Source organism: Macrobrachium nipponense, chromosome 27, assembly GCF_015104395.2.
Source record: "Macrobrachium nipponense isolate FS-2020 chromosome 27, ASM1510439v2, whole genome shotgun sequence".
Lineage (NCBI taxonomy): Eukaryota > Metazoa > Arthropoda > Malacostraca > Decapoda > Palaemonidae > Macrobrachium > Macrobrachium nipponense.
The window spans coordinates 26,180,841-26,252,929 of record NC_087216.1 but is presented as its reverse complement, the minus strand read 5'-3'; the positions used below and the strand labels follow the sequence as shown (position 1 = coordinate 26,252,929).

At 38.9% G+C, this 72,089-nt stretch overlaps 3 protein-coding genes across 3 annotated transcripts in view; 2 read left to right on the top strand and 1 right to left on the bottom strand.

Moving 5' to 3' along the window:
- Positions 1 to 6,050, top strand: part of LOC135200635 (uncharacterized) — a 7,563-nt gene extending 1,513 nt beyond the window's left edge. The window contains exons 1-10 of the mRNA XM_064229244.1: positions 1 to 154; positions 865 to 947; positions 1,458 to 1,638; positions 1,859 to 2,021; positions 2,445 to 2,599; positions 3,093 to 3,287; positions 3,741 to 3,904; positions 4,080 to 4,178; positions 4,762 to 4,979; positions 5,278 to 6,050. The exon at positions 1 to 154 is cut by the window's left edge and continues 1,513 nt beyond it. Coding sequence (XP_064085314.1) covers positions 1 to 154; positions 865 to 947; positions 1,458 to 1,638; positions 1,859 to 2,021; positions 2,445 to 2,599; positions 3,093 to 3,287; positions 3,741 to 3,904; positions 4,080 to 4,178; positions 4,762 to 4,979; positions 5,278 to 5,434 — 1,569 coding nt within the window. The 3' untranslated portion in view covers positions 5,435 to 6,050. The remainder of the gene's footprint in view (positions 155 to 864; positions 948 to 1,457; positions 1,639 to 1,858; positions 2,022 to 2,444; positions 2,600 to 3,092; positions 3,288 to 3,740; positions 3,905 to 4,079; positions 4,179 to 4,761; positions 4,980 to 5,277) is intronic.
- Positions 6,051 to 12,965: 6,915 nt separating this feature from the next.
- Positions 12,966 to 23,477, bottom strand: LOC135200951 (vitellogenin-like). The gene is made up of 16 exons (XM_064229726.1): positions 23,341 to 23,477; positions 22,661 to 22,903; positions 22,342 to 22,532; positions 21,054 to 22,148; positions 20,759 to 20,915; positions 19,009 to 20,631; positions 18,619 to 18,864; positions 18,262 to 18,422; positions 17,547 to 18,148; positions 17,020 to 17,401; positions 16,015 to 16,701; positions 15,570 to 15,912; positions 15,331 to 15,515; positions 14,855 to 15,218; positions 14,255 to 14,532; positions 12,966 to 14,117 (listed from the first exon to the last, which is right to left on the bottom strand). Exons 1-16 carry the CDS (start codon positions 23,393 to 23,395, stop codon positions 13,113 to 13,115), a joined length of 7,617 nt encoding a protein of 2,538 aa, XP_064085796.1. The 5' UTR covers positions 23,396 to 23,477; the 3' UTR covers positions 12,966 to 13,112.
- A 2,658-nt stretch (positions 23,478 to 26,135) lies between these two features.
- On the top strand, positions 26,136 to 36,633 carry LOC135200949 (vitellogenin-like). Its single transcript, XM_064229725.1, has 15 exons — positions 26,136 to 26,284; positions 26,686 to 26,928; positions 27,057 to 27,247; positions 27,419 to 28,513; positions 28,650 to 28,806; positions 28,929 to 30,551; positions 30,696 to 30,941; positions 31,118 to 31,278; positions 31,392 to 31,993; positions 32,139 to 32,520; positions 32,943 to 33,629; positions 33,739 to 34,266; positions 34,384 to 34,747; positions 35,070 to 35,347; positions 35,485 to 36,633. Exons 1-15 carry the CDS (start codon positions 26,233 to 26,235, stop codon positions 36,487 to 36,489), a joined length of 7,614 nt encoding a protein of 2,537 aa, XP_064085795.1. The 5' UTR covers positions 26,136 to 26,232; the 3' UTR covers positions 36,490 to 36,633.
- Positions 36,634 to 72,089: the final 35,456 nt, after the last annotated feature.

Sequence of the window (72,089 nt, the reverse complement as noted above, 5' to 3'; positions counted from 1 at the left end):
GATGAAGATGGAGCGAACAAACGTGATTCACTCTTTGCAGATCTAGAAGTCCCGATGATTGATGAAGATACTGACAACGGAATGCTTGATACACCGACAGCGTCTGTTTCTGACAGATCGTCGTCCTCAGGGAAGAAGAAAACTGGCCTCTTAGGTGAGCATTATCCAACTTTTATTTTTTGTATTCTAAATCACAACTGCCTTTCCTTGGTCATGTGCTTTTGCCTATTGTAAATCTTGTTGTCATGAAAAATAATATGGAATAGCAGATACCAGAATGCACTGATAAATGCTGTGTGGAGCTTGAGCTGTTATACTGGAGGGTAGATAGATCAAATGGTCAGAATCCATGCTCCAAGGAAGGAGGAAGGTTTTTTCAGAATCCTTTGGAGTACAGTATTTAAGATATAAAACATCTAAAGTTAAGAACAGACAAAGCTGACATTTCACATTAAAAAACCTGTTATTATAAAAACTGGTCACATTCCATATTGTTATTTGCCATGAAGAGGCAGATAAGATAGACGTGCAAAGAAAAACTGCCCCTCTGAATAGCCATTTTATTTTTTGTGGGTATGACATCAATAAGACAGTACTCTACAGTTTAGAATATGAACCAGGGATGAACATACCAGCATTAAATATCTCTCATAGCTTAGGATGAATGCTTGATGTATGAATAAAAACTCCCTAAATAGCATAAAATCCCAATCAACAGACCTTTTCCCCTTACTTTTCCCTAAAAATCTTCACTATCACCCATATAGAATATGCTATACAATCACTTTTTCCTGCAGAGAAGTGAGCAAAGAAAAAACATCAGTATTTTACCAAGATTATCAATAAATTCTCTTGTCATTCCAGAGGAAGAAGCCGAGGAATTAGCTGAACAACTCTGCGACATAACAAACGAGGCTGGAAGACTACTAACTAAGGAACTGAAGCAGGCAAGCTCTCCAAGTATACTATCATTCACAATTTAGTAGGAATGCCCCATAGACAGATCTTTAACATATAGAATTCGTTGTAAACAGTAAAACTACTACTTCCCCATGATGCTACTGTAGGTATAAACTTAAAACTTTTTAAGAAGAGATGTATTAATGTCCCATCCAAGTTTTTAGTCTTAGTTTAACCCAGATTAAACATTACATGTCATTAGATGCATGGTGTAAAGTTATTCCTAGTCTCCTATTGCTAATGAACTGTTATTGCATCATGTATTTGTTGATTGTCTAGCGTCAAGAAATATTTACATAGCATTTTAGTCGTTTATTTAGACTCCTAATGTACCCTAAAGTTTTTCACCGTCCTCATTGACCAAACTACCTAGTGAATGAGCATAACAAAAGTAATCAGTCCTTTTTTGTAGTATAGTTGTACCCATTATCTTCAGCAGATATTTGTTGAAGCATGTGCGACCAGCCAAATTAACATCAAAATTCTTTTTCCTTCAGGGAATATCTTACCTGACAAAACCCGAGGACACCGTAGGTTATTCCTGGATAGACACACTGGCCGTGTTTATTTCCATCGGCTTGTTTTATTTTGATGTGGCTTCTGATTGTAGCTTGGCTTATAACATGTATTATGACCGTGATACTAAGAACTGGTTCACGATCACCGCACTTTTCCTTAGTAAGTTTCGTCTGGTGATTTCACCTCTGGTGAAACTCGTTTCTTCTCATTCATCATGATCCATTGCTATATTTGCTTCATTGACAAAAGCTGACAAGAGGATCCTAATCTTAAACCAATAAAGTCTCCAGTTGTTTATGAAAGATGTATAACAGCTCTTGTGGGACTGTGCCTAACGTTGCTCTCCAAACATACGTAAAAATTTATCATTTTTCCTCAGTAATACCTCTCATCCTTGCCAATGCCTTCAGCCTGTACTGGTATTGGTTCGACGAGAGGGTGTGTGAGCCACATGGGGCATGCTACCGCCACCCTAAAGTTCCAAGCCATGTGTGGGTGTTCCGAGTCCTGGCTCACCTGCTCCTGCATGGAAGCATCCTCAGGTAGATAGTTCCCGAGTATACTAGGTGATGGAGGGCAAATGGTCTTACAGTGTTTGCATCACTAATAACCATATTGCTGACTGAGACTGTGGTTTCATATTCAACAGATTTCGTCACATTATACAAATAAATCTTAAAAGATAAAAATTTATGCAGTTTGTTGAGAATAGAACTAGACCATTTTGTGAGCTGTGATACAGTCAATTCTATGACTGCAGGATGCATAATTAAATGGATCCTGCTTTCTTATTTAATAAATCTGCTACTCCAGGTATTTGTGTGACTAAATTAGATATGTTAAGCTTCATTCAAGTACTAGTTAAGATTAGTTGTCTTGACGCTTAGCAACTGATCTGTCATTAACACCCATACCGTTGACTTTTAGACTGTTGATGGCAGAAACACTAAAGACGATTTTTCCAGGCAAATGGATATTTTGTATTACGGGTCCAAGAGTACTGAAGAGACGATGGTGAAAGAAGCTGTTGTGGACGAAGTCATGGCAGAAGCTCTCAACGCTCAACTAGAAGATGGAGCCAAGAAGAATCGAGGGCCTAGCAAGCAGAGGGGCTTTGAAAGTAAGTAGTTAAATATTATGACGAAAGTGCCTATTTGTTAAGAATTTCAGTGACATGAAATTGTAAGGGTTATTTTTTCCATGTAACAGAAGATGAATTTAGGGTCGAGTGTCATGAACTGAGTTGATACAGTTCTTGTGAAAATCTCATTAAGCCATAGAAAAGCTTGTAGTGAATATGTTATACTCTAGAACTGATTGATTGATTGATTACAGCCACGAAAACTGGGGTCACATATTCTAGAACTTAGATCTTGTATTGTGAGTTACTGAGGTATTGACTACATACATGCAAAGTATGCAGTTTTGTATCTCTTTGGTGCCTCCCAGTTTCATTGGTTGCATAGCACTACAGTGAAACTTTGCCATAATCATATTTTTTCCTTTAATCCTTTGTGGTTCCTCCACTCAACATGACAATATCAACACCATTAGAAAATATCTATAGATGTAAAAGTCAGAGGTTAATCTCTCAGATCCTCTCCTTCCCTCAGAGTGCACTCGCAGAACTGGAGGCGTCTGCTCTAGAGGGGGCTACGTAGCACTCTGGATTCATGCAGAGAGAGATGCTGCTAACGTGGACATGCTCCTTTCTCTCGTGCAGGACGCACCACAGCTAATTCTGCACTTCTACATCCTGGCCCTTACTCTTCCCGGTCAAGTCCAGCAGGGTCAATTTAGTCAAACACGTAAGAAGTTGATGGCATTCAAGACTATATATAATTTTATATCTTAATATGCATGGATAACTTTTCCAAAACTGAATGCTATTTGAATGCATTTATTGGATTCTCATTTTGAATGCTTTTCCACACGTTTTCTATTTTCATGTTCACATTGCCTTAAGTATTATCATGATTCTCTATAGAACCACCTTTGTGCCTCTTAGTTTTAATATCACAATAACTCTTAATCATGTTTCATGATTTCCAACACTGGAATAGAGGCACACATGGAGATCAGCTCTAGAATCGTTAATCATCAAACATAAAATCAATTCGGTTTCATACTCGATACTCATCTACTCTGGCATAAAGGATTCTGGGCTATGCCTGTAAATTAGCAGGGAATCTGTCTAAAAAATAAACTAGTTTAAGAACAGTATCCATTACAATCTTTCATCAGTTTCTAAAAAATTTCAGTCGTCTGGCAAATAACAAAGGAAGGGTTCTCCTTCATGTCTCTGGCATGGTCGGTGACCTCCTTCATCAGGGCCATCAGACTTGTTGAGCCAACTATGAGCAATTTAAGCCTGATTGACCTCCTCTGGCTGACCTTAGCCCACTTGTTCTCCATAGCTGGACAGGTTAGTATGAAAGGATGATTATTTTAATTGCCATGGTACAAATGGCTAAAGTTACGATAAACTGCTCTTCATGAGCTTCTGAAAAACTTGTATTCTGAGTAAGAAATCATACTTGGCTTGAAACCTGATGCGATCAGCTTTATGATGTATGCTCTTCTGTCTTCCAACCCTTCAGGTTATGAGCTTTGCCCTGTTTGCCTCCAAGTTTCTGCTGCCATTCTGGGTGGTTGCTGGTTCACACTGGATGGTTATGGCCATCTGGATTCTTGTACAGGTGAGGTGTTCTTCCCCGTAAAGTTTTCTATATGCAAAGAATTCAGTTGTGGACCACAAAAGTACTACAGTGGGCCTCTGGATCAAGGCAAATTGCATTTCTGTAAACTGTTTGGTAAGAAAACATGAAGGCATGGTTTATGAATTCCTTGTCCAGTATGAGCAGTTTATATATAGATGCTTTGATTCACTTTATTGCTTCTCCTAAGATGGGCTGATAGTCTTACAGGACTGGTGACGATTTAGACTGAATCCCAGTTGATGTATTAAGGTTCTTAACCTAACTGCAACATCAGCATTCAAATTCTTCTGATCATTTCTTGGTTTTATCACTTACCTCGTTTCCGAAGACGTAAATTTATTTCTAACTTAACATAAGGCCCTCTGGATAGAACAAAGTTTGTGATCAGGTCGGACTATCATGAAGCTTATCACCAAAATAATAGCCAAAACTGGTCTAATTATGCTTTCCAAGATTGTCTTAAATCTCAAAATAATCTGTCAGTTACCGCACTAATCTACCTGTAAGTACATCCATCTAGAGAATAAGAGAATCATTCACACTTTTCCAAATGTCCCAACAGCTTTCGTGTTTCCCCCGAACTACGTGCACAAGGGCTGTCTTCGCCCACGATCAAAGGTATGGGCCATGCAGTAAGCTGGATGATATCATCTACAGCATCATCATGGGCTTCGTTTTCCTGTTCACATTCGTCGATGTTGGAGGCATTTCCCCAAGGACACAGTTCTTCTTCTACCACGTTTTTAGGTTGTTGGAGCAAACTATCTTAGTTGTTATTTGGTAAGTTTGAAGATTTTACTATTCTGTTTCCTTGTTGTCACTTGTGAAAATAATTCAAAAGAGGTGTGTACATGACAGTCTGGCATAAATTGACGAAGCGGCCTTTACAAATGACAAGAGACCTGAACTAAAAGAAAACTAATAAATTTGCTACTCACTTAAGCAATGTTTGAACATGATAAGACCAAGATGCAACTCAAAGCCTATTAAACTGTCCATATTTTGAAATACTTTATACACACCAACACAAAATCCTTCAAACTGACAACAGTACTCGAGCCATTTACTGCAATTTCAGGTTCGTCTGGGTGAACGGGTCAGCTTGGTACCACTGGCTAGCCATCATCTTGGTTCCAGTCTTTTCCATCCTGAACATCTTCTTCGACGCCATCTTCTGCGCCTCCACCAGGCCGGTCACTTGCCTCCTCCTGTGCAAGGCGCCGAAGCCTCTGTGAGGTATATAAGTCTAGTTTGGAAGAGAATGACGAAGGACTGTAATGGTACAAGTTTGAGATGAAGGAATTTAAGACTCAGGCGATGCAGGAAACGTGATGTGAGAGATAAAATAGAGGAAAGACTGAAAACTGGGAGTGAGAGGGAGTAGATTTTAAGAATAAAAATCAAGGGAAAGCATTCTTTCAACTCTTTTCCTGACGAATTTCACTCCAGTTTGGCAACCTAGGCCTAATGAAAGAACTGTTCAGATATACAATGAATGTTTACACCTGCTGTAACCAGTGGGTGTGAGAGCAGACCCAAGATCAATAAGTTTTTGGTTGTTATGTTATTTTGCTTAGGTCATTCTATAACAATTACAGAAGAGAATTAGACAGGAAAGATCCAAGATAAAAGACTATCTCATCTTCATCCCGCCAGGAGAATCTCAACAAGACAAGTTCACAGGAAACAAGAGGCCACTTAGCTGTTTGTGACGGGTTGCAAAAACCTCGAAAATAATAATATTTTGATGTGGTATATCCTTCAAGGCCAAGAGAGAGGAGGTCTCCTCACTTTCCCCCCAAATCCCGCAACCAATCAGGAGTTGGTTGGGTCAAGGGAAATATGTCTGGAATGAATATCACAATATATATATATATATATATATATATATATATATATATTATATATATATATATATATATATATATATATATATATAATATATATATATATATATATATATATATATATATATATATATATATATACTCTGTTGTTCAGTTTACATGCACGGCAATAAAAAGACACGTGTATACATGTACACACGAAATTTTTGACAGACGACCTGGCTATCCGAAGCGACATTGCTGTTAGATTAATAGGCTTCTATATTGGTCGAAGGTTTTGCACACTGCATTTATTTCTTGTACATAATAAAAGTTTTTTGAAAGAAAAATAAAAAATCAAGTTATTTAAACCTATGAGAGAGAGAGAGAGAGAGAGAGAGAGAGAGAGAGAGCCCTTCAACAGAGTATTAGTTTTATCTATGCTCGTTTTACAACACGCAAGGAAAATTATGCTTACACAAGGGACCACGATTTAGGAAACCGACAGCAAAACTGCTTGGTCATAAACATCTCTGGACAATGCCAAGGCCACCAGACAGTCACTGTTGGGGCAAAAGGTCGTCTCTATGCCCACAGCAAGTTTCTTGCCCAGTTGTCATGCAACTGGGATTATTAGAAATCTTACGTCAGTGGTAGTGGTATTATTATGATTATTATTATTATTGAAACTGATAAACGTTCATAAATAAATGGACAAGGTCGCCTCTCTGTTTCTCAGACCTTTTCAGGTAAAGGTCACCTCTCTCTCTCTCTCTCTCTCTCTGTTGCTCAAAACTTTCAGGGTAAAGGTCACATCTTTCTTTGTTGCTCAGACGGTTTTTTTTTTAGGTAAAGGTCATTTCTCTCTCTCTCTCTCTCTCTCTCTCTCTCTCTCTCTCTCTCTCTCTCTCTCTCTGTTGCTCAGTCACACCTTTCCGGGTAAAGGTCAACTTTTTATCTTTCTCTGTTGCTCAGACCTTGTTTTTAGGCAAAGGTCACCTCTCTCTCTCTCTCTCTCTCTCTCTCTCTCTCTCTCTCTCTCTCTCTCTCTCTCTCTCAGGCTTTTTCAGATAAAGGCCTTCTCTTAGAGGCTTGTTGTTGGACCTTTTCAGCTGAGAGGAATCTCTCTGCCTCGCAGACAGCTGAAATCAAAGTATGAAACAGAACACATACCTAACCATCTGCATCACAGTGGATTTTATAAATGAAATATAACCAGAAATCCTAGTGTCGATCTTTTACCTCTCCAAGTTATGAAGACTAAATGAGGGAGCCTTAATCTTATCTGAAAAAACTCCCTGACGTGTCAAATTGATAAAAGGCACGATTATGGCCCAAGGAAATCCTGAGAGAATGCGTTTCTCATGACGAAGGTGTCTAATCCTGAACTGGGTGTCAGCAATCCTGTGAAGTACTTATCGTCTGAACTTGGAAGACTGATAAGAAACTTCAACTTTACGTAAAGTGGATTCTGTCTGACAGACACCGAAGGTCAAGTTCATGTCTGGCCTATCAGTTATGGGAAGTCTGCCATGCATGCGCAGCTAGAATTGAATGCACTGATACGTATCTCATTGCATAGACAGATGAAGTCAGCAATCACAAGATAAATGTTGCTTTGTTCTGTCCCTGACAGAGATGTCTGTCTGTGATCTGTTATTGACACAAGACAGGCATTTTTAAATTAATAGTCATATATGTCTTCTCTCAGTGACACAAGCCAGACTTTCTGTTAGCACAAGGATATTATTTAAAAGGTAAACCCCTTTTTCCATATAGTACAAGCTTCCAGGTACCATCGACTAGAAATATATATATATATATATATATATATATATATATATATATATATATATATATATATATATATATATATGATTAATAAAAAGTGTTCCTTTGCAAGGAGTTACAGGTGATAACAGTAAATAATAAAGTAATAAAAAAGGAAAAAACACATATTCCTCTCTCTTTCTCTATATAACTGGTACTGGATTTAAACTGGCAAAACTCTGGGCAATATCGAATCAGGTCCGTAGCTGAACGGAGTGCGCAATTGGACGGGTAAGCCTATCTCTTATTACGACGAAGCCCCTTAATGTATCTCACGACAAGGAAAGCTGATTTCCTCTCGCTCTCTCTCTCTCTACTACTACTACTACTAATATTACAACTACTGCTATGAGAGCCTCAAATTGTGTGATCTTTCTAGTTCTCTGCTAGTATTATTTTTGGATGCCTGCTAGCCCTATGCAATCCCAAACTGGCTTGGATCCATCACAGTTAAATAAGTACCAAATGAGCTATTTGGCTTGGACTCGAACGCAGGTTCTCACTCCTGAAATGCAAACACTTTAACCTATTAATGCCCAGCGGCAGGAAATCCTGCCAGCAAGTTTAAACAGGTTTATACAAAATACTAGGAAGTTCAGAGATTCGTCAGCTATTATGATATTAACAAACATGTCTAATCTTGTTGCTGACTGAGCCATATTCTCGTAGGACTCCAAATATGAGTCTGGTGTTATTTTGAAATTTAGTGAGTGAAGAGGTCAGAATCAGCACCGTCACCTCCTTGTAAAAGAATGTATGTCTTCTTCTTACTAGATGCATTTTGTGAATAAATATGGTTGAATGCAATGCTCTAAGAATGAACCTACTGAATAATACAATAGTGAACGCTGAAACATTATTCTGAAATTAGACAAGAAAGAAAATTTTTAGTGTGGCAGGATTTCCTACCACTGGGCATTGGTGTGAACAGATTTACGTCCTACTTAGATTTTTCACTAAATATTTTTATATAATAATTTCATAAAAATCTTTCCATTTGTAGGACTTAATACTCCTTCACAAACATACACACTTGGAATAATAGGCTCTTATATATCCATATATACATGTGTACATGAGCACATTAGTTTGTACATTTGAACACATTTCAGGTAGTATACTGTATAGTGTGTGTGTATATATATACTTATACACACGTATATATATATATATATATATATATATATATATATATATATATATATATATATATATATATATATATATATATATAGATAGATAGATGTAGATATGACGACACAATGATCGTTCCCTTTTTCAACACATGAATAAACTTTGTAAACCACAGTATAAAAAAGCAATTCTTAATGTTGGTGAAATTAAGGTCCCCTATTATAGGAAGCATAGAGATAAACATTTCATCAAAAGTAAACGCTTAAGGTTTGGTTTCAAAATTTTGTAATTTTGGCACTTCATACAGAAAAATGCTCCTAAAGTTGCACATGGACAGGGTTCAGATGCGATTGTCTTTTGTAGGTAAGATAAAACCTCCAAGTTACCCAGCATTTAGCTTTTGATAACTTACTGACATTTCTACCCCTATTGCAGAAAATTTGAGAAGGTTGGCACCAAAAATGCCATTCATGGCTAGAAAAGAAACTAAGGAGCAAAATAAGGGTTATAAGCAAATAACTTTCATTGGATGTGTCTGTTGTGAAGTAGAAAGACAATAAAGTTGTTAGTGTTGCATCCACCAAAATTAGACGCTGTCGAAAACAAAAAGCCAAACTTTGGAGTAAATTTGTGATAAAAAAAAAAAAAAATTATGATGTTGATTCTGTTATGGTTTATAACCATCGTACGGGTGGTGTTGATCACCCAATTTCTGCTTACGGAATCATATTCCGGTAATTGAAAATTATGGAATAGTATTAGCATTTTGGACATCACTAAGCATGCAGTCATTGCTGTAAAGAAACCTTATGGCAATTGCCGCAAAGCACTCAGTTCCGTAAATGCTTGAATCCGGATTAGCAAGCAACACAGACACAATGTCAACACGAGATCATAAAAGGTGACCAACCAAATTCTAGATGTCGTGACTGATCCAGAAGAACATTTCCCTGCAAAATGTATTTTGTTCCATTGCACCCAGTATGTATGGAGAAGTTCCCAAAGGTTTCTAAATTGTATGAGGGGAACTTAGAATTTACAATTTAAGTTGATAGAAAATAGTGTTTTCAACTAATTCAGCATGTTCAATTTGAAAATTCATCAACTGATTCAAAGTAGTTTTTGTCGTTGGGTTTGACATTTTGCTCATCTCACCTCATGAAGCAAGAAAACTAGCTATTGAAAAATATGTGTGTACGAATATGAATAAACATGGTGTTAGGGAATAATTTACGTTTTTCAAACAGATAAGAATAATTACTTTATGATCAAACATTCTGAAAACAGAGTAACATTCATTAACATTAGGTGTTATTTTGTGTTGAGGCTCCGAATTTGTAAATAACTTCTCCACCTCATCAGTTTACATTCGAGAGTATATACCAAACTATAATATTTAAACCAGTGGTTACAAATTAAGCTTTCTCATAGGCTTCAGATTATGGTTAAATATATATATATATATATATATATATATATATCTATATATATATATATATATATATATATATATAAAATCTCAAGCCTATGAGAGTACTTAATTTGTAGCCACTGGTTTGAATATTATAGTTTGGTATATAGTCTCGAATGAAAACTGACGAAGTGGAGAAGTTGTTTACAAATTCCGAGCCCCAGCACAAAATAACATCTAATATTAATGAAAATTAATCTGTTTTCAGAATGTTTAATCATAAAGTAACTCCTCTTAGGCTTCAGGATATAATTCACTGCTTTCATTTGACGATTATAGATGAATTTATAAAAAATTGCGCAAATATGTTAACTCCACTGCCCAGCGGCAGGAAATCCTGCCACCCAAAATGTAAAATTTTAGTTCTGATGGTAGAACCTTGTTATTTGGACCAAAGTTAAGTATTTCTGAAGAGAAAAGTATAAAGGCTTCAGTAGATAATTGTGGGCATTAATGGGTTAACCTACAACACACACACACACACACACACACACACACACACACACACACCAAAATACATTCACGGATGTGAATAAACATATCTTCCACATGTTAAAATAAAAACACTTTATGCTTCGTAATACTGTGATAAGACCAAAATTATTACGTTACAATAAACTATTATCTTACATTACACAACTACCTGACAGTAGTTATTTCTCATAAGTTATTTATATTCTCATTTCCTATTTTATACAGGCGCTCGTCAATTATATGAGTTAGCCATTATTTAGTATACGTTTTCTATAATTAAAGCTAGAAAATTGTAATAGTTCTAATTGATGGTAGACTCGTATATAAAGGAATCTTTTATAATCTCATCGAATGATCTATTGGCGTATAATAAATTCCCTTGTTTCAAGGTAAAAACTAAGAATAATTAAAATTTCTACTCCGAATAAATAAAATAAATAATAATAATAATAATAATAATCATAATAATAATAATAATAATAATAATTAATAATAATAATAATAATAAATAATAATAAAAGGTTTGATATACACAGGGTTAGAGTAGCTCTGACCCTCTACTCTGCATTCCAGAGTAGAGGGTGAGTCTAAAAATAATTAGAACCTGGAAAATGGAGTAAGAAAACAATGGAGAGAGAGAGAGAGAGAGAGAGAGAGAGAGAGAGAGAGAGAGAGAGAGAGAGAGAGAGAGAGAGCACCCCTTGAGGATTTATTCTGAGAAATTGGCCTCTTTCGACCGTAAATCCGGACGGCAAAGTTGGGACAGGGAAAACCAAGACTCCAGGGGTTAGCTTCGTGACTGCCTGCCGAACCTGGCGGCTGAGCCGGAATTCGGCAACCGTGAAGCGTGGAATAACAGACGGGTTCGTCGTAGAAAAATCAAAATTTATGAAGTGTGAAATAAGAAAATGGAACTGATACTGGCTATAGATTTAGTGAACGACCTCTGCTGTCGTTATGAATATCAAAACTCACGTCAGTCAAACCTTATTTCACCACATCACTGGTTAAATTAGGTCCTTGGGCGAAAGTCTTTCTCTTGACTCGACTCAGCAGAGATTGATTTTAAAGTCAGAGATTGAGTTACGACTGGATATATTTAGATAAATGTGGCCAGAAATGATCTTCAGACCAAGTTCAGGGAGGTCTTCCTCGAGATTCTGAGAGAGGGACTCATTTGACTCGTTGAAGACGATGAGTTTGTTTTATGGTCTCCAGTTTATGTTTACACGTGAGTTAACAAGTAAAGAAAATGAAGTGTTTCGTAGTTTAACCATACCACCGAGCTGTCTCCTAGGGCTGGCCCGAAGGATTAGATAATTTTACGCAGCTAAGAACCAATTGGTTACTTAGCAACGGGACCTACAGCTTATTGTGGGATCCGAACCACATTATATCGAGAAATGAATTTCTAATCACCAGAAATAAATTCCTCTGATTCCGCGTTGGCAGAGCAGGGAAACGAACTCAGGCTACCAAATCGGTAGGAGAGCACGACCCACTCGTCCAACGAGGAACTACGAATAAAGAAAAAATCTATAAATTACTAGTAAACAGAGACTCCTATAGGACAAAACTAAGAAATAGGATGGTCTCCTTCCTATTCATTTGAGCGACAATGAAGAATCTTAATCGTGAACTTGAGCGGAGTCTTCGGAAAGCAGAGCAGGAAGTACTAATACATTTCTCTCTCATTTTAACAGTCATACCTCACCTATTAAAATTGTTAAGTAGTGACTAAACTAATTGATTGGCGCTTCTGTCAAATATGGTGTTTCCAAGTGAATAACTCAGCATATCACTACAGCTGTTTTCTTTCAAGCAAGCGTAGCTTTCACGAAGGATGACTAAAAGGCTAAATGCAAGTGACAACATTTTTGTTGCAAAATGAGTATTGGATACCTATTAGCTATTGTAAACAATAAGACATTATTGTCTAGCATGTTTGTACCTCCAGTTCTATACTCGACAAAACTACAGAGTTGTGGCTTCATCAGAATTGCCAATAAGTGCAGGCTAAAGAAAGTAGTATTGGAATCACAGAATGTTGATATTTATTTTCCTTAAAATGCTACATATTTTTTACATATTTTCTATGCGTTCCTTATAAACTATAGAAATCTTGCAAATCTGTCAAAGTATGTCACATATGGGGCCAACTCGGAGAAAACGTGATCATTAGCATCCTAGTGGGAAGGTCTCCTTGACACCTTTGGTCTCACACATGGCGCGATAGGCCTTTGCGACATGGCAGGCATTCCTGCTTCCTAAGCACATCTTCTTGAAAGGCTCTGGGCGGACGACTGGGTTGCAGCGAGACCGAACTCCGAAGAGGGTTTGGCAGTGGAGCATATGGACCACTGGAACCTGCATAGGACTCATGGGGGCTACGTGAGGAGTCTCGCACTGAGGATTCTCTTGCCAGGACTTGACCAGCTCTTGAAGGTTAGATGCCCTTGTACCCTGAGGTGTCAACCTGTCAGTTGCCTTTTCCCCATCATAGATGCCCAAAAGACCAGCTATTCTACCAAATGTCCAGCCAGACACCTCGACTGAAGCGGTGCGGCTGTCTTTGTAGACACGGAGTGTTATGAATGGAGTCCTGACCTTGATCTTCTCATTTTCTTTCATGATTACGACTTCACCTTGCACTTCCCTGGGCCCACTTACTGGATTTCCATTGACGGTAACAACGAAGTCAGGCTTGACCTCCACTGTAGCTCCAGCAGCCTTCAAAATGAAGTGTGGCAAATGGCCAGGCTGCTGATTTTGCATAATCAAGGAGTGAGTCTTGTACTGTGCAAGCAAGACTTTGCAGGGAGAATGAGGTACTCGCAGAACTACTCCATCAAAGGTGAGGATCTCTGATCCATCAACAACCATGGCTGTGTGATTGTAGGGTGGCAGAAGATAACGTGCATGGCGAGGAAGGAATTTATAATAAGCCCATACAATGTTATCGACTGGAGTGGGCATAAGAGCTTCAAACCACCATAATGCACGGTCAACAACTGGAGTTGGATTCATTGATACATAAGACAAAGCTTGAGGAAGTGAGTGCACTGGTCGACGAATAGGTAACTGAAGCTGGAAGTGGTTACCATCGATCTGAACAGGTACGAAGAGAGCTTTCTGCACAACATTCTTGATAACCTTATCTACACCCTTGAAAACCATTCGTTCCTATGAAAAAGAAAGGAAGGAGTTTTAATTGCAGTACCTCAAGTAGAATTAGACTTTTCCACCTTATGATTTCAATAACAACATTTGCATTAAAAATGTCCTACATTAATTGTTTTGGAAAACGAAAAGGTCCTCACAAAGTTCATGTCGTGGACGATCCAGTTAACAAGATGCCTGGGTTTCTTGTAGTGCATAAGATTACGTCTCTGCCTGTTAACGTCCTTTGCGAGAGTGTTCTTGATTTTCCTCCAGATCTGCTGCAATCCCTGGTACTCCTCTTGGTGTTCACTCCAGAGTGATTCAAAGTCAGATGCTATAGCCCTGCAGAAAGAACTCTCAACGAACTCATTCCACCATCGACGGAACACCTCAGGCATTTCACCAGTTTGCAGGCCACGAGCAGTTCCCATTACAACTGCAAAGAATATTGATGCAACATATATCAAAAGATCCTTAGAAGTTCATCCACATGCTATTATGAATAAAAAGATAAAATATACAGAATTAACTGCATCCATCATTCTAACTTATTCCATTATCTTTGTACGTTTATATATGCATTGACTTCCCATTTCCATTCCCACCATTAGGCCAAGCCACTTGCAAAAAGAAATGCATGAAAAATTGTCTTGGGTATTCCACTGTAAATGACGTAGCTTTGATTAAGCTACACTTCATTTGAATTTAGGTTTGAACATGACAAAACTGATTAGAAGTTTTCTCCATGAATGACTTACCTTCAGTGACTACTCTAGTTAATCCAGGGAATTCCTCTCGAATAGTTCTTATCATGTTGGATACAGATGATGATAAACTGCTTTGGAAGTGAGCATAATGAGACCAAACCTTTGAACATCCCTCAGCAATGTTAGAGAGAATGCCACCATGAAGCCATTCCCTGAGCTTCTCATATTTAGGAATGACTAAATCGTTTTCCAAATCAGAATAGATTCTCGAGGCTTCATTCTTAATTTCCCGCCATACCGAAGACATGTGACCAGAAGGTGATCCAGAGCCCTCTTGTAAAACTTCACTGCACAAAGAATCCATCCCGTTACCTGCAGATGAAACAAGCCTCCACCACATATCGCGTACAGTACTCTGGAAAATACATTTCATTATGTTTCTCTGGTACTTGATACAATTCTTCATGCTTGAGAAAATAGCAAATTTATGAAAATAAATTAAGAATTAACTATATCATTATACTAACCTTGATTTCATGTAGCTTATCACCTTCATACTTAGTTTCCAGCTTCATCATTGTGGGAGAAGTTAGCACTATACGAGCCATGCCAAGTGGTCTTTTCTCCATGGTTTGTGGGTTAGCTTCCAGAATACTGGCTTCGACGTTCTTCATTCCCTCTATACCGAGCTTAGTTATGTACATCTTGTCATCTTCGATGTTCTTCATTCCCTCTATACCGAGCTTAGTTATGTACATCTTGTCACTTCCATGTTTCTTTGTGGTCAATGATACAAATCCTGGCTTGCAAAGCTCAGAGTAGATGTCGTAAGTTCCAATGATGGACGACTTTGCCTTAGCTTCAGCTCGTACTCCATAACACCAAGGACTCTGATGAGGATGAAGTGCTACAGAAATGTCAATGGATTTTTGATTTTCATTCTCTATGATGAAGGAAGCAGCGGCACTTCTGGCAGTCCTCTTCTCATATCTTCCTGACATCCTGAAGGATGTAGGAGAAGAGTGAGTCTTGTGCAATTTAATATCAAATCCAACATTGCTTGGACCATAGGCTCCACGCACAATGACCTTGGGGTGATCCTTCAGTACCTGTCAAATAAGAAGTTTATGAATATATATAAGAGATATCATTTTAAAATCATATTTTTATTTAAAGAGAATATCAGTCATTAAAATTTTTATACAACTCACCTTTCCTTCAAGTTTTGCTTCAACGATGACAGTGTTTCGAGCATAAATGAGTGATTCTAACTTTCCAGTGATCTTATCTTCTGGTCTGAGGAAAATATCGAGCTCAACACTTCCAGAGACCTTCTGTTCCTCTCTTCTAAGCTGAATATCAATTCGACGGTCCCTCTCTAGTCCTGGATGGCTGACACGACCTTCATATCTGGATTCTCCACTCCAATCGGAATGAGATCGGCGGAAGGCAATCTCATATTTAGAATCACTTAAACCCTTATGAGGAACGAAGCTGCAATGGCAGTCAGCACAACTTGGGCCTGTGCAAGTATTGCATCCACATCCTCCTTCCATTGTACGAGAGGGTGACATCAGCAACAGGGAATAAGAATGGTGGTCATGATGTTTGTAGTGAGCACGGTAAAGAGCAGAACGCCGAGGGCTATCAGACATGGACGAAGAGCTAGAAGATATGAGGTGATCTATCGCCTTCAGGAGCTTAAGTACTTCTTCTAGGTTAAGTTCTACTTCGAACCCTTGTACTCCATGCTCAGGAGACAGTTTTAGTTTGTACATTGCACCATTTACAGGAGAGCCCATTTCAATGACCCACTTGGTACTGTATTCACCCTGTTGATTATTCAGCTGAAGTTTGGTCTTGATTGGTTGTGGGAGTGATGGACAGGTCACTTCAATCTGTAAAGTTTTAATGTTGTATTCACTTTCAGAGCAGTACTTTCATCAGAGTACTGGTTTTATATTAGAGATATTTATTATTTTGCAAAAAACGTCCGTGAAAAGGGCCAGTGGGGTACTGTCTAAATATATAAATGTTGTGATATTGGAAGTTCTTAAAAGAAAAATGTCTTTAACTCTGTAGTGAAGGTTGATTTTTTGCCTAAAATTATTGAAGTGATTCACATACTTGAGGGTATAGGGAATAAGAATAACTGTTCCACTATGAATATGATTGCTTAGTTTGTTATGTTATATAAAACAGAAATAATCTTTTACCTTTAATTCAGCTTCCCTTTGGCTAGGTGTCCAGCGATGCATTGCTTCTAAGTTTACTCTAGATTGTCGACCTTCTGGCCAAACAAGATCTGCTTTGGTCATCAGCCTCATGTTCTGTAGTCCTTCGCGCCACTCAAGAGAACTCTCGGAATTCCACTTATACTCTCTGTTTTCAGGTGTCCTGAAGGTTATGTCTGCCCCTACTTTTGGTCCTGATCCCTCTTTCTCCACCATTAAGATAGAATTCATTTTGTACATTTTTTGGTTGGGGTTTGTTACCTCTAGCATCAAGCTGTTCCTTCCAACAAACCAAGAGCGGATGTCACTGAGTTTCAGTTCAGCCTTGAATTGATGTTGTCTCTCTAAGTAGGCCCAGTTACCCCTGCAAAGAAAGAATATTTCAGCAACTGTAAGACGAAATAGGTGCAAAATTCCATGATCTCACAATCATTGCATGATTACGATAAACAGGAAAGTTATTGGGGCAGAAAATATATTTGCTCAAAAAACCTTTAAAAGTAACTCACTGGATGACACAGTCTCGTAGAGTTGAAAGTGGATTAACCATTTTGACTTCAGCCTTGATTTTCTTATTTGGGTTACGATCAGCGTCCCAAGCAAATTCGACGTTTGCTCTCTTGCCTTCGAAATCAACATCCAAGAAACCTTTCCTTCTCAGTGGGGAAGAGCTCTTTGGTCCTATCAGCTGGTTGACACTCAAGTGAAGGACTTTCTCACTGACAATGGCATTCATTGTCTTTTCTATCATGGATGGAATGAGCATCTTAAAGTCCAGATGGGTTTCCTGTCCATCTCGAGTCGCCATATTCCATTGCACAGTAATGAGATGTTCTTCTCTGTCTTTTAGTTCAAAGACAACGGCTTGTTTGCCATGCATCATTACAAGAGAGGTTGTGACTGTGTAGGGTTGGCTGCGAAGTAAAACAGTCCTCAATTCGGTCTTGAGGTGAGTGTTTTTAGATGAGAGCATTGCAGTGACTGGTCCTTCTACATGGAAAATAGGACTTTCTCCATACTTGGCCATTGCTCTGACTTGGTACTGAGAGCTTCCTTGGCCTGCTGCAGAGGCTTCGAGCATGACTTTCTTCATGCGCTCGGGAATCTCAAGCTGTGAATAAGGGAGCTGATTAGATTTACAATCTCAAAAACTTTACTTACTTCTTAGGCACTTCAGTTAAGGTAATGCTTTTATTTCAAAACAAAATGCGAGACTGTACATACCAAAAATTTGACTTGAGATGTCTCTCCCGACCGAATTAGCATCATTTCTAATTCAATAACCTTTCCACCTTCTTGGGAAGTCACTTGCCATTCAACTCCCATTTTACTTTCTTGGTTGTATAAAACAAAGTTTTTCTTGTATCTGGCATTTCCGATTTTAGCTGAAAAGTATTATTACAAATATCTTACTGGTTTGCCACAAAAGACACATTTCTTACAGCCTTTTCATTTATATAAAAAAATGATATCATGCAGACACTACTCGTAGTCTATGTAACACACCACCAATAAACCAATCATTTTAAATCAGGAAAAAGATATAGCAACAGACCCAAATACTTTGATAAAGAAATATACCTTCTATGTTAGATTTGAAGGTCATATCTCTGTATGAACTTCCTTCCATGACATGGTTGCCAATTATATCAATCTTTTCATTTCCTCGTTGACCAATCTTGAGAGTTGACTTGTACTGGGATTCACCTTCCTTTCTCATGAAAGAAACGATGTGCCAATTTCTATGTGCTACTTTAGTTTCGAATTTGCGCAGTCTTTGTGGAAGAGGTATTCTGCACCATTCATGATACCTCAGATCTCCGCTAACTGTCAAAAATATTACAGAAAACTATGAAGTTTTTAAACAAGAAAGTCAGTACTCCTACTACACGAAGTTTTCTCACCATGAAAAAATCTTAAAATTGTACTCTACAAAATAAGATAACAATAAAAACCATATGATATATTTACCTTCAAAGTTGAGTTGTACCCATTCTCTGATGGCAGCTAATGTATTCAATGCCATATCCAATTTAACCTCTTCTCCTTCACCATTCCATAAGAATTTAGCTTCCATGCCCTTCGTACTAGGATTGTACTGTCTGCTTTCACTGAAATAGGCAATCATCTCGACTTGTTTTTCTGACTGAGTCCACTTTCTCATCATATGGATGCTGATTCCTCCCAAACGTTCACATTCAAATGTTGCAGATATTTTCTTTTCCTCTCCTTCATTAGCTGATGTAATGATGGCAGTAGCTTTCTTAGGTGAGGAGGTTCCTGGAGTTTCTAGCTCAACTTTAATCACCTTCTTTCCTCCAGCATGTTCTTCTCTACCCTTTACAAGGAATCCTCTCATTCCAGATTCTGCCTTCTCTAAGACGACCTTGAAAATAGCAGGTGGACCAAGTGGAAGACCTTGACTACGGAAAATGTTTGGCATGTTGACGTCGTAGCAGAGTTTGAGTCCAAGAACTGGTTCCATTTTCGTTAAACAAGACTGAGTCTGGAATCGTGTGCTTTGTACAGAGGAAGGATGAACTTTGGTCTCCTGTTGACCCTTTACTCTCTTCATAAGGTAAGTTTCACTCTGTGCCTTCAGCAACTCCATTTTCTCTGGCATTTCTAATTCTACTTCAAAGCCTTGACCAGGTGTGTATTTAGCATTAATGCTTGCTCCATAGTTTGTGGCAATGTGATTCTTCATCTTAATTCCAGCACGAACAATGTGACAGTCATAACCTATAAATGCATCTATTTGAGTTGATAAACTTGGCAAGAACTTGACAACACCAGGAGTTCCAGAGGTGATTCCTCTGACGTGAGTTTCCATCTTAATTCCGGCCACAGCTGTTCCCTCCAGTTTAATTTTGATGGGTAATCCTTGAATTGTAGGCAAATGATTGTTCATGTAAAACTGAGCTGTTCTTACTGTATCGATGTTGGTGGTTGCTGCTCTGTTAATCATGTTGTCAAACTTATCAAATAAGTTATTGATAAGTTCGTCGATCTTGATATTTTTCATATTTCCTTCCCAAGATCCAAAGGCCATTTCTTGATTATTAATCCGAGCATAAATATCAGCTTTCTGCATGTGTCTGTTGCCATATAGTTTGTCAAAGAGATGAGAGATTTGGGACAAGTCAATAGACCTTCTCTGCCTGAATGAGCCTTCTAAACGTTCGCTTATCTTGCTAAGTGTCTCTTTGAGATCTTCCCAGATCTGTCTTGCTGGAGTTCTCTTGAAGTAACTGTGTGGCCCGAAAAGTTCTTCTATAATTGTCTCGAGTCCTTCAAAACGTGCTCCAATCTCTCCAATATTGAAGGGTGTTGCACCAAGGGCTGCTGTGAGATTAAGGTTAACCGAGCGAGGAACATAAGATCCTGGAGCATAAATGACATTAGACTCCACACCAGCACCTACGCCGAAGGTTGGTGCATAGTAAGACAGGTCGATATTTCGAGAATGGGTTCTCCAGTCTTTGGTGAAGTTAGAGGGAAGGACTATATTTTGAAGCCTAGATTTAAGATTTCCCTTGTATGTAGCAATAGATTCCTTAAGATTGTGGAGATGGCTCAGGATGAAACATCTCACTGCAAAGATAAATGTTAAATTCAGATTATTACTGGTTGGTTCTTCTGCAAAAGTTAGTATAGGAAGCATAGGCTATTTAATCAACAACACATTGTTACATTTCAGAAATGGCTTTTCTTACTTTACCTTGTGTGTTTTCTTCTAAAGTTATCTTTTCAGTAATCTTGCGTAGATCCTCATGTTTAGCACATTTAATTGCTGCAAGATATGATCCAATTCGAACTTCGGTTCTTTTTTTATGATCGAGAGCAACGTTAATGAGCTGTTTCATTATTGGGTGGATCTGGAAAATCAGTGCATTATGAGTTAAAAATCCTTCATTTGAACAATGCTTATAACCTTCATGATTTTTTTTATAAAAAATATATTAAAACGTAATCATAATTGAAATAATAGATAATCCAAGATCTCTGGGACTTACTTCCTGGTGACAGTGAACGTTCCTGAAGGTCTGGGTGGCTGCCCTGCGGATGCCTTTATCAGCTTCTGGGTTTTCTATGCACTGCAAGATTGGTCTGGCTATTTCAGAATTCATCACCCCCATATTGCCAAGGGACTTGAGTAGAGCAAGAGCGTGCTCTCTAGTTTCTTCATTTGGTGAGGCAGTGCACATTTGTCCTACTTTGCTGCTCAAAGTCTCAGCTAACTGTCTGACAGGAGCTTTTTCTTGGCATTTAGGATTTTGTCTGCAGTAAGTATGGACCATGGTGGCACCAGCTAAAGTGGTCCTTGGGAAACGCTGGAAATTTTCAAACAGAGGTTTCAAGGCTTCAATGGAGTGAATGCATGGTCGGGGCATGAAGTACATTGAAGCAGCATAAAGAGCAGCTCGACCTCCAGTAGCTTTTCCAGAAATCAACTCTTGCACCATAACCTTGACTGCTCCAGATTCGTAAACAAAAGCTAATCCGTCTAAGAACATGCTCTCCATCTTTTGACGTTGTTCACAGATTTGGCCACCACGGATCTTCTCGAGGGTTTGTGGGATTGCCTCTTCTGGTACACGTCGCAAGAAATGTAAAGCTTGGGCAAATTGAGATGCTGCATGTTCGTGGACTCCATGCTTCACCTTTTCGCATACTTGTTTGAGCATTTCGTCTAGTTTGGCCACCATTGATGGATCCTTCTTTAGTGTGTGCTGGTCATAACGAAGAGTCTTCCTGATGAAGCGGCTAGGCAGCTGAGAAACTGAAGGAGGAATCTGGTCAGTTTCTGACTGGAATCGTAAAACTGATTCTTGGTGGGCTTCAACGTACTTGTAAGAACCATAGGCTGGTTTTATGATATTCTTGTCCTTACAAGTAATGCTGGTGTAAATACCATTTGTAATTTCCTGTTTGCATTCAGAGAAGGATTCTTCCAAAGGCAAGGGAGTCTTCACCCACATTTTTCGTGTTTCAGCTCGGTTAGCGTAATGATCTTGGCAGAAGCGATGGTTTTTCAACTTGGTCACAACAACCTTTTCTCCCTCATGTTGCACTTCATACATAGTTGAACAGTTACCGATTATATCAGTCTGTGTAAAACAGGTAAAGTAAAGTTTGACTAGCACTATTGTTAGTGTCATATTACTCATACAAGTTTGATTATTTAAATTCATATTTCATAAAAGTATTTAATTCCATAGTATATTTTTATAATAAAACTAAATACTTAGCAAGTTTCAATCCTATTACTCATGATATCTTAATATAAATCCAAAGTCTTACCTCTGTGAAGTTAAGGCCTGAGTTGATGGTGGAGTTGGAGGGTAAGGTGTTCTGGAAAGCAGATGCAATGCCCTTTTTCAAGTTGATAGACCAAGTGTCATCATCAGGATGGCCACAGGCTGCTTTCACCCGTCCATCAATGATAGACACCACTAAGGGATATCTCTCAAGGAACCTGGCTTCAGCAGACCCTGAAAGTACAAAATAACCTTCACTGACCTCAAATCACAGGAGCAGAGTTCTCTCTATATTTCAGTGTCCCAAGACTTCAACTCAAAATATTAATTCAGTATGGTACCAAGGATTATAAGTACCCTACCTGAACCACCTCCAATGGAAGGGTTTTTCATGGTGATGGCCATATCACAAGGGGAGAGCCATGAAAGCTCGACCTGGGAGTTCCATTCCATTTCTGCATTGGCCCCTTCGACATCATTCAGGTGGATCCGGGACTTGCCAGTGTATGAGTAAACATAAGTCTTTTCAGGGGCGTAGAAGAGTTTGGGCGATCCGGCAACTGGGCATTCCTTTGAGCATAAGTTAGTCCCTGATGGCCAAGGAGCTGGACAAGAGTGACAAAGACAGTCATTAACATCCAATGACAATCGGAATTTTCTATTTAAAATCTCTTAAAGGAATTTTTAGGAATAAGGGAAATTAACCAGCAGTTGCCACTTTGCGTCATATAATGGTACACTCTTTCATCAAAATAGAAGATAATGTAGTTGTAATGATTATGTATAGGCGCTTCCTCAATGCATATCGTTGAATACCATTGGTTATGGTATTTTTTACTTATTATTTTGAACTCTCATGATATTGGAGTCAAATATAAAAGAATTGTTAACTCATTATAAATTCCTAAGCTTTTTATACTTAATAATAACTTCCGAAATCAAGTGAAACAGAATTTCTGAGATCTATATTTATAAATCCTATCTAGTTAATTCCTGTCAAATCCTAACTGAAAATCTGGAATAAACAGCTGACAATAATTACCAGCTGAAGCCGTCGCCACAATGGCAAGAACGAGAAAGGCTGCGGAGGAGGTCATGGTGGCAGGAGGTTGTCACCACAACTACTGATCAGTACCTTGCTCAAGCCAGTTTTATACTTCCCTGGGAATGTGTACCTTGGACCGTCTGCTTTGGCATTCAATCGAGAATTTCTTAACCAGATGTGGTCACCAAGTTCATTGCATGACTTGGTTTGGTGATAAGGATTATCAGTCAAATGCAGGGAGTTCATGCACCCTTGCTGTTTCAGCTGATTGGGCTATGCTGATCAAGGTCTGGATGTGATTATTGTGAGGCTTAAGAACTTTAATCATGATGTGTCTGGTTTTCGTGGGTAAAAATTTTTACCCATGGGTGTTTATTGTCTGACTTAACTCATTGTCTCATTTCAAACAGCAAGACGAGGCTCTAAAAACACTATTAAACGTTCATGGAGGCCCAACCAAACTCACTTGTTTTGGTATCAACTCACAAACCTTTTTATTGATAGGATTTGCCAAATATATTCTGTGGAAATTAATTCTAAAATGGGTTTTGTTTTCATGACTTTGCTTCTTTGCTTCAAAGGTCAAGTTCTGGCATTCGTTCATTGCTCCTGTGACCTATGATTACACCATCGTCCTTTTAAAAGTGTATTTTCTGATTAACCATCTGAGTGACTGGTAAACTAGGTTCACAGATACGAATCAATATGGAAAAGATATTCAATCTTTATAATGCCTAGTGCTCTACATCCAATAATTATTATTATTATTATATTCAGAAGATGAACCTTATACATAGGGAACTAGCCCACCAAAGTGTCCATTGACTTAAAATTCAAGCTTTCAAAGATATGATGTTCATTAGAAAGAAGTAACAGAAGGGGAAAGGAAATATAAAGAGGAGAGATCAATCCTCAAAAAAGTAGTGTTTACCCACTGTGGACACCTGATGTTCTTTACATCATAAATGAAACATGAAAGCTATTGACAAACAGCTGCTCCTGGTAGGAGCACTAGATTTTCATATTTGAAACAATGGTAATTTGCAAATGGATGTTTGCTCTCTGGCTTGAATGTAAGTTGAGCAAATATTTTCTCTTCAGAATTGTGCTGCTTACACAATTTCATTTTAATGTTTTTGACGCTGCTAGTTTGCTTGCAACGAAAACATTTACTTCAAATCGTGTGGTTACACTCCTAGCAAAGCAGTTCCGAAAAGTGTTCTCTCTCTTATGAACACTACTTTATTCTCAACAGAGTAGTCCTGAAAACTGCTGTCTCTCTTATGAGCACTACTTCACTCTCAACAAAGTAAACACCGAAAACTACCACCGAATCTCTCGAACACTACTTCACTCTTAACAAAGTAGTTCTGAATACTTCTTGTTTTCGATTTTCATGGAATTCCAGTTCTTTTCCCTTTTACCACCAACAAAGAAAATTTATTTTCTTATTTGGTCTGTTTGTTTGGCTGTTAGGAGGATTGCGCAAAAGGTTACGGATGGATGCTTAGAAAATATTTTACATTGAAAATCCCTCATGACGGGCGACAGGTGAACCGATTTCATGAGAGGCAGGAAAGTAACTTCTGGTAGATATAGGAATCCAACTTCTAGCAAGATGAAGCCTTTTTGAAGGTAGACTGCTCAGCTTTAGCAGAAATTTGCTTTAGTTCACTTGCTATGAAATTTATTGTCAAATTTATTTCCTGAACATGGATCAGGACAGTAATATTGTGTGATTTTGTGTCCTAAATCTTTACAGCACAGATCTTTATGGATCGTTACCAACCGTTGTTGACCAGTAGTATGGGATTTTAGTCTTGGCTTTATGTTTCTGATCTTTATACATTTCCTTTTGCACTTTATGACCTTCGTTTTCTTTAACAACACCAATCTGTTTCAGGATCACAGTGCAGCCTTAGTGACTGCTGAGAAGGATGGTAGTGACAGCAGTGGTATTAGCAGTAATAGTAATAGTTTCATACGGTTTCTTTTGAGGGAATAAGAGGTACTTTCTTCTTATTACTTCATTGCTTCGAGACTTTTATCAATGTATATTTTTGGGGGCAAAAAAGGCTTTGGTATTGCGCTATGTTCTCAGGATCTAAGTAAATCACTAGACTGAAGGTACGGTCAATTTAATTCAGCATTCAATTAATAGAACAGGCAGTTTAATGCAGCATTCCACTGATGGTACAAGAATTCTCTTTGTGTGAAGCATTTCTGGACCAAGGATGATATTTTTGGCTTGTTCTTTATGACAAATGTGCTTTACAGCAACTACAACAATAATGACAATGGAGAAACAAAACCACAGTTGTGTTTATGTACATATATTTAAAGATAAATCTGTACAGGAAGCCTTCAGGAAACTGTTCGATTCCCCTTTTTCAATCACTGCTTATATACATATATATATATATAACTGCAGATTTGTTTATCACTTTAAAGCCACTGTAGGTCTGGTGTTCGTTGCATCTGAAAAGTCGACCAGAGCCAGTGTTTTGATTCTAAATTTGACAGTTAGAAAACAAAGGGCATGCAAGGAGGAGTATTCGTATAACTTCACAATTCATTATAAGTTGAATAACGGCCTATACTTTGACTGACAGGTGTATTACCTTTGCGTGATTGCATTCCTTATCACAGCTTCTCAGACGCACTTCGTTTATCACACCCTCCCAGACAAACTACACAAATTGCTGAATACTACATTGCAAGATAAGAAAGTGCCATCATAAAAATGAGCCTTGTAAAAAGAATATCAGCTTTTTCCATTGTTATCTGTCAAGGGGACTAGTCGAAAGTCAGTGCCCATTTGTGGGTATATAAGGAGCTTCCACAGTGAGTCAGATTCAGAAGTTGTGGTGCCAACTATCTGCTGTCACCATGACCTCCTCAGCCTTCCTGGTTTTCGCCATTTTGGCGACTGCCTCAGCTGGTAATTATTCTTTGTTTACTTACAAATTTAATTAAGCTCTACGAATGTTACACCAAATTTAGTGAATAGTCTTAGTATTTTGTAACATGGAAACTATTTTATATTTGAATTTAACTACTAGAGATTTTCTAATAAGTAACAAACGCTGCATAGAGGTGAGTTTGATTACAGAGAGCACTTATAGATTGTTAATAATCAAGTTGGTGACATTTTAAATTATCATTAATGCAAATTTTATTACCCTCTAGGTCCATTCAAAGGGTGATACGCTATTCAAAATAAAAACTAGTAACTTACCTCGTCAATATCGTAAATGTTCACACTTTAAATGTGAAATTACAAAGGACCTTTATTATGCAAAAATTTGTATGTTTCGTCTCTGATAGCTTCCTTTTCACCAGCTCCTTGGCCATCAGGAACTAACTTATGCTCAAAGGAATGCCCAATTGCTGGATCGCCCAAACTCTTCTATGCCCCTGAAAAGACTTATGTTTACTCATACACTGGCAAGTCCCAGATCCACCTGAGGGATGTTGAAGGGGCCAACGTAGACATGGAATGGAACTCCCAGGTCGAGCTTTCGTGGCTCTCCCCCTGTGATATGGCCATCACCATGAAGAATCCTTCCATTGGAGGTGGTTCAGGTAGGGTACTTAAAACCCTTGGTATTAAACTGAATTCTTATTTTGAGCTGAAATCTTGGGACACTGAAATATGGAGGGAACTCTGCACCTGTAATTTGAGGTCAGTGAAGGTTAATTTGTACTTTCAGGGTCTGCTGAAGCCAGGTTCCTCGAGAGATATCCCTTAGTGGTGTCTATCATTGATGGACGGGTGAAAGCAGCCTGTGGCCATCCTGATGATGACACTTGGTCTATCAACTTGAAAAAGGGCATTGCATCAGCTTTCCAGAACACCTTACCCTCCAACTCCACCATCAACTCAGGCCTTAACTTCACAGAGGTGAGGATAATGATAATGAGATAAAAAGGATTTTAATTTTTTGAATAATTATTTCTAATAAAAATATTCTATGGAATTAAACAGATCTTATTTTTATATGGAATATGAATGAAAAAATTAACTTTTATAAATCAAAGCATCTTAATATACATTTTTCCTATTTTTAAACAGACTGATATAATTGGTAACTGTTCAACTATGTATGAAGTGCAACATGAGGGAGAAAAGGTTGTTGTGACCAAGTTGAAAAACCATCGCTTCTGCCAAGATCATTACGCTAACCGAGCTGAGACACCAAAAGCTTGGCTGAAGGCTCCTTTGCCTATGGAAGAATCCTACTCTGAATGCAAACAGGAAATTACAAATGGTATTTACACCAGCATTACTTGTAAGGACAAGAATGTCATAAAACCAGCCTATGGTTCTTACAAGTACGTTGAAGCCCACCAAGAATCAGTTTTACGATTCCAGTCAGAAACAGACCAGATTCCTCCTTCAGTTTCTCAGCTGCCTAGCCGCTTCATCAGGAAGACTCTTCGTTATGACCAGCACACACTAAAGAAGGATCCATCAATGGTGGCCAAACTTGACGAAATGCTCAAACAAGTATGCGAAAAGGTGAAGCACGGAGTCCACGAACATGCAGCATCTCAATTTGCCCAAGCCTTACATTTCTTGCGCCGTGTACCAGAAGAGGCAATCCCACAAACCCTCGAGAAGATCCGTGGTGGCCAAATCTGTGAACAACGTCAAAAGATGGAGAGCATGTTCTTAGACGGATTAGCTTTTGTTTACGAATCTGGAGCAGTCAAGGTTATGGTGCAAGAGTTGATTTCTGGAAAAGCTACTGGAGGTCGAGCTGCTCTTTATGCTGCTTCAATGTACTTCATGCCCCGACCATGCATTCACTCCATTGAAGCCTTGAAACCTCTGTTTGAAAATTTCCAGCGTTTCCCAAGGACCACTTTAGCTGGTGCCACCATGGTCCATACTTACTGCAGACAAAATCCTAAATGCCAAGAAAAAGCTCCTGTCAGACAGTTAGCTGAGACTTTAAGCAGCAAAGTAGGACAAATGTGCACTGCCTCACCAAATGAAGAAACTAGAGAGCATGCTCTTGCTCTACTCAAGTCCCTTGGCAATATGGGGGTGATGAATTCTGAAATAGCCAGACCAATCTTGCAGTGCATAGAAAACCCAGAAGCTGATAAAGGCATCCGCAGGGCAGCCACCCAGACCTTCAGGAACGTTCACTGTCACCAGGAAGTAAGTCCCAGAGATCTTGGATTATCTATTATTTCAATTATGATTACGTTTTAATATATTTATTATAAAACAAATCATGAAGGTTATAAGTTGTTCAAATGAAGGATATTTAACTCATAATGCTCTGATTTTCCAGATCCACCCAATAATGAAACAGCTCATTAACGTTGCTCTCGATCATAAAAAGCGAACCGAAGTTCGAATTGGATCATATCTTGCAGCAATTAAATGTGCTAAACATGAAGAACTGCACAAGATTACTGAAAAAATAGCTAAGGAAGAAAATACACAAGGCAAGACAAATATTATTTCTGAGTTCGAATATGATACTATTGACGTTATTTACTCTTTCTATATTAACTCTTGTAAGTAATGCAAGCTTTAATTAATCTAAATTTAACATTTATCTTTACAGTGAGAAGTTTCATCTTAAGCCATCTGCACAATATCAAGGAATCAACTGTCCCTTACAAGGCAAATCTCAAATCTAGGCTTCAAAATATAGTCCTTCCCTCTAACTTCACCAAAGACTGGCGAAAGCACTCTCGCAATATCGACCTGTCTTACTATGCACCAACCTTTGGCGTAGGTGCTGGTGTGGAGTCTAATGTCATTTATGCTCCAGGATCTTATGTTCCTCGCTCGGTTAACCTTAATCTCACAGCAGCCCTTGGTGCAACACCTTTCAATATTGGAGAGATTGGAGCACGTTTTGAAGGACTCGAGACAATTATAGAAGAACTTTTCGGGCCACACAGTTACTTCAAGAGAACTCCAGCAAGACAGATCTGGGAAGATCTCAAAGAGACACTTAGCAAGATAAGCGAACGTTTAGAAGGCTCATTCAGGCAGAGAAGGTCTATTGACTTGTCCCAAATCTCTCATCTCTTTGACAAACTATATGGCAACAGACACATGCAGAAAGCTGATATTTATGCTCGGATTAATAATCAAGAAATGGCCTTTGGATCTTGGGAAGGAAATATGAAAAATATCAAGATCGACGAACTTATCAATAACTTATTTGATAAGTTTGACAACATGATTAACAGAGCAGCAACCACCAACATCGATACAGTAAGAACAGCTCAGTTTTACATGAACAATCATTTGCCTACAATTCAAGGATTACCCATCAAAATTAAACTGGAGGGAACAGCTGTGGCCGGAATTAAGATGGAAACTCACGTCAGAGGACTCACCTCTGGAACTCCTGGTGTTGTCAAGTTCTTGCCAAGTTTATCAACTCAAATAGATGCATTTATAGGTTATGACTGTCACATTGTTCGTGCTGGAATTAAGATGAAGAATCACATTGCCACAAACTATGGAGCAAGCATTAATGCTAAATACACACCTGGTCAAGGCTTTGAAGTAGAATTAGAAATGCCAGAGAAAATGGAGTTGCTGAAGGCACAGAGTGAAACTTACCTTATGAAGAGAGTAAAGGGTCAACAGGAGACCAAAGTTCATCCTTCCTCTGTACAAAGCACACGATTCCAGACTCAGTCTTGTGTAACGAAAATGGAACCAGTTCTTGGACTCAAACTCTGCTACAACGTCAACATGCCAAACATTTTCCGTAGTCAAGGTCTTCCACTTGGTCCTCCTGCTATTTTCAAGGTCGTCTTAGAGAAGGCGGAATCTGGAATGAGAGGATTCCTTGTAAAGGGCAGAGAAGAACATGTTGGAGGAAAGAAGGTGATTAAAGTCGAGCTAGAAACTCCAGGAACCTCCTCACCTAAGAAAGCTACTGCCATCATTACATCAGCTAATGAAGGAGAGGAAAAGAAAATATCTGCAACATTTGAATGTGAACGTTTGGGAGGAATCAGCATCCATATGATGAGAAAGTGGACTCAGTCAGAAAAACAAGTCGAGATGATTGCCTATTTCAGTGAAAGCAAACAGTACAATCCTAGTACGAAGGGCATGGAAGCTAAATTCTTATGGAATGGTGAAGGGGAAGAGGTTAAATTGGATATGGCATTGAATACATTAGCTGCCATCAGAGAATGGGTACAACTCAACTTTGAAGGTAAATATATCATATGGTTTTTATTGTTATCCTATTTTGTAGAGTACAATTTTAAGATTTTTTCATGGTAAGACAACTTCGTGTAGTAGGAGTACTGACTTTCTTGTTGAAAAACTTCATAGTTTTCTGTAATATTCTTGACAGTTAGCGGAGACCTGAGGTATCATGAATGGTGCAGAATACCTCTTCCACAAAGACTGCGCAAATTCGAAACTAACGTAGCACTTAGAAATTGGCACATCATTTCTTTTGTGAGAAAGGAGGGCGAATCCCAGTACAAGTCAACTCTCAAGATTGGTCAACGAGGAAATGAAAAGGTTGATATAATTGGCAACCATGTAATGGAAGGAAGTTCATACAGAGAAATGACCTTCAAATCTAACATAGAAGGTATATTTTTTTTATCAAAGTATTTGGGTCTGTTGCTATATGTTTTCCTTTTATAAAATCATTGGTTTTTTGGTAGTGTGATACATAAACTACGAGTAGTATCTGCATAATGTTATTGCTATAAGGTATGTTTCTTGTAGGAAACCAGTGAGAGATTTGTAATATATACTTTTCAGCTAAAATTGGAAATGCCAGGTACAAGAAAAACTTTGTTTTATACAACCAAGAAAGTAAAATGGGAGTTGAATGGCAAGTGGCTTCCCAAGAAGGTGGAAAGGTTATTGAATTAGAGATGATACTAATTCGGTCAGGTGAATCATCCCAAGTCAAATTTTTGGTATGTACAGTCTTGCATTTTGTTTTGAAATAAAAATGTTACCTTAACTGTAGTACCTAACAAGTAAGAAAGGTTTTTGAGATTGTAAATCGGATTAATTCCCATATTCACAGCTTGATATTCCCGAACGCATGAAGAAAGTCATGCTCGAAGCCTCTGCAGCAGGCCAAGGAAGCTCTCAGTTCCAAGTCAGAGCAATGGCCAAGTATGGAGAAAGTCCTATTTTCCATGTAGAAGGACCAGTCACCGCAATGCTCTCATCTAAAAACACTCACCTCAAGACCGAATTGAGGACTGTTTTACTTCGCAGCCAACCCTACACAGTCACAACCTCTCTTGTAATGATGCATGGCAAACAAGCCGTTGTCTTTGAACTAAAAGACAGAGAAGAACATCTCATTACTGTGCAATGGAATATGGCGACTCGAGATGGACAGGAAACCCATCTGGACTTTAAGATGCTCATTCCATCCATGATAGAAAAGACAATGAATGCCATTGTCAGTGAGAAAGTCTTTCACTTGAGTGTCAACCAGCTGATAGGACCAAAGAGCTCTTCCCCACTGAGAAGGAAAGGTTTCTTGGATGTTGATTTCGAAGGCAAGAAAGCAAACGTCGAATTTGCTTGGGACGCTGATCGTAACCCAAATAAGAAAATCAAGGCTGAAGTCAAAATGGTAAATCCACTTTCAACTCTACGAGACTGTGTCATCCAGTGAGTTATTTTCAAAGGTTTTCTGGTCAAATATGTTTTCTGTCCCAATAACTTTCCTGTTAATCTTATTCATGCAATGATAGGGGGATAATTAAATTTCGAACTATTTTTAGCTTCGAGAATTTGAAACATTCTTTCTTTACAGGGGTAACTGGGCCTACTTAGAGAGACAACATCAATTCAAGGCTGAACTGAAACTCAGTGACATCCGCTCTTGGTTTGTTGGAAGGAACAGCTTGATGCTAGAGGTAACAAACCCCAACCAAAAAATGTACAAAATGAATTCTATCTTAATGGTGGAGAAAGAGGGATCAGGACCAAAAGTAGGGGCAGACATAACCTTCAGGACACCTGAAAACAGAGAGTATAAGTGGAATTCCGAGAGTTCTCTTGAGTGGCGCGAAGGACTACAGAACATGAGGCTGATGACCAAAGCAGATCTTGTTTTGCCAGAAGGTCGACAATCTAGAGTAAACTTAGAAGCAATGCATCGCTGGACACCTAGCCAAAGGGAAGCTGAATTAAAGGTAAAAGGTTATTTCTGTTTTATATAATATAACAAACTAAACAATCATATTCATACTGGAACAACTATCTTATTCCCTAGACCATCAAGTATGTGGAAAGAGGAGTATTCATAGTTAATCTCCTTTAAATCATTTTATACAAGTAAAGGAAAAGATTCTTTTACACACAATCACTTCAGTCACTTTAGGCAAAAAATCGACCTTCACTATAGTGTTAAAGAGATTTTTTTGTTAAGAAGCACCAGTATATAAACATTTATATGTTTTTACTAATATGAGAAATGTATTTAGACAGTACCCCACTGGCCATTTTCATGGAATTTTTTTTTACAAAATAATAGATATCTCTAATGTAAAACCAATACTATGTACTATGATGAAGCTACTGATCTGAAAGGGAATAAAACATCAAAACTTTACAGATTGAAGTGACCTGCCCATCACTCCCACAACCAATCAAGACCAAACTTCAGCTGAATAATCAACAGGGTGAATACAGTACCAAGTGGGTCATTGAAATGGGCTCTCCAGTAAATGGTGCAATGTACAAACTAAAATTGTCTCCTGAGCATGGAGTACAAGGGTTCGAAGTAGAACTTAACCTAGAAGAAGTACTTAAGCTCCTGAAGGCGATAGATCACCTCATATCTTCTAGCTCTTTGTCCATGTCTGATAGCCCTCGGCATTCTGCTCTTTACCGTGCTCACTACAAACATCATGACCACCATTCTTATTCCCTGTTGCTGATGTCACCCTCTCGTACAATGGAAGGAGGATGCAGCTGTAATCACTGCATTGGCATGCCTTGTGCAGAATGCCACTGTAAATTTGTTCCTCACAAAGGTTTAAGTGATTCCAAATATGAGATTGCCTTCCGCCGATCTCATTCCGATTGGAGTGGAGAATCCAGATATGAAGGTCGTGTCAGCCATCCAGGACTAGAGAGGGACCGTCGAATTGATATTCAGCTTAGAAGAGAGGAACAGAAGGTCACAGGAAGTGTTGAGCTCGATATTTTCCTCAGACCAGAAGATAAGATCACTGGAAAGTTAGAATCACTCATTTATGCTCGAAACACTGTCATCGTTGAAGCAAAACTTGAAGGAAAGGTGAGTTGTATAAAAACCTTTATCCATTGACATTTATTTTGTTTAAGTAAAAATATACTTTTCAAATGAGGTGTCCTTTATATATATTGATAAACTATTTATTTGGCAGATACTGAAGGATCACCCCAAGGTCATTGTACGTGGAGCCTATGGTCCAAGCAATGTTGGATTTGATATTAAATTGCACAAGACTCACTCTTCTCCTACATCCTTCAGAATGTCAGGAAGATATGAGAAGAGGAATGGCAGAAATGCCGCTGCTTCCTTCATCATAGAGAATGAAAATCAAAAAACCATTGACATTTCTGTAGCACTTCATCCTCATCAGAGTCCTTGGTGTTATGGAGTACGAGCTGAAGCTAAGGCAAAGTCGTCTATCATTGGAACTTACGACATCTATTCTGAGCTTTGCAAGCCAGGATTTGTATCATTGACCACAAAGAAACATGGAAGTGACAAGATGTACATAACTAAGCTCGGTATAGAAGGAATGAAGAACATCGAAGCCAGTATTTTGGAAGCTAACCCACAAACCATGGAGAAAAGACCACTTGGCATGGCTCGTATAGTGCTAACTTCTCCCACAATGATGAAGCTGGAAACTAAGTATGAAGGTGATAAGCTACATGAAATCAAGGTTAGTATAATGATATAGTTAATTCTGAATTTAATCAGTATTCATAAATTTGCTATTTTCTCAAGCATGAAGAATTGTATCAAGTACCAGAGAAACATAATGAAATGTATTTTCCAGAGTACTGTACGCGATATGTGGTGGAGGCTTGTTTCATCTGCAGGTAACGGGATGGATTCTTTGTGCAGTGAAGTTTTACAAGAGGGCTCTGGATCACCTTCTGGTCACATGTCTTCGGTATGGCGGGAAATTAAGAATGAAGCCTCGAGAATCTATTCTGATTTGGAAAACGATTTAGTCATTCCTAAATATGAGAAGCTTAGGGAATGGCTTCATGGTGGCATTCTCTCTAACATTGCTGAGGGATGTTCAAAGGTTTGGTCTCATTATGCTCACTTCCAAAGCAGTTTATCATCATCTGTATCCAACATGATAAGAACTATTCGAGAGGAATTCCCTGGATTAACTAGAGTAGTCACTGAAGGTGCGTCATTCATGGAAAAAACTAGTTATCAGTTTTGTCATGTTCAATCCTAAATCCAAAATGAAGTATAGTTTCATCAAAGCCACTTCATTCACAGTGGAATATTTGAAGACAATTATTCATACATTTCCTTATGCAAATGGCTTTGTCTAATGGTGAGAATGGAAATGCTAAGTCAATACATATAAACATAGAAAGATAATATAATAAGTTAGAATGATGTATGTAGTTAATTCTGTATATTTTATCTTTTTATTTATAAGAGCATTTTGATGAACTACTAAGGAGCTTTTGATATATGTTGCATCGATATTCTTTGCAGTTGTAATGGGAACTGCTCGTGGCCTGCAAACTGGTGAAATGCCTGAGGTGTTCCGTCGATGGTGGAACGATTTCCTTGAGAGTTCTTTCTGCAGGGCTATAGCATCTGACTTTGAATCACTCTGGAGTGAACACCAAGAGGAGTACCAGGGATTGCAGCAGATCTGGAGGAAAATCAAGAACGCTCTCGCAAAGGACGTTAACAGGCAGAGACGTAATCTTATGCACTATAAGAAACCCAGACATCTTGTTAACTGGATCATCCATGAAATGAACTTTGTAAGGACGCTTTCTTTTTCCAAAACAATTAATGTAGGACATTTTAAATGCAAATGTTGATATTGAAATTATAAGCTGGAAAAGTCTAATTCTACTTGAGGTACTGCAATTAAAACTCCTTCCTTTCTTTTTCATAGGAACGAATGGTTTTCAAGGGTGTAGATAAGGTTATCAAGAATGTTGTGCAGAAAGCTCTCTTCGTACCTGTTCAGATCGATGGTAACCACTTCCAGCTTCAGTTACCTATTCGTCGACCAGTGCACTCACTTCCTCAAGCTTTGTCTTATGTATCAATGAATCCAACTCCAGTTGTTGACCGTGCATTATGGTGGTTTGAAGCTCTTATGCCCACTCCAGTTGATAATATTGTATGGGCTTATTATAAATTCCTTCCTCGCCATGCACGTTATCTTCTGCCACCCTACAATCATACAGCGATGGTTGTTGATGGATCAGAGATCCTCACCTTTGATGGAGTAGTTCTGCGAGTACCTCATTCTCCCTGCAAAGTCTTGCTTGCACAGTACAAGACTCACTCCTTGATTATGCAAAATCAGCAGCCTGGCCATTTGCCACACTTCATTTTGAAGGCTGCTGGAGCGACAGTGGAGGTCAAGCCTGACTTCGTTGTTACCGTCAATGGAAATCCAGTAAGTGGGCCCAGGGAAGTGCAAGGTGAAGTCGTAATCATGAAAGAAAATGAGAAGATCAAGGTCAGGACTCCATTCATAACACTCCGTGTCTACAGAGACAGCCACACTGCTTCAGTCGAGGTCTCTGGCTGGACATTTGGTAGAATAGCTGGTCTTTTGGGCATCTATGATGGGGAAAAGGCAACTGACAGGTTGACACCTCAGGGTACAAGGGCATCTAACCTGCAAGAGCTGGTTAAGTCCTGGCAGGAGAATCCCCAGTGCGAGACTCCTCATGTTGCTCCTGTTAGTCCTATGCAGGTTCCAGTGGTCCATATGCTCCACTGCCAAACCCTCTTCGGAGTTCGATCTCGCTGCAACCCAATCGTCCGCATAGAACCTTTCAAGAAGATGTGCTTAGGAAGTGGAAATGCTTGTCATGTTGCTAAGGCCTATCGTGCTATGTGCGAAACCAAAGGTGTTAAGGAGATCTTCCCTCTAGGATGCTAAGTCTCATGCTTTTCCACAGAACTGACCGTGTAAATAAGTGACAAGCCTAACGACCTCGTTTCTTAGCTTTTAAGGAATGCATGGAAATAACACAAAAATAATTATATGCTGAAACGATAATAAATATGAGCAACATAACAATAATTTCATTTATATCCTAATTCGTTTTCAAATCATTGTATTACATCATCACTAAACTATCGTTGTTTTTACCAACAACACACTTCTACGCAATGGGAGCTTACATGAGTTTTCATTCTATTTATTGGAAAGTAAATTACTACCAAATTTAAAAAAAGTTATGCCATATTTTACACTCGTTTTTGGTTCCTTTCCTCATTCTATGAACATATGATAGCTCCTATCATTCCCTATTCTATTTATTGTATTGTATTGTCTGTAATGATTGTTTTCTTCTATTACAGAGATAGTGAGAGATGTTGATAGATTGCTTTTATAATTTTATAGGTCTCCCTTCTCTTATAAGTAACTCAACAATTAAAATTGTTGGTAGTTTTCGGAAAAAGTAATTCTTACTAATTTAAGCATGTTCTATCTGAAACATCTAAAACTGGGAATACTTCTAAATCTCTAAGCCAGGGAGTATTTGAATCAGGTTTGATGCAGTGTCAAGGTGACAACGGGTCACACAGGCACGGGGCTTGCTGGAAAGTGGTGAAGTTCCTAAGGAGTAGGTGGAAGGTTGAAAATGCAGCACACTGCTACATCTGGGGATATCGTCCAAAAAGTCGAATACCTTCAGTTTTAAGGTTTTAGTTTCCAATACTACTGAAATATCTGAAATATCAGTTTGTTCTGCTCTAATCGTCTTACAGAACACTGGACGCCCCTGGAAGTTGGTGCTCTTCCATACCCTTCAATTGTTGAAGTTTGATTCGATTTATGGGACGTAGGCTCTCATGCCAAGCACCGGGGTACTGTCAACCATTCAGTGCTCATGATAATGTACAAGAGGAAACTGGGAATAGGGATAGGGTAATAGCCTCGAAAGTGGATACAGCTAGGGGCCAAAGAGATGCTAGAAACATCCTTTAGTACCGGCTACATTGTGACAGAGTAAAAAGCTCAAAAGTAGATGCAGCTAGTGTCTGAAAAGACGCTGCAAACACCCCGAACTACTGCTTACGTTGCATCATGTGAGGTGCAGTGACGGGAGAAACCCAGCACTACAGGGGAATAGTTGAGGTTGACACCACAGGCTGCTATGTCACAAAGCGAGTGAAGAGGACAAGAAAGAAGAAAAGGAACTGTTGTGAACCCAGTGACGTCTCCGCACAAGGATGTCTCCCTTCAGAGAATGTAATTGCGTGCTTGAAAGTGCTAAGGCTGCGGTTTCACTTTCTTCAAATTGTGGTGCTCAAGGGATCTGGGACTGACCTGATTTAATGCGCTGATGCACTGCAATATTAAGGCAAAACAAATCCTCCCCTATATAATTAAAGTCTGAAGAAGAAAACCATGTGAGAAAAGAACTACGGATAAACTAAACGGGAAAATAATTAGACACATTGATAGATATAGGACTGGCAAGCATGAGAAACAGTAGCGAGACGACAAAGAACATCAGAAAACTCAGCACAGTCCTCAAGATCAAGGTTCAGAAGGAAGGTTTTCGTTGTGCACCCATCTGGACTCTGGTAGAACTCAACCCAGAACTCAAAATGCTATCAAGATACAACTGAAAGGCCCCGATGGACCTTGTGACAACACTGAATTCACAAAGCAGCTCCGGCTTATGCTACTTGACCACAAAGGGCCAAGGCCAAACTCCACTTAGCTATGAGTCATCTGGCTCAGGTTCAGTGCATGGAGGTCCGAAGGATGATGAATGTGGTCGAACGCCTCATTCGTTCATTCAAGTTTGTTGCTAGAAAAGAATTCTAATAATATAATAGTAATAATAATAATAAGGAACCTGGAAAAACCGGATGCCGAAGTAGCTCCAGGACTCATACAGAAGAGTGTGCTCCTAGAAACAGCACACATAGTTAGAAAAGTTACAGACTCCTAAGGAGGCAGGATGCAACCTGGAATCCCCCCCACACTATAAAAACCACCCACTCAAATAGGTTGACTGTGATAGACCCCCCCTCCTCCCGCTCCCCCAAATAATAATAATAATGTAAGAAAAGACGATTTCAGGGAATTCTGAGATGGAAACCAAAGTCTACGATGAAGAAACAAAAATGTATTAACGGATACTTGATTGAGTTTCAAAATCACTAACTTTTTATACATGAAAGCACAAAGGCAATACAATAGGAAAGATTATATATATAGATATATTATATATTATATATATATATATAGGTTAAAAAATCACAGTAGATGCACGTATCTTCATTAAATAAGTGAATACCACAGGAAAATGATAGTCAGAAATCCAAGCGCTTTCGTCTTTACTAAGACATTGTCAACGAACGAATGAAGTACAATTGGAGAGAAAGTTATCAGGAAAAAAACAGATGAAAAATTCTAGATGGTTAATTGTCAAAAGGGTAAAAGTTAAAGAGATAATCCAGGATTATCGGGTATCACACGGTCACAAACCAAAACATAATTTATATAACCCTAACAGAAACTACTAAGTATCCGTACAGTCCAAAACATGTAAAAACTGAATATATTAATTTTGTTGCTTATATTTACCTACAACTTTTTTCATTATGAATGGATCAGGTTTAAATAAACCAAGACTTAAATTTAGAACATTTCCATTATTTGACTTGATGAAACAAGATTCAATGATATTCCTTTTAACTGTGTCATTACTTGGGATTAAGGCTCTTGCTTGACTCCAGTTAATAGGATAATCTAAATCTCTCATATGCAAGAATAATGCATTCGATATTTGCCCAGTTCTCACAGAATATTGGTGCTGTTTGAGGGGTTGTGAAAGAGATTTTCCGGTCTGTCCGTAATAGACTTTATCACACTTTTTGCAAGGAATTTCATATATGCAGCCTGGAAGATCTTTAGGAGAATTCGTTATTACTAAACTCTTGACATTAATATTACTGAAAACATTTATGTTAATAAGCTTTAAAATTCTAGGAATATCTAAAAACCTTCCATCATAGGGTAATTTTAAAATGTTATGCTTACTAAATTCAAGTTTGTCATTAGTTAAATAAAATGTTAGGTTTAAATTATGTTTTGGCTTGTGACCTTGCGATATCCGATAATCCTGGATTATCTCTTTAACTTTTACCCTTTTGACAATTAACCATCTGGTATTATTGATGTGTTGTTTACCTGATAACTTTCTCTCCAATTGTATTTCATTCGTTCCTTGACAATGTCATAGTAAAGACGAAAACGCTAGGATTTCTGACTATCATTTTCCTGTGGTATTCCTTCTTAATAATATATATATAATATAATATATATATATCATATATAATAATATATATATATATTCTATATTATATATATGTATTATATATATATATATATATATATATATATAATAATATACATATATATATATAATATATATAGATATATATATATATATATATAAAACCACACTACCAAAGCGTTTTTAATCTTGTCTTTTTCGCAATCTCAAATCAAGACCTTCATGTTTCCATTCTTTCTCCAAGACAGAATCTTCCCCCTTAATAGTTATCGTACAAGTGGCACTTGTGGGCGTGTGGCTTGTGGGGGGGGAGGCGGTAAGGGGGTTAGCCAAATCCCCTCCCACTAAGCAAGGGGAGGGAAGGAGGGAGGGAGGTAGAGAAGGAAGATCTGAGGGAGGAAGGTAAGGGAAGAGGGGAACCCCTAGGCTTGGTGGGTAACTTAATTTGGCTGTTGATGGATGGACTTTAACGCGCCCTAGTCAAGATTTCGCCCTCTCGCTAACTTTAAAGCACGCCAAATTTACGGCCATTTGACGAGCCATTGTTTACTTTCGTTGTGTTTAGCGTTTTTCCTTCTTCATTTTCTTTTTTTATTTCTTTATTTGTTTTCGTGTCTGGGTCTTCCAAACTCCATCCTGGCAAGGGGAAAAAGGTCACGGATAGGAGAGAGAGAGAGAGAGAGAGAGAGAGAGAGAGAGAGAGAGAGAGAGAGCTGGCGAGAGAGAGACAGAGAGAGCAAGAGAATACGTCTCGGTCCCTTGACGCTGATTGGATGATTTGTGACCAGCCAGCCAATCAGGCACCGTATCCGCCTCTCCATTTAGCAAATCGGCTTAATCGATGGTGTAATTCAATAAGCACACATTTTCTCCCATTCTGAGCCATTTTCTGTTGCGTTATTCTCGGGCGCTCGCATCCGTTTTCCTACGATGAACTGTTTCCCAATTCTTTTCGGCGCTTTTTGGAGGAGGGGGAAGCGTTGGCCCGCCCTGGGCGGTAGGTAGTAGGTAGATCTCGTCGCGTCGTATCCAAAGAAAGACGATTCTTATGATTAGCGTACGATAAAGGCGTCTCTAGACTCATAGAATAACAACAACAACAACAAAAAACGAACAATCATAGAAAACGTTAAGAGGACTTTGAGGGGGATTAAGGGGTAACTCGATTAAACGATCGAGAGGACTAGCAGAGGACGGACGGACAAAAGCTTAAAAGCCGAAGCCGCCGACGACGACGATGCCGCCGCTGCCTTCACCCTCCCCGTCCCCTTCCCTCACCCCACCCCACCTTCCCTCCCCCCTTCCTCTCTCTCTCTCTCTCTCTCGCTCTCTCTCTCTCCCCTGAACGAAAGGAAAAACAAAAAGATTAACTGATGAAACACGGGGCTAACATGGCGTGGCAAATGTTGAATGATGGGCCCGGAAGCGGAGCCAAGTTGTGTCTTTATCTTTAGCGGAGCCTAATTATCTCGTGCCGCCGTTATTTAGAGAATTAGTTGGATGGGGATGGGGGGCGGGGGAGGTCGGGGGAAGAAGAGAGATGAGAGAGAGAGAGAGAGAGAGAGAGAGAGAGAGAGAGAGAGAGAGAGAGAGGATTGCCCAGTTGCATTAGATAGAGATTTTGCTAATTAGGTGATGGGTGGGGTGTTTGTCCTGAATTGTAATCCCGTTCGATTACTGGAACAGTTTGTTTTTGTCCTGAATTGTAATCCCGTTCGATTACTGGAATAGTTTGTTTGTGTCCTGAATTGTAATCCCGTTCGATTACAGAAACATAAGTTTTTTTTTCCTGAATTGTAATCCCGTTCGATTGCAGAATTAGTTTGTTTATGTCCCGAATTGTAATCCCGTTCGATTAATGAAACGCCTTGATTTTTGGTATTTTATACAAACAAGATATATCTATATTTTTATGTATCTATAGCAACTTGGACGCCCAGTATACATTTATATATCTATACTTGTTCTCTCAATGCTTGATAAAAACATAAGATAATCGTTGAGAAATTATTATATATATATATATGTTCCATGCTGAAAAGGAAACACGTGGAAGTGATAGGTATACTGAGTTAGTGGTTTTTACCTAATAACTTTAATAAATCTAATTTATCATTTCATAACTGGGGCCTCATCTACAGACTTACAAAGACACCAAATCTTGACTGCTTGAAAGCGCTTGTAGATCAACCCGATACAAGTTAATACAAGTTGAATACAGACTTTTCTTTTTCAAGATATTAACTGCGCAAGTGTCTCTCTGCTAGCCTGACTTTCCTTGTCAAAGATCGAAGTGAATCTTAATTTCATTCGAAGGTGGACTTGCGGAGTTTGACGTTCAGTAATAGTCCATATTCCCAGCTGTGACTTGTATATTTATATTATATATTGTTTCAGGCGAAATTCTTCTTAGCATCAGGTCCAGAAACTCTTGGCCGATTTTTATGCCGGTCTGAATATTATGACAATTTTGAAGTAAAGTCGAAGGGATAGATATGAACACAGTTAGTGATTTTAATCAACAGTCTCTTTTATTCAGTCTCTCTCTCTCTCTCTCTCTCTCTCTCTCTCTCTCTTAGTATTTATCTCTCTCTCTCTCTCTCTCTCTCTCTCTCTCTCTCTCTCTCTCTCTCTCTCTCTCTCTCTCTCTCTCTCTCTCTCTCTCTCTTTTAGAATTTGTATGTCTCTCTCTCTCTCTATTAGTGTATGTATCTTTCTCTCTCACACACACCCTTTCATTCTCTCTCTATTAGTATATTTATCTCACTCTATCTCCCCCTCTCTATCTGTCTCTCTCTATTTATATTCTATTTCTCTCTCTCTCTTCCTCTCTATTTTTTGCCTATCTGTCTGTCTGTCTGTCTGTGAATGAACAGTAAAACTTGCTCCAACAGATAAGTGAGTATACGATGTCTCCTCGGATGGACTAACAAGTCTTTGAGACATCCTAATCCTTGTAACTTCTTGTAACTCTCTCTCTCTCTCTCTCTCTCTCTCTCTCTCTCTCTCTCTCTCTCTCTCTCACCACTTTTTATCACACTGCATTAGTCACATCATCACCAAAAGCGTATAAGTACTACTACATTTCTCGCTAACCAGATCTCTCTCTCTCTCTCTCTCTCTCTCTCTCTCTGTCTCTCAAATATAAGTAAATAAATAAACCGCCACCGTCAATTTCCCTTCAAACTCCCGTGATCCTCGAGACGACCAGGTTGCAACATCTGTAGGATCCGCGAACAGTATCTGCCAATATTTACCGATCACGAGAACGACCGCGGCTAATGACCGCCGACGATCGGAGAGTCAGTTTGCGGTCCTTTTATCGAGCGATTCCCCCCTTCCCCCCACAACCCCCCGATCCCTTGAATACGATATTACTGCTCGCCGCCTTATTCTTGAAAGCCCCGAGTCTTGAAAGAGTGGATGGGATGGACTGCTTCGGGAAGCACATGTATATAGTCTCTTCTTCTTCTTCTTCTGCTTCAGGCTAGAGGTAGAGCTCTGGCTAGATAAGGGGCGCGGGCGGGGGTGTGGTTAGGAGGAGGAGGAGAAGGGGGGAGGGGGAGGTGGGTGGGTGGTTTCGTTTTTGGGTGATTTATGGTTTGCCCCCCCACCTACCCCCACCCCTTCTCTCTCTATCTCTCTCGTGCCAATAAAGGAAAAGCTACTTGCTGATGACGCTATTTTCAGTATGGAGTGGTAAGTCTTCTGAAATCGCTTCGCCTGAACTCGCAATTGGGCGGCAGGGGGGTTTGGGGGAGCGGGTTGGGAAGGGGGCGAAGGGGGAGAGGGAAGAGTAGGGGGTTGGTTGCCTTTTCGCAGCTTGAACACCGTAGAAGGACGATTAACTCACTCACCAAATAGGAACCTTTTAAAACACGGAGGTCAAGAGTATGATTATCTAGGTAAGCTCATGTCACTTTTCGTTATTTCTCCGCTGAGGGATCGAACCCGTGTAAACGGCTCGAGTGAATGGAGAGAATGGAAGAGAACAGGCTCATGGAATGGGTGTTTCACAGCCTGAGATCTCAGGATGGAGGAGGAAAGGGAAAATCAGAGGTTGCTGAGTCGCTGGAATGTGGAGATGGCTGAGCAAAAGGGCATTCATGTATCCTCCAGAAAAACAGAGGGCTGTGTCAGAATATATATATGTATGTATATATATATATATATATATATATATATATATGTATATATATATATATCCATATACATATATATATATATAATATATATATCATATATATATAATACATATATATATACATATATATATATATATATATATATATATGTATGGATATATATATATATATATATATATATATATATATATATATATATATATATCCATATATATATATATATATATATATATATATATATGATATATATATATATGGATATATATATATATATATATATATATATATATATATATATATATATATATATATATATATATGTACATATCCATATATATATATATATATATATATATATATATATGGATATATATATATATATATATATATATAATATATGTATATATATATATATATATATATACGTAATTGTAATAGCCACAATGCCCTCCTAAACTTTTCAAAATTTTTTTTTTCTTTTTTTTTTTAAGTCGGCAACGTGACCTCGTCGTGATTATGCTATCCGGGGGTCGTTTCCTGCTACCGGACATCATGATTTCTTCATATTTCTTTGGACGTTAAATCTCAAGGCTTTGTAGTGACAAGCGTAAAAAAAAAAAAGGATAAAATGAAAAATAAAAAAAGCAAAGAATTCAAGATGTTAAGAGGGCATGTGGCTATTACAATTACATAGGTATCTGGTAAAAAATGACCACGATATATATATATATATATATATATATATATATATATATATATATATATATATATATATATATCATATATTGCCCTCTCCTTCCCCTTTCCCAAAGGATCGCCTGCCTCCCCTCTTCTTCCCCTCCCCCCTTCCCCCACCAGGCGCTCAAAACAGGAGGCCGAATCCGCGGCGTGAGGTTTGCAACTGACGATAAATACGATCTTTCCCTAAAAGTCTCTCTTACCATAAAGAGCTACCCGAGAAAAAAGCCTTCATAAATGTATTTAAGTGTATCAGAAGGGTGACACAGCCTCTCCCTCCCAGACCCCACCCTCCACCCCCCTCTTTACCCCTCGACACACACAAACACACACACAAACGCAATCTCGCTCTCTCAAGCAAATCGACGACACGACCCCAACACAGCAGCATCAGCCCTCTTTGGTAATATGTAAAACCCACGTCAGTACAGTGTCATGTCCCGGTTCCTCTAGAGTCGATTTCGAAGACGTCCTCCCCGGGATTCTCGCCCCAGAGGACGTCCCCGCGGCCGCTGTCTATCATCTACAGATTCCCGGATATCACAACAATACATTCGTGCTTACAAAACTCGCATTTGTGTTACCAGGGATAATACAAGTGTCTATCGAGAGACGCCTGGATTCCGACACCGAGCTGCCGGGTCGAGGTCCTCTACGTTAAAGGGTCCCAAAAGCGCCCTTAGGACCTCCCGGGCTCTTATGCCCTTCTGGTCCCCGTGCCGGGGAATAAGAAGGTAAAATGCGACGAGCTCCAACAAAATGCAAATAAAGAAGTAGCCTTTTAGCGTGGCCATATTGCTGTAATGGTCGTGTATAGCCCTGGGGAGGGAGGTATAGGTGTGTGTGTGTGTGTGTGTGTGTGTGGGTTTTGGGGGAAGAAGAAGAAGAAGAAGAGGAGGAGGAAAGAGGAAAGAAGAACATCAGGAGGAAGAGCCTTCTTAACCTTAACACCAGCACTTCATACATCATAGAAAATGAGGTCACTTTGCAGCGCCCAGAGAGAGAGAGAGAGAGAGAGAGACTACCATTTTGTAAGGGCACTTCTTCCTCTCTCTGTCTCTGTCTCTCTGTCTCTGTCTCTCTCTCTCCCTCGGCGACCGGGGCTCGTTCAGCGTGTCACACCCGGCCGTATTATGTCTTGATTCCCTCTCTGAAATGCTCTTATTCCATTTGGGTGGCGGGTCGTTTTTTGTCGTTTTTCGTCGGGTTTTCTCGTCTCCTACCCCCTTCCCCCCACTCCCCAAACCCTTCGTATTCCTTCCCTCTAGCACCTCCCCTCTCCCTCTCTCCCTCTCTCCCTCCCTCCAGCTCCAGTGTCTGTTTCTGTGTCTGTGAGATTTACGAGTCGTTCCGGACTGGTTGAAGACGGCAAGAGACAAGAGATAGCGCTCCTGATATTGAGTAAAAGATGAGGTATAAGGCGGTTGAGGTAAAAGGAAGAGGTGGAGGAGGGGTAGGAGAAGTAGGAGGAGTGGGAGGGGTGGGAGGAGGAGGTGGATTAGGTTAAGGGGCAGAAGAAGAGATACCAAGACACGAGACAACAAAAGAAAGACGGGGAGTGATTTTTGTCCTCAAGAAAAAAATAGAAAAAAAAAGTGTAGCCTTCGGTTTTATATTTTGTTCAGAAGGACGAGTATACATGAGTGTATACACAAGGTTATACATAAGTGTATACACAAACTTATACACCTATTAGCTTGTTTGTAATAGATACACACAAACATACACACGTATACGTGGGCGTTTTAGGAAAACGAGGCAAAATTAATTGCTCATTAGGGGACTATGAACACTTCCTGTACAAAATCAACTCATTAGCAGCTTGTAGAAACCGCCAAGGTAAACTGCACTGATCGCGTGTTACTTCAATCCGAGGTTAATTCCTGCCCTGTTCTGACCTATTCATCTCTTCAAGAGATTGTGACCTATTTCTTAATTGTTTATAAAGGAATTACGACGTATTTCTTAGTTATTTGTAAAGGAATTGTGACCTAATTCTAAGTTTATTTTTAATGAAATTGTGAGCTATTTCTTAATTATTTTTTAAAAGAAATTCTTACCTATTTCTTAATTATTGTTAAAGAAATTCTGACCTACTTTGTGATAGTTTTAAAGAAATTCTGACCTATTTCTTAATTATTGTTAAAGAAATTCCGACCTATTTCCTGAACATATTCCAAGAAATTTTGACCTATTTCTCGATTAATATTTTTAAAAATATGACCTATTTTTCGAAATTTTCAAAAAATTCTGATCAATTTTTCCATATTAAGAAAGTTTACCTATTGTTCGAATAAATAAATTCTGACCAGTTAATATTATCAAGAAATTCTGACCTATCTTTCTCGAATAATTGAAAACAATTCTGACCTAATTAGCGATTAATAGTGAAAAATTCTGACCTATTTCTCGATTAATAGTAAAAATAAATTCTGGCCTATTTCTCGATTAATAGTACAAAATTCTGCCCTATTTCTCGAGTAACAGTAAAAAATTTTGACCTATTTCTCGATTAATAGTAAAAAATTCTGACCTATTTCTCGAATAATAGTAAAAAAATTCTGACCTATTTCTCGATTAATAGTAGAAAAATTCTGCCCTATTTCTCGATTAATAGTAGAAAAATTCTGACCTATTTCTCGATTAATAGTAAAAATAAATTCTGGCCTATTTCTCGATTAATAGTAAAAAATTCTGACCTATTTCGCGATTAATAGTAAAAAATTCTGACCTATTTCTCGATTAATAGTAAAAAATTCTGACCCATTTCTCGAATAATAGTAAAAAATTCTGACCTATTTCTCGATTAATAGTAAAAAATTCTGACCTATTTCTCGATTAATAGTAAAAAAAAATTCTCACCTATTTCTCGATTAATAGTAAAAAATTCTGACCTATTTCTCGATTAATAGTGAAAAAATTCTGACCTATTTCTCGATTAATAGTAAAAAAATTCTGACCTATTTCTCGATTAATAGTAAAAAAATTCTGACCTATTTCTCGATAAAAGTGAAAAAATTCTGACCTATTTCTCGATTAATAGTAAAAAAATTCTGACCTATTTCTCGATTAATAGTGAAAAAATTCTGACCTATTTCTCGATTAATAGTAAAAATTCTGACCTATTTCCTGAAACTTCAGCTGACGAGTTAGTCCATATTCTTTCAGAGAACCCGAATAACTCACTGTATATTACAAAAGTCATTAAGGGGCGCCGCTCCCCCAACCCTTATCGCGCCCCCCAACCCCCGGCCGCCTCTAAGGCTAAGGTCGTTTCCCCGGGTCCAGTTCACACCCCTCCTTAATTTTTTGGATTATTTTTTTTTGAGATTTAGTATAATATTTTGGGTAATTATTTTTTGGACAAGAGTAAAAGTGTACAGTATAAAACTGATAAGTAAAAAAATACAAAAATTACAATATAATGTATGGAATAAAAATTATAAGATGTAAAACTGATAAAATATAAAATGTAAAATTTAATAAAGAAACGTGTGAAATGTAAAATATAAAGTATGAACTGTAAAATATATAAAACGTGACAAATAAAATGTAGCAAAACATAAAATAATAAAACGCAAACTATAGAATATAAATAGTTCCCTTCCAAGGGAAGATTGTCAAAAATAGCAGTAGTTTCAGCTACAGATTCTCTCTCTCTCTCTCTCCTCTCTCTCTCGTCTCTCTCTCTCTCTCTCTCTCTCTCTCTCTCACACACACACACACAATTTGCTCTAATTATAAACCAAGCGATCAAATTTTTCAGATACGGCTATGATGTTTGAATAATGACGAAAGTTTTAACTCTCTCTCTCTCTCTCTCTCCCCCCCCTCGTCCTCCTTCTGCTCTCTCCTCGCATCGCTCTCTCTCTCTCTCTCGGTCTCATCTCTCTCAACTCTTCAGCACCCCTTCCCCAATTGTCACTCCTCCCCCTTCCCTCTTCTCCTCTCCTTCCCTCTCCCCAACAAACACAAAAACAAAAATAAAACAATATCAACAGTAAACCATTTCTGTCTTTGCTTGCGTGTTCCTCCTCCTCCTCCTCCTCCTCCTCCTCCTCCTTCCTTCCTTCCTCCTTCTTCCTTTTGGCCATGCCACCCCTTCCCCAATTATCATCCTCCTCTCCTCTCGTCCTTCAATCCTCCTCTCCCTCCTTCCTTCTTCGCTCCCTTCTCTCCTTTTGGTCAAAAGGTCGGACTCAAAAAACCCCTTCCCCAATTATCATCCCTCCCCCTTCCCTCCCTCTCCCCAACAAACACAAAAAGAAAAATAACAAAACAATATCAACAGTTAATCCTTTCTGTCTTTGCTTGCGCGTTCCTCCACCTCCTCCTCCTCCTCCTCCCTTCTTCCTTCTTCATCTCTTCTTCTTCTCCTTCTCCCATCTTCGGTAGAGATGCGCCATCAAATGGAGAAAATTCAATAAACGAAATCAAAGTCCGCCGAATGAACATAAATCAGCTGAGGCGATGCGAGAATAAAAAGGCCTTTCCCCCTACACATCGTCACTTTCTCCCTCCCCCTCTCCCCCTCCCCCTTCCCTCCCTAGCCCCCTCATCCCCTCACCCCCACCAATATGAAGTTAGACCCGTTTTAACGATGATTTATGAGATGTTGACGAATTGGTTCGAAACGCATCCCGTTTTCTGTTCGGGTCTGTTGACGTCTTGTTATGGGTAACGTATTCGTTTGTGGATGGGTCAGAAACAGACGCACCAATAGCAGCTCTTCTACCCCAGACGGGACAGACAGGACAACTCTTCCTTCCCAGAGGGGCCAGACAGGAAAAGACAGGCGATTAGTCACTTAACTATTCCTTTGTAGATGAGATGCAGACAGACGTACAGACAAAAAGACGAATGCTTTCAAATACTACGTGAATAGATTGGGGACAGAAACAGACAAGCGATTAGTAACTTAACTATTCCATTGTAGATGAGATGCAAACAGACGTACAGACAAAAAGACGAATGCTATCAAATACGTAAATAGATTTGAGAGCCATTTACAGGCAAAAGATAAGTAGATGAATTCATAAAATATTTTGCATTTATGTAAAGGAAACTCTGCAGGCTGTATAAGACGACCTACAGAAGTGGAGAGACTGTTCCATTTAGATCTTGGGTATAAAAATGTTGCCTATTTCTTAAAACTGTTGCTAGCGGTTGCTGGCAGTTGCTAGGAGCTGCTAGCAGGTACTAACAGTTCCTAACAGATGCCAATAATTGCTAAGAGTCTCTGGCAGTTGCTAGCAGTTGCTTACAGTTTCTGCCAGCTAGTGAAATTTGCTAGCAGGTGCTAATAGTTGCTATCAATTGCTAAGCAGTTGATCAGAGTTGCTAGTAGTTGCTATCAGTTGCTAGAAGTTTTTTGTACTTGTTTTACATTTCTGTAAATGTTTTTTTTATTAGCTAAATTTGCAGTAATACAGAAAAGGGGTATAGCAGAGAGAGAGAGAGAGAGAGAGAGAGAGAGAGAGAGAGAGAGAGAGAGAGAGCATAACCAAGGGGGCAGTCAAAAAACCGATACTAACCCCCTGCCCCCCTCTCACTTCTCCTGTAGATGTTCTAATATGAAAACCCGATCGGGAAACGTTATCAGAGAGAGAGAGAGAGAGAGAGAGAGAGAGAGAGAGAGAGAGAGAGAGAGAGCACCCTCTGAGGAGGAGGAGGAGGAGGAGGAGGAGGAGGAGGAGGAAAGAAGCTTCTCGTAGGGAGGAAAAGAGGAAAAATAAGTGGAAGAAGAAGAAGGCTCTTGATAACACCTCCTACCTCCTTCACTCTCCACCTCCCTCCTAGTACAGGGGGGCAGGGGGATAGGGGAGGAGGTCCCCAGCAACCTCCTCCTCCTCCTCCTCCAGTAATTGCTTTCTGATGACATGACTTATGGCGCCTCCATCTTTGTCGCTAATATCCATCCTCTCTCTCCTCTTGCTTGACTTCTTTACGTTATTCTTGGTGCAGATTATTTTTTCTATTTACTTTTGTTTTTTTTATCTTCCAGTGTCTCGTTTTCTCTATTCGAGCCTTTCTTTATTCTTTAATTTTTTCTTTAAATAAGTTTTTTTCTTTCATTGCTATTTTGGGAGCTTTTATTCAAAATCACTTTTTACGTTATCGTCCGTGTAGGTTTTATTATTTTTTTTTGTGGGGGGTGGGGGAGCGGGGCGGAGTTCCGTCTTCTTCCAGTATCTCGTTTAAATTTTGTATGTTTTTTTTAATTATTCTTTAAAGTGGTGGGTTTTTTTTTTTTTATTTTGTTATATTTTTGTTTTTTGTCTTCTTCCAGTGTCTCGTTTTCCATTCTCATGTCTTTTTTTTTTTTTTATCTTTTCTTTAGAGTGGTTGAGTTTTTCCTTACATTGCTTCATTTTCCGTTTCGTGTTTTTTTTCATTTCTTTAATAAGTGGTGGAGGTTTTTATTTTCTTCTGGTGCTTCGTTTTCCCTTTTCATGGCTTTTTTTTCTTTAAAACGGTTTGTTTTTCTTATTTTATTTTCTATTTTCATCATTCTCTCTCTCTCTCTCTCTCTCTCTCTCTCTCTCTCTCTCTCTCTCTATGAGAGATCTTCATTATTTTTTTTCTCTCGTACCTTCTCCAGATACTGATCTGCTGCCAGCTAAAGATGGCTTGGGGGAAGGGGAGGAGGGGTGGGGGAGGGGAGGTGGAGGAGGAGTAGGGGAAGGAGGAAATATCTTGTTCGTTGACCCTACTTCGGTCACTTTTGATGGTTCAAGTTTTTTTTTTCTCTCCAGGGGCTACTTATGGTTTACTCTGATGGGTTTGGGTCGAATCAAGGTTTATTTTGCAAATCAATTAGAAAAACAAAGACAGATTTTGCAAATATCATAAAAAAGTAATCAATATTTAATAAGTCTTATTTTAATAAATGTTTATGACTTAAAGGGTTTATACATTGGAATCTCACTTATATAATTCATTTATATTCTATACATTATATATATATATATATATAGATATATATATATACATATATATGATATATATATATATATCATAATTCGTATATAAAAATATTCTATCAATCTACTTGTATATATATAATAATATATCATATATATGTATATATATATATATATATATTAATATATATATCTTATATATAGAAATATTATATATATATTATACACACACACACACACACACACATATATATATATATATATATATATATTATATATTATTTATATATATATTATTTATTAGTCTGAGTATACGTTTCTCTATAGAGACCTATTACTCTATAACACTCTCTAGTAATATCAAAGTATAAAAGATGAAACAGAATTTGTCCTAGTTTCAATTCATATTAAAAAGTTCAGTTCCCGCTCTCCTCGACAGGGCTGAATCGAAATACATAAAAATCTCACTTCACTTGAAAGTGACCATAAAAGACAAAAATTATAGCTGTAAGATAAAAACGAGGGATACTATGAAAATCAGGAATGAAAGGCAAATATGAAAGCTGTGTGGAAAAATATGATGAATAATGCCGTGAAAGTCAGCGATGAAAGACATTTACAGCTGTGACTTTGGCTATAAAAGTCAGGAATGAAAGACATATAAGAAAGCAGTGTGGAAAAAAATGAAGAATAATGCCGTGAAAGTCAGCGATGAAAGACACATTCACAGCTGTGACTTTGGCTATGAAAGTCAGGAATGAAAGACATATATGAAAACTGTGTGGAAAAAAAGAAGAATAATGCCTCGAAAGTCAGCGATGAAAGACGACATTTACAACTATGAAATCCAGACAAATGAAAGACGGAATGTAGCTGTGAAAGTCCCATCCAATGAAGCACTTTTTCGCAAATGCGTCATTCGTACGACAATGCATTTCAAAACGAACCAGAGAGAGAAACAATGAAAGATAGCGAAGAGGAATTGAGAAATACACAAGAAATAAAAAAATGAAATAAAGGGAAATTCATTATAAATGTCTGACTTCGAATACGAAGTCGCTTGAAAATCGCAAAAAATATTCGGGCGAATTTTATCAATTTTATTGAGGGATGAGTTCAACTACTATACTACAGCGAGCACGTATATGCGTATGCGTGCTCGCGTGTGTGCGCGTTATGTATGTGTGTGTGCATGTGTGTGTGTGTGTATGTGTCTGTGTGTGTGTGTCTGTTTAAGTCTGCCTTTCAGAAGGGGAGAGGACGGTATCATTGTATAGCAATTACCATTATTGAATACCACAATATGTCGCTTCGAGGAGGGGCCCTTAATGAACCGCTTTATTGAACTCGGTTTCTCGCGTATATATATTTATTTATTTATTTATCTATTGAGTGGCGGGATTAAAAAAAAAAGAAAAAGAAAAACGGGATTCGCGGAGGAGAAGGAGCGGGGTGGAGGGTGGGGGGTGTGATTTATGGCGATTTTTGTGGATTAATAAAAAAAAAAAAGAAGTATTCTCAGTGTGTAAAAAAATTAAGCTGGATTGATAGTTAGTGTCCTGTATTGAGGTAGCTATAGATATACACACACACATACACACACACACAAATATATATAGTCTAGTATATATATATATATATATATATATATATATATATATATATATATATATATATATATACATATATATACATCACACACACACACACACACACACACATATATATATATATATATATATATATATATATATATATATATATATTATAAAAGTTAGTAAGTACAAACTCCCACGTTACGAGACATACATAAAGGTTATGCTCACTCACCACCATCTTTTTTTTGCGGTGAGCCACATATGAAAGTATATGTGCAGCACATGTGACACCGAGTGTGTCACAGTAGATGGCAAGTTATCGGATTGGGTAACCACGACGATATAGAGACGTCCCTCGTGGGTATGTAAGGGATATAATTACACCCCCGAAAATGACTGTATATTGAATTTGTGATTTGCAAATTGAAAATGTAGGAATTATTTTGTTTGAAAAATAATTTTTAAAATATTTAGTCTATTGTCAAGTATAATCAAGGTTTGCAATAATACCAAATAATATTTAGGATGTTTTCCCTTTAATGGAGATATTAAAATCATCGGATGATCATTCAGTGTAATCAAGTGATCAATTATATTGACTGATGGAGATGGAATATTCTTTCAGAAGCCCCCAGGGAAAATGAACCAATATAGGAAATGAAAACTTTGTATTATTATATTAACAAAATCATTTCCATCATATCATTTCCATAAGGCGTCACAGTAGGCATCACCTCCAATCATTTCTTAATCCCCTCCTCCCCTCTTCCCTTCCCCAATCCCCCTGGGAAGTTGGGGCTGGTTGGGGGGAAAGACAGGGGGTGTCCATAAGCCCCCCTTCCAAAATTCGGCGGGGATTTTTTTCAATAAGACCCTGTCGGGCCTAAATCGAGATTGGAGGAGGAGGATGAGGATGAGGAGGTGGAGGAGGTGGAGGAGGGGGCCGTATGGAGCTCCGGAATAAGGTCCAATATCCCGGGGACGTCATTTTTGTATCTGTTACAGAATCAATTCCACATCATCTTGCGGCTACCAATAATACCCCATTTTCTGTTTTTGTTCCCCGCAGCTGTTTTCTCCCGCCTAATACTCTCCCCCCCCCGCCCCCCCCCCAACCCCCTGGACACAAAGGGCGCTTCCCTCCGGTCTCGCCGCGAGGGGAAATGGGTCCTACGGAGGGCGGGCTCCAAGGGCGGATATCCCCGAGGGCCTCCGTCGCAACTGCCCAGGAGTCAGGTGGCTAACATATAAATGTATGAAGATGGCGTGTTGAGTATAGCAATGGCCGATTTTTGCGTCCGGATTCCCGCGCGCACACGCGTTCGGCTACGGAAATCGGCGTCGTTGGAAACGACGAGAAACGCATGACGCGTCTTTCAGGTTACAGACGAAGGACGTGAGGTCCTGCTTAACCGCCCAACGGCGTCTGGAAGTATCCGAAAACGTCCCTGTTCTGCGTCAAGATCGCACGATCGAAGACCAAGTCGAGGCCGAGAGGATGCGATCGAGACGCGCCCCAATAACAGACAATATTCGGCCGGGAGCCCATACTGCGACGGAGAGGAGGAGGAGGAGGAGGAGGACGTCCCCTGGAGGAGGAGGAGGAGGAGGAAGGAGGAAGGAGGGACGGTCCCCTGGAGGAGGAGGAGGAGGAGGAGGAGAAGGCCCTCCCTAGGGGCAGCAGTGGGTGTCCGCGTTAGCATTTGTTACCCCACGAGATGCATATTACAGAGACCATCTTCATATTCTAACGGGGTGCTACTGAGGCGGCGGGGTGTCATATGTGGTGGCCCCGAGATTGTTTTAGGTAGCGAGGAACAGCCAATACGCCTTGATAAAGCGAATTCGGAGAGCCAGATTGCCGAAGGGGGGCGGGGGGAAGAAGGAGCGAGCCAGAAGGGTCCCTAGTCCTTCCCTCCCCTCTCCTCTTGGCACTCGAATCCTCCATCATCTATCGAGAACATTGGTATGATTCAAGGTCTGATTGGGCCTCGATTTATTTTGTTGTTTTTGGTCTCTCGCGACTAAGGTACTTACGTCCGTGTACGTGCGCACGTACATACACTCACATACACGCATGGCCATCAACACGCATGTGAAAGTACTTTTTATTGTCTATCAGAAAACCCAAATTGACCCTTTTCATATGAAATTGCACCTGTACACAAATTCATTTACCTACAGGAATGAATAAAAACTGGCTCTAGGGTTGTGAACCCTCTGATCACCAAGGAGCCATTTTAGGTAGAATGCTCCCTGAGATGTAGACATTGGTAGAATGCTAAGTAGAATGTAAACACTGGTAGAATGCTAAGTAGAATGTAAACACTGGTAGAATGCTAAGTAGAATGTAAACACTGGTAGAATGCTCCCTGTGATGTAGACACTGGTAGAATGCTCCCTAAGATGTAGGCACTGGTAGAATGCTCCCTATGATGTAGACACTGGTAGAATGCTCACTGGGATGTAGACAATGGTAGAATGCTTCCTGAGATGTAGACACTGGTAGAAGGCTCCCTGGGATGTACTGGTAGAATGCTCCCTGTGATATAGACACTGGTAGAATGCTCCCTGGGATGTAGACACTAGTAGAATGCTCTCTGAGATGTAGGCACTGGTTGAATGCTCCCTGGGATATAGACACTGGTAGAATGCTCACTGGGATGTAAACACTAGTAGAATGCTAGCCAGCCCTCCTCCTCCTCCTCCTCCCCCTCCTCCTCCATCCAAACACTACCCACAACAGTCGACAAACACCAGGTACACAAATCATTTCTTAGATCAACTTAAAAACACATTGCATTTTCTATGAAGGGGCCCAAAGCCGTTCTTCCCCATAGGATCGAACTCTGACTGCTCATGAGTGAGGCGAGGTTAAGATTAGAGAGAGACTAGAAATATCAAGATATTATGACAAGAGGAGAGAGACAAAAATAAAAATAATTTAATGGTTAACGTGGAAAATGAAACTTATGATACCACTAAGATACATGGACAGACGAAGAATGCAAGAATATAACAGTAACTGAAATGAATAACACATCTATAACATTTTGTCTAAATTAAAAATCGATAAAATGTGTATTATCTATATTGACATAGTATATAACGGAAAAATCATCTTGAGTAATTAAGGGCACTGCAATTGGCATTATGTTCTCTCTCTCTCTCTCTCTCTCTTTCTCTCTCTCTCTCTCTCTCTCTCTCTCTAACGGTTTATCCTCGCTTCTAGAGTATTGCATTTTTAAGCTGCCAAATTCAGGACCCAGAGAGCGTTCTAATAATAAGTAGATCCCATGGGGCATTCTACCAGTGTTTAGATCCAAGGGAGCATTCTACCAGTGTCTACATCTCAGGAAGCATTCTACCAGTGTTTGCATCCCATAGAGCATTCTACCAGTGTTTACATCTCAAGGAGCATTCTACCAGTATTTACATCTCAGGGTGCATTCTACTATTGTTTACATCTCAAGGAGCATTCTACCAGTGCTTATATTCTACGGAGTATTCTACCAGTGTTTACATCTCAAGGAGCATTCTACCAGCGTTTACATCACAGGCAGCATTCTACCAGTGTCTATATCTCAGGGAGCATTTTACCAGTGCTTATGTTCTACTGATTATTCTACCAGTGTTTACATCCCGGATAGCATTCGACCAGTGTTTACATCCCAGGGAGCATTCTACCAGTGTTTACATCTCAAGGAGCATTCTACCAGTGCTTACATTCTACTGAGTATTCTAACAGTGTTTACATCCAAGAGAGCATTCTACGGATGTTCATAACACCGCATATTAACAGGAGATATCACTCGAGGCGCCGCTGATAGCAGGATATACGCAAGGGGTCTGGTTATATTGGCTCCAGCATCAATATTTATAGCCGGGATCAGGTGACTTGCTAAAAATAAGCAGCCAAGAAGGGGGAAGTGTGGACAAGACGCCACATCAAGGATTTGGGGTCTGGAGAGAGAGAGAGAGAGAGAGAGAGAGAGAGAGAGAGAGAGAGAGTGTCTGTAATGTCTTGAAATTGCTTCTTAAAGAGGATCTGCCAAGTCTTTGTGGGCGATCTCTCTCTCTCTCTCTCTCTCTCTCTCTCTCTCTCTCTCTCTCTCTCTCTTCTACTTAGCAATTTCAGATTTTCTGAATATTATGTCTTCTTGATTAATGGTTTTCCCATTTCGGGATTGTGGACATAAGATGGTAAGTATGAATATTTGTGATATATATATATGTAGTAGGTAAAAGCTTCACTGACGTTCCTGGATTTGAAAGGATCCATGGGTTCGTGCCCTGGTCCAGGCAAGTCTATTATCGAGAAAAAATTCCCCTTTGGTTAAGCATATATGAAATATATTAATTCCGAGGTAGAGCGAATTAGATATTAAAAGGACATTGTAGCTCGATATATGTATATGAATCACTTAAATGTGATATGACTTTATAAATATTATATATATACAATGCAGACATACAACATGAAGATAAAGTTAACTTGTAACCAAAAAAGAAAATGGATATTAACCCCCCAGATACGTGAACAAACACATATGACACAATCAATCCATCAATTAGAACTGGATAAGATGACTTCTGGACGTGTAGATAAAAAATGAATTTTTATCGTTATTAAAAAAAAAGGAAAACATTGACAATAATGAGTGCCAATTTTTTTTCTTCAACTTAAAGGATCAATGGAGGCTGATGTTATAGTTGCCTTCCTAGTCCAAAGGTCCACACTAGACCTCTTTTATCTTACACACCTAACCACACTCCCTACAGACCGCCTTGAAGCAAGAGCCCGTGCTGGCAATAAGGCCAGCTTAAACCTGAAGCAACCAAGTTCAGTGGCAAAGTCGAGATTGGGTTTATGGGTTCTAATCTTCACCTATGTGGGAAAAGGAGAAGAGAGAGAGAGAGAGAGAGAGAGAGAGAGAGAGAGAGAGAGAGAGAGAGTGTAGTCAATCACTTCACATCTCCAGCAATCATAAACATCACCTCCTATTCCATGGTCACTCTTGTATGGTGAAGACACCCTACCAGGTAAACCTTTTTTCAAAAACATGAAAAAAATGGGGTACTCTTAAAAGACACTGAATCTGGGGGCCGGGGGGGGGATAGTGTGAGAGAGAAGGAGGGAGTGGGAGTTGGGAGGGGGAGGGGAAATAGGTCGGAGGGGTCAAGAAGGAGCCAACCTGGGGGTCAACCTCTCTTTTCGGGTCATTTTACTGTAGAGGGGCATATAAGGGGGTCAACCTTCTATTCCGTCATCCTGTAAATAGAAAAGGCATAATAGGGGTTAACTTTTCAAACAACAAAATCAGGAACTCTTAAACAAATTTGGGAGATAGTGGGTGAGAGAGGGACTGGGGTGGGGGAGGGGATATAAGTGGGAGGGGTCAACGAGGAGCGACCCGGGGTCACATCTCTGACTTCAAAGAGCGATAATGAGTAATAATGACAAGCCTGACACCTCATCCATCTTCTCCCCCTCCTTTTCAAAAATTGAACCCGAAAGCCCATTTAATTATTTTTCCCTCCCCTGTCATAATTAAGACGGAGAAAATTATTAGCGAACTTTTTCCACTTCTCTTTTCTTTTCTTTGTCTTCTTTTGTTTCTTTCTTTTCCTTCTTTTTTTTGTGGGGGGGAGGGGATGGATGGGTGGGTTTGGTGGTTAAGGATAGGGTGGGGGAAGTATTGACGTTGTGGGGGGGATTGGTTCATTGTTTCTCTCTCTCTCTCTCTCTCTCTCAATCTCTCTCTCTCTCCCTCCAGATATGTCATACTGTTTTGAATATTCAGGTCTTAAGATACAATTGATATATATATATAATATATATATATATATATATATATATATTATATATATATGTATGTAGGTGTATATAAATATATATAGTATGTATATATATACGTATATATATGTATATGTATATATATATCTACTATAGGTATATATGTATAATTATATATATATATATATATATATATATATATATATATATATATATATATATATATATATATATATATATATATATATATATATATTTATATACTGTACAAGGTATCTATGAATTCTTGCTTGCCTGCCAAAGCCTACACTAAAATATATAGGTATTTGTATATATATATAATAATATATATATATATATATATATATATATATATATCTACTATATATATAATATATAAAATATATATATACACATTATTAAAAAAACACCACTGACAAACATACTTCTAACTAAAAAAATATTCAACTAATACAATCCAGAGAGAGAGAGAGAGAGAGAGAGAGAGAGAGAGAGAGAGAGAGAGAGACTCTCACACAAGGCACAAAGGCTTCCCACCAGGGCGTTGAGGGCCGTTTGTGTATTTGGGCGTGTACCCTGTTGGGGGATAAGGGGGGGGGGCGCGTTGGTCCTGTTTGGACAGCGTTTTCGGGAGTCCGAAAACCGGGCTTGGGACTTTGGGACGTCCTCGTACCTAGACGTGTGTGTGTGTGGATATATCTGCTGAAGGATGTTAGACCTATTTATGAAATATTTATTTTGCAGATATATTTCGTCTTTTTGCTTTTTTTATTTTATTATAATGCAGGTGTATTTCTTAAGGATTATTTTGCACTCCTAGATAGTTGAATCTAGAAGCATTTTGCACTCTTCTGGTTCAGTTAAATCCAGAATCAATTTACACTCTGTCACGCTCTAGTTAAAACGAGAATCAACTTGCACTCTCTGCCACACTCCAGTTAAATTGAGAGGCAATTTGCACTCCACATAAATCTGTCAAACTCTAGTTACGTCCAGAAACATTTTGCACTCTGCTACTCCCTCAGTTAAATCGAGAGGGAACTTACACTCTCTGTCACACTCCAGCCAGAACGAGAGGGAATTTTATTATTTTCTCTGGTTTATTCTCTCTCTCTCTCTCTCTCTCTCTCTCTCTCTCTCTCTCTCTGAAGAATACCCATACCCCAGAAAACAAGATACCAGGATCTCTCAAATACCCAAACATACCCCAATCTCATCTCTCTCTCTCTCTCTCTCTCTCTCTCTCTCTCTCTCTCTCTCTCTCTCTCTCTCTCTCTCTCTCTCTCACTGAAGAATACCCATACCCCAGAAGACAATACCCAGGTCTCTGAAATACCCCAAAAATACCCCAATCTCATAATGGTCTCTTTCACCTATCTTTACACCCTATCCCAAAATCACCTTGGGGGGAGGAATTGACCTCCCTTCCTATTTCCCCATCCTTCTCCCCCCCCCCCCCCCCCCCCACCCCTGCCATCCCATCTCCTAATTCCCCTACCACTTCCTACTCCCTATTCACCCATTCCATCCCAATGCCATCCCACCTCCCCCAACCACGCAACTTCTTTAAAAACAGAGGATCAGAGGCAGCTCCCAACTTCCTCGCAAAGGATGAAGACGGCCGTATCATTCATCAGGAGTTTGTGGATGAATGAGGATGATTATGATGATCAAATGGCTATTAATCCGGCCCGGGGGATGATTAGCAATGTCGGGATCTCAGTGGAATAGTTTCAGTTGGCTTTTTTTATAGTTTTTTTTTATAATACGTTTGTGGAAGTGATGGAGGTCGAAGTCTGCTCGGAAGATGTAAAGGAGACTATGAAGAGATGAAAGCTGATGCTGTGATTAAATCGATAAAAATTGATACTGTAGGCAAATGGATAATAATGGAAAATGTTGTAATTTACATAAATAAAGACTGATGCTGAACGAAAATAGATACTATTAAAATGAATTATAATCAATCGATAAAAATAATAATGAAAGGTATTATGATTTAGATGAATAAAGACCGATGCTGTACGAAAACAGATATTATTGAAATGAATTATAATGAATCGATAAAAATATCAATAAAAAATATTGTTATTAGATGAATAAAGACTGATACTGTACGAAAATAGATATTGAAATTAATTATAATGAATCGATAAAAATATATACTGTACGAAAACAAATACTATTGAAATGAATTATAAGGAATCAATAAAAATAATAATGAAAGATATTATGATTTAGATAAATAAAGACTGATAATTTACAAAAACAGATACTATTGAAATGAATTATAATAAATTGATAAAAATTGATACTAAGAGCAAATAGATACTAATGAAAAGAATTATAATTTAGATTAATAAAGACGGATACTGTACTTACATAGATATTGAAATGAATTATAATAAATAGACAAAGACTGATACTCTAGGCAAATAGATAACAATGAAAAGAAATTACAATCAAATAAAGGCATATTATACAGGCGATTAGGTAATGATAGAGAAAATATAACTATATAGACAAAGACTGATACTACAGGCAATTACATGATAATTAAAATAATTATAATTGAATAAACAAAAACTGATACTACATGCAAATAGATGATAATGAAATAAATTATAATTGAATAGATAATAATTAGATAAATTATAATTAAATGAATGATAATTAGATAAATCATAATTACATAAATGATAATTAGATAAATTATAATTAAATAAATGATAATTCAATAATCATAATGAAAATAATTCACAGTATAATTATATAAACCAATATTAAGTAAAAAAACCGATCCTATAATTATGTCGGACATAATTAAATCAACTGATACTGCAATTAATTACATTATAATTACATCAAATGAAATTGAGCACAAAAAAAAACAAGCGTGACATTTAATGACAGTTGATTGATTGCTCTGGCGTCACTCTATTTCAGTGATCTCGCTCTAAAAGACTAACAACGTCTAACAGGAAGAATAATAATGCATAAATATCAAATAAGAATAATCCTAGAGAGAGAGAGAGAGAGAGAGAGAGAGAGAGAGAGAGAGTCATTAAGAACTAGGCAACAGAACGCTAAAATCCATTAGGTCAAATTTATGAGTAAACTCTCTCTCTCTCTCTCTCTCTCTCTCTCTCTCTCTCTCTCTCTCTCTCTCTCTATATATATATATATTATATATATATATATATATATATATATATACACACACACATATATAAATAAATATATATATATATATATATATATATATATATATATTATATATATATATATATATATATATATATATATATATAGTATATTATACGAGTAGTACCTTAACAGTGTATAAGGCTAACACCCCAATTTCCACTAAGAGAGAAAGAGAGGGAAGGGGGGGGGGGGGGGGGGGGGGGGGGGAGGCGCAATAAACGAACGAGAAAAAGCAATAATTCTTCTTATCTGGTCGGAATAATAATTCCAATTCCGATTCATGAAAGAACAAAAACAGAAAGAACAAGAGTAAATAATAAAATGAAAAATGAAAAAAGAAAAGGAAAAGAAATTGAATGAAAAAAAAGTCAAATAGTCCTTCATTCTGCAAAACCTCTCCGGCCCCCCTCCTCCTCCTCCTCCTCCTGGTAAGGAAGGGGGCAAGGAGGGGGGCCCTTAAACCCCCAACCTCTTTCCCTCCTCCCTTCCCCCTCCCCTAAAGCCCCTGCTTGGGGAGGGGGGGGGGGAAAAAAGGAAGTTCCCCCTATAACGACAACCACCACCCGCCACCACCCACCCCCCGTCCCCCCCCCGCCCCTACCCTCGAGGATTTGAAACTACCAGGGCCCCCGCCCCTTTAGGAGGGGGAACCCCGTGGGGCGGGGGCCGGGGGGTGGGGGTGGGGGGTTGGTTTTAAAGGAGGGGGGAAAGGGGAAAAGGGGGAAGGGGGGTGGGGAAATTTTCCAATCGGTTGTTTTTGTTCGTTTGGGAATTATGACCCCGTCACGGATAAATTAAGTCCCAAAAATTACGCCTGGACATTTTTAGCCATTGTTTCCCCCAAAAGGTTTGAAACGACACGGGGGGACCTTAACTTTAAATTAAGCTGGCCTCCCGGAAACGCCAAGAGTGCTGGCGAAAGAAAAGGGGCCCTCCCCGGGTTTTTTTTTGTTTTTTTTTCCTTTTTCTCCGATTCGCTTTTTTCCTTCCCTTTTTCCTTTTTTTCCCTTTCTTTCCCTTCCTTCCTTTTCCCTTCCCTTCCCGAGGACTTTTGGGTTGGTGGTTCCCCGTGGTGCTTGGTTTGGCGGCGCTGGGGTGGGGGGGGGGTTTTTTTTTTTCTTGTTTTTTGATCGCGGCGGAGAGAGATGAAGAACGGAGAGGAAGGATCAGAGAAAGAAGAGACGAGAGAGGAGAGAGCGAGAAAAGTAAGTCCCCCCCTATAAACAATAGGATATTAAACTTTTTAGCTAACGGTTGGTAAGAAGAGAGAGGACGAGAGTGAAGGGCAGAGACGCCGCGAGAGCAGAGAAGCAAGGCCTTATAGTTGGTTTTTTTTTAATAGGATCTCTTTAATGAATTTAGCTTTTACGTTTGGTAAGAGGAGAGAGAGAGCGGAGAACGAGAAGAATATGGACCCATTGGGGAGAGGAGAGAGACGGAGAGATGATGGAGACGAATGCAAGAGGAGAGGTGTTCTTGCAAAACAATTTAATCTTGGTTTGTTTTTGACAAGATGAAAAAAGGGTGGGGGTTCCAAATACATTAACCCTATAATAAAAAATGGGGTTTTTTTTATCAATTCTACTGGGTAAAGAAAATGTAATAAAACTAATTTTTACCAAAAGAAAACCCCTTCAAAATCTAAAAAAAAATTAATTAATTATATATTAATTATATAATAATTTAAATTCTTATATATAACGTAATATAATATAACTATAATTACCTAAATTAAATTAATTTACATTGGTTTTCCAAAATAAATATTTTTTATTTAAAAATTAATGGTGGTAGAAAATAGCAAATTGATTTCCCTAAAACATCAGAAAACTATATCAATTTGGTAATATATTATTTTCCCCCAATTAGGAAATTATAATGATGCTTACGTTTCGCAACACCCAAGAAAATATAAACATTTGTAATATATATCCCCCATTAGGATAGAAATTGGGAAAATATAATGCTTATCATTTATATTAAAATTTGAAATACGAATGAATTATATTTTTCCTCTAATTTTTATAATTTCCTTTTTTATATTATATAATGGATATTTTTTTCCCCCTTTCCCCATTTAGTTTTTAAATCTTAATTAAATTCCATTCCCGTTATTAAGGATATTAATAAACTAGTTTGTGCCCCTAAAAATAACTTATAATTCCCGTTAACATATAATCCCTAGTAGGATATAAATGACATATTTTGTCCACCATTTAGTTAATTAATTAGTACATTATTTTGCCCCATTTTTCCGTTAATAAATGACATATTTGTCCTTGAGAGGAAATTAAAGTCCATTATTTTTTTCCCTATAAAGAAATTAATTCCAATTTTTTTATTTTCCCCAAGAAGGAAATGAAAATTTTTCTATATTTTTTCCCAATGGAAAGAAAATTAAGTTGTCAAAATTTGGCCCCTGAGGAAATTTAATTCAATATTTTGTTCCCAAACATTAAAGAAACATTTAATTCATTAATTTTCCCCATAAGAAAAAATTTTACTTTTTTCCCAATAATTATTCCCCAAGACGGAGAATCAAAATTTTTTCCCATTAATTTTCCCCCACAAGAAAGAAATGAATTCCCAATTAATTTTTTCCCCCCTCCAAAAAAAATTTTTTTTATTTCTATGTTAACCTTAATAAAAATTTTAATTGTTTCCCCCATACTTTCCCCTTAAAGAAATTTAAATTTCCCATTATTTTTTCCCCCTAAGAAATTAGTTTTTCCCCATTATTTTTGTCCCTTTTAAGAAAATTAATTTTCCCCCCATAACATTTTGTTTCCTAATAAGGAAAACTGAAATCAAGGTATTTTTTCTTAATCATCCAAAACTTTAGAGGATGTAAAAAAAAGGAAATTAATTTTGAGAGAGAGACGAGAGAGGAAAAAAGAGAAAAAAGATAGATTTTTTGACTTAAGAAGATAACAAGGATATTATAATGAAAAAAGAACGGAAACAAACTTTGATTGATTTTGAACTGAAGGGTTTTTTTTTTGGCCGTCCCCACAAGACCTAAGGAAACTTTTGAAATAATAATAATAATAAAATTAATAATAATAATAATAATAAAAATAAATAACTAAAATAAATAAATCCTAAAATAATAAATAATAAATTAAATAAAAAAGTAAGTAATAAAAATTCGAAAATAATTAAAATATTTATTTTTCAATTAATACCCCTTCAAATTTTTACAACAACAACAAACCAACAACAAGGAACAATAAAATAATTAAATAATAATAATAAAATAATAAATAATAATAAATAATTAATAATAATAAATAATAATTAAATATAAAGGAGAAAAACAAGTAAGGTTTAATGAAAATTAACTGGGTGGTCCATAATAACACACCACCAGTATCCACAGAAAACAAATAACTTGGCATCTTAGACCTCAGGAGCAAGGATTTCGTCGCAGAAAAAAAACTTGGATGGGGGATTTCGGAACACCAAACACCAACCAGCAAATAAACCCCCCCCCCCCCCCCCCCCCCCCAACCCAGCCAGGAAAAAACCAAAACAGGCCAACCTATCCCCTTGGGGAAAAAAAGGCCCCGCCTTTTGGAAAAAGCAAACATTTCAAATGCTGATTGTGGGATCTGACGTTTGAGTAAAACTGGAAAGAGATGGCAGAAAAAAAGGCCCTAATGGTTAAGCAAGGAAAAACAAGGGAGGGAACCCTTCCAACGAGAAAATACCAAAGTACAAGAGAGGGGCGGACCTAAACAAACAACAATAGAAATATGGTAAAAACAGAAAGGCTTTTAAGGCCCAAATGCCACAATAAGAATCCCAACGGTACAAATGAAAAAACAGGAAATTGAAGGGATTACCAACAGAACAAAAACCTATTTCGGAAACCGAACCCATAAAAAGACCCTATACAGACCCCCCAACCCTAAAGAGGGGGAAAGACACCAAAACCCAACCAAGAAAATTTCCCCCCCCTTGAAAAGCCCCGGAAAACCAAGTAAGCGAACCTCCTTGGGGAACGGGAAAACAAATATGGGCAATTCATGGTTTAATCACACAAAACAAAACCATGCAACCCAATGGCCTTTCCCAGGAAGTTTTCACAGGAAGAAAGAAAACAGGGATAATAAAACAAAAGAATTTTTTCCCACAGAAGAAAATTTTTAACGAACAGAAACACAGTCCCAGGAACACCCAACTAAAGTAAAATTGCCCAAAACTGGGGAAAGCCCCCCAGGGGGTCCCCCCCCTGGATTGAAGTTACCATGGATACCCTGGCCTCCCAAAAACCTTCAAAGGCCCTACACCCACGAATAGCAGAACAAACCTCCCCATCCAAATTGTATCTCCAAATTCACCAATTGCCCCAAGAAATGGATTGAACCCACAGGAAGAAATTGTAATCCTTAAGTATCAAAAAAAAAAAACAAAAAGACAAGAGTTTAAGGGGAAATATAGGAACAGGTAAACCTACAGGCCCCCCCTAATTCCCCACCCCCTGCCCTCCCATAATGTGGAAGTTTTTTTACTAAACAGGGTTGATCAAATCAGTTGAAATAGGCTAAAAATACAAACTACCTAGAGGAAGAACAAACCCACCCCCCCATCCCCCAACCAACAGAAAGGCTTGCAAGAAGGAAAGTGTTAGGGGCCAACAAAAGACCAGCCCCCCTTCCTGAATAGACCAAAAAGATTGGTAAAATTGAACAGAACAGTTAGGAGAAGGAAAAAAACCAAACATAAGCAATGGTAAAACTGGGCAATGACCTAATAATAGAAAAGGCCCCTTTTTTGACATGATACCCCCACACCACATGGCCTTAATTTAGAATGCCCTGAAAACAATATAATGGGGCCCAGAGGGAAAAACAACCACCCCAATTCAGCTTTTCCCTCAAAAAAAATACAATTGCAGGGGGGGGGGGGGGGGGGCAACTGGGAAAGAATTACAAGTAACTTGGTTTACAAGCTCCTGGAACATAAGGACTAATACCAGAGGGTTTAATTCAAAGGAGAGGGAATCTTCCAGGGCGGACCCTCCCAACTGGTGGTTCCCCCACTACTCCTTCGTAAGTGAGCCAATGATTCCCATGACAAAACAGTACTAACAGGAAGATGGGGGATGCCCCGGGGGTGAAACCAACTCAAGAAATTGATGGCAACAGAATCCAACCATCTGATGGTTCATGGGAACTACCCATCCAAGCTTTGTAATGGGTAAGAGCATCAAGGAAATAGATTGCCCTAATCCAGGACCTTGTTAAGGATTTGTTAATCTGGGGTGGACATTTCAGGATTGGACAGTTTTGGCTGGAATAGAAAAAACAAAACATGCGCCCTTAGTCAACATATACAAAAAAGGGGCCCCAAAGTAAACGAGAAAAACTGAAGGGGTAATAAAAGCTTTACCAGAATGGGGGAAACAACGATCAAAAACAAACATAGATGAAGAACTGGAATTAACAAAATACCCCCCTGGGGAAAAATAATGGAAGGGGAGGGCCCAACAAATTTTATAAAACCACCAAAGAGAAATGAAAGGACACTATCAGGAAAGAAATATAGTGCAGAAGACCCTTACAAAGGCCGCTACTCCAACCCCCCAAAGTCAAAAAAAACTCCAACCGACCCGGAAAAAATAATGGGAAATAAAAGCCCTAAAACACCATGGGCAAGTGGGCCAGTAATAAAATATTTACTGTTGCCAGGAATAGTGGAAATGGGACCTAAGGGGTGCAAGAACTCCCCGCAGCATAAGATCAGCAAAAAAACCAGGAAAAACATATGAAACAATACCCAAGCCAAAACATTGACAAACCCAAGAGGCAAAAAATACGGAAAGGGGGGGTGGGTGGGGGAACCTATAACATAACAACGAAAGGGAAAGGAAGGGAGAAGGAAGGACCTACTAAGTTAATAGAGGGGCCTGCCCCGTCCAACCAATCGGCGAAACAGAGCACTGGGGGCGGGCAATATTCTGAAAAAACCAAGTGAAGAACGAAAAAAGTGGCGTTAAAGAAGGTGGTTATGGGCAAAGAAGGACTAATAAAAAGTAAGACGGCAAGAACCCGCCAGAAATATAACCAGGAGACGTAATTGACAGAAGAAGAAAACAGAGGAACCTGGGGCCACAACAAACCAACATGCACGGAACAATACATGAAGACAGAACTAAAAAGTAACCTAGTCCAGCGTGAAACACAATGTGGCCCCAACGGGCTAAGAGGGAGGGGGAAGAGGCTAAAGAAGGAAACTGAAAGGAAAAATGAATAAACAGCGGTCTCCCCAACCAAGATCCAGGCCCTAACGAAAACCAGATATGGTTTCAAAAGAACGAATAGAACCCGGAAACAAAACATTCTCTCCCCCCCATATTGTAGGAAAAAAGTGCCCCCCAATAACGAAAAAACAAAAATTGAAACCATTAAAAACCGAACGTAGCAAAGCGAATAACCCGGGCCCAACCTTTGGCCCCCCACAGAAACCCAGTTACAAAAAAAAGGGCAATGGTTTCAGTGGCAAAAAGGCCCTTCTTACTTGGAGCCCCCCCCAATGTGTTGTGGGGCAAGAAAACATCAGCTACCCTTGCCAGTAAAAATAAGGTGGTACTGAGCACCAACCCAGAGGGAAAAAAGGTTGGGTTTTAGAAAAGGGATCAGGGGAAAAGATCCCTCTGGGGGAACTATGGTTAAAAAAATTCAGAACAACAGATAGGGGCTTTGGAGTTACCGGGTTGCAAAAAATTATAGGACCCAGCACATGTGAAACGTTTTGGATTGACAAAGTCAAGAAAAGAAAGTAATCACCTCAAGTTTGATGTCGCAAATACCATGGGAATACATTCAAGAGTTTGAAAGAGAAAGAAAGAAGGGGAAAAAAAAATGGAAAATAAGTTAAAATCAAGATCTGAAAAATAGAACTAAGGAAAGGCTATCGGGGGATCTGCCAGTGGGAAATTGTACCCATAATCCACAGGAAGGGCCCACTAGGCCCAAACGGATCCCAAGATCCCTGGGGAAAAAAAAAAGGAAATCCTAGGAAAAAAATTTAGAGGCTGAAAGTAGCCCCCCAGGACTCATGGCAGAAGAGTTGGTTGGATTCCTAGAAACGGCTGGCAAAACCATAGTAAGAAAAAGTTGATGGGGAACCCTCCTAAAGGAGGCCAGGATGCAACCCCGGAAAAAACCCCCACAACTATAAAAATTAACCCACCCAGTCCCCCCCCGAAAATTGGAAATAAACTTTGGGTGATAGAAGCAAAAAAAAAAAAAAAAAAAAAAATAAAAAAAAAATAAAAAAATAAATAAAATAAAAATACCCACCAAACCCACCATGGAACCCACATGGGCTAATAGAATGGCCCTTGAAAAAAAAATATTTATGGGGCCAGAGGTAAAACAACAAGATCAGACCTTCCTCAAAAAATTACAAACCCGCGGCCAAACTGGAAATTAACCAATACTTTACAAGCGTTCTGGAATAAGACCTAGGGCGGAGGTTAAATATGAGGGAGAGGGAATCTTGACAGGGGGCGGACTCACTGTTCCCCCCCACTACTCTTCGTAGTAACGCCCATGGAAATTTTCCCATGGACAAAAGTTAACTGCCAAGAAGAATGGACTGCCGGGGGGTCACCAAACTCCAAAGAAAAAAAGAGGCCCAAAAACAAGAAATTAACCATCTTGATGGTTTCATTTTTGGGTGGCGACCTCAAGCTGTTAAAATGGTGAATAGCCATCCCAAAGGAAATCGATTAACCCTAACTCCAGACCCTGGTACGGGATTGTTCTATGGGGACCACTCAGGAATGGAAGTTTTGGAATAGAAATAGGGCCTTAGTCCCCCCCCCAACATAACAAAAGGGCAAAGAAGGGTAAACAAGGACTGAAGGGGGGATAAATTATAAAGCCTAATCAGAATTGGGGAGCAACCATCCAAAACACATAAAATGAAAGAACCTGGGAATACCAAATGTACCCTGGGAAGGATAATGGGGAAAGGAGGGGATTTAAAAAACATTCCAAGAAGATGCCAGGGAACCACGGATCTGGCGAAAGAACTATATTGGGCAGACTCCAGGTGCGATTGCGTTCAAGTTCCAAAAACTCCCCAACACGCCCCGAAAAATTTAGGAAAATTAAAAAGCCAATTAAAAACAAACAGGGTGGGTCTGTGTTCCTGTTTACCCCCCCCCCCTCAGATGCAGGTGTGGGTGGGAATACAGTGGCAAAAAAAAAAAGGAAAATAAAGTGGAATGGGGAACGCAAGGCAAGAAAACTCCCCGCACAGAATCGACCGCAGAAAACTAGGAAAACCATTCTGACCAATAACACAAAAGCACTACCACCCAAGAGCAAAATTACCGGGAAAACAGGACTATTAACATTAAAACACGAAAGGAAGGAGGGGAGAATACTAGCTAAGTTATAGGAGGCAACCCCCCTGCCGTCCCCCCAACAACCCGAGGAAAACAGAGGCACTGGGGGAAGGGGATATCATTGGGAAAAACCAAAACCCAGTTGGGAAAGACGAAGTGGTGCTCCAAAGAGTGCAATGGGAAGAAAGACCTGGAAATAAAAAGTAGAACGAAGACCCCCAGAAAATATACAGAGACAGGGAGGAAAAAAGTGGTGGGTACAAGCGGCTAGAATAAAACAGGATGGACTGGCCACAAACAAAAACCAATGCCACGGACCCAATAACAATGGCAAGTGGCCCTACTGACAGGGGGAGAGTTTCAAGAAGGAAACTTGAAAGGAAATTGATAACAAGCGGCCAACCAAGAATCAGGCCCCCCCCCCTAAGAAAACCCAGGATATGGTTTCCAAAGAAACTATAGATGGGAAAATAACAATCCCTCCCCCTATGTAGGGAAGTTGGTGCAAATACGAAAAAATGAAACCCATAAACCCACATAGGCAAAGCGCAATGTCCCCCCCTGGACAACTTGGCCACAGAACCCAGTACAAAAACAAAAAACAGGCCCAAGAGATTTCAGTGGCAAAAAGACCCTCCCCACTGGAGCCCCCCTTGTCTGGCCAAAGCAAACATCAAGCTACCGCTTTGCACCAAAACCTGAAAGGGAGTAGTGATTAGAGCAACGATTTTCAGGCCCAAAGAATACCCCTCTTGGGAGGATTATGGGTTATCCGAGCAGATAGGGGTTGATACGTGGCAAATAGACCAACTCAAAGCAAGGAAACAGTTAAATCCAAAGTCGTGCATTTGTAAATTTTTTTTTTTTTTTTGTTGCGGCAAATAACCAATGGGACACCAGGAGGTTTTTGAACGAGAAAGAAAGTGGGAAAAACAAAATTGGATTCAAGTAAATCCCAAAGACATGAAAATAAAAATAAAGAAAATAATTAAAACGGAATTGGGTATATGCCCAGTGGAAACTTTGTAAAAGCCCATAATCCCATAGGAGGCAACTAGGCCCACACCACCGATCCCCAAGGATCCCCTTGGGGAAAAGGAAATCTTTTTAGAAAAAAAACTAAGAGGCTTTGGGGAAGCCAGCTCCAGGGACTCCCATGCAAGGAAATGAGTGTGATTCCCTAGAAACGGCTCCAACAATAGTAAAAGGAAAAGTGGAAATTTTGGACCCTTTCCCTAAGGAGGACCCTAGGATTGCAACCCGGAACCCCACCCACCTAAATAAATACCACCCAGGGTTGATTCCCCCCCCCGAATTGGAGGGAGAGGACTGTGCTTAAACCCAAAAAAAAATTAAATTAAAATCAATAATAAACTCTCAAAGAAACTAATTTTAATTTTTAATTAATACCCACCCTTGAAAATTTT

Bases quoted from the DNA above. Each gene is read 5' to 3' on its own strand.
- LOC135200951 (XM_064229726.1), bottom strand. From the start codon at position 23,395: ATGACCTCCTCCGCAGCCTTTCTCGTTCTTGCCATTGTGGCGACGGCT. The intron at 20,632-20,758 runs GTAAAGTAAGAA...TTATCTTTGCAG, and splicing joins TTTAGAAGAAAACACACAAG to TGAGATGTTTCATCCTGAGC. The intron at 14,533-14,854 runs GTAAGTCATTCA...TATTCTTTGCAG, and splicing joins AACTAGAGTAGTCACTGAAG to TTGTAATGGGAACTGCTCGT.
- LOC135200949 (XM_064229725.1), top strand. From the start codon at position 26,233: ATGACCTCCTCAGCCTTCCTGGTTTTCGCCATTTTGGCGACTGCCTCA. The intron at 26,285-26,685 runs GTAATTATTCTT...CCTTTTCACCAG, and splicing joins TTTGGCGACTGCCTCAGCTG to CTCCTTGGCCATCAGGAACT. The intron at 31,279-31,391 runs GTATGTACAGTC...CCATATTCACAG, and splicing joins CATCCCAAGTCAAATTTTTG to CTTGATATTCCCGAACGCAT.